This window comes from Mustela putorius, unplaced genomic scaffold (genome assembly GCF_011764305.1).
Source record: "Mustela putorius furo isolate JIRA1106 unplaced genomic scaffold, ASM1176430v1.1 tig00000695_pilon_pilon_pilon, whole genome shotgun sequence".
NCBI lineage: Eukaryota > Metazoa > Chordata > Mammalia > Carnivora > Mustelidae > Mustela > Mustela putorius.
Window position 1 is genome coordinate 1,172,269 of NW_025421447.1, and position 72,089 is coordinate 1,244,357.

Here is a 72,089-nt window from a genome sequence, read left to right on the forward strand (position 1 = left end):
CCCTCACCTTGCTGAAGACAACACCAAAATTAATAAAGCATTAGAAGAAATTACTCATGAAGGGTGAAGCAGGTACTTTCTCATACCAGACTGGGTGATAAAGCTGAAGAGGAACATACAGTGCTGAAAATCTCACAGCTATTTCTCCCAGCTTTGGTGGTGATGGAGACTACAAGAATGCCATATGGGAAGGGGACCATTCTAACAAAGGAATGCTACCAGGGAACACTGGACCTTTGAAAGAGTCCATCCTGGTCCCTAGTCTGTGGCCCTGGATGAAGACACTCCTGCCTTTCATGGGTCTCACCTTTGCTTTAAGCACCTCACCTTCCTGACTGCCACATTAACTCTGCTTCTTTCTTCTTTATCATTCATTCCTTTAATCCTTTACTTAGTGAACTTCTGTTGAACATCATTAATATTCCCCATCCGAAGACCACCAGGAACACTCCTACAGTAGAACAAAGTTGTGTTGGTTGGGTTGTTGCAAGGAGGGAGATAATGTGCCATGGGGAGACCTTAAGAGGTGATTGTTATAGGATTTGAGATTGTGTTAGGTAAATTTGGGGAGGGCTCATGGAAGTGAATTTTGCTATGAATTGGGTAGTTTCAGAAAGCAGAAGCACTTCTTTGATAGGGTATTTTAATAATTTTTTACTAGAACCAGGAGCAATGGGGCAAGGCCAAAGATGTAATTGGTAAAGAAGTAGCAATTCCTGGGGTGCCTGGGTAGCTCAATTGGTTAAGCACCTACCTTAGGCTCAGGTCATGATCCCAGAGTCCTGGAATAGAGCCACTGCATCCGCATCCTGCTCAGCAGAGAGTCTACTTCTCCCTTTCCCTCTGCTGCTCCCCCTGCTTGAGCTCTCTCTGTCTCCCTTTCTGTCAAATAAATGAGGTCTTAAAAAAAAAAAAAAGAAAGAAGAAGAAGAAGAAGAAGCAATTCCTTATGTTGGCTTAGCAATGGGGATGTTGGTCATTTTTGTGGTTTGGACAATGATCTTATTTGTTAGTGCTCAGGGTCTTGTTTTTGCCTTGTTCCCTCATGGTCACAGACTTAACTTGCCTGATGTTGGATCTCCATGAACTTGTCTGTATTTGACTGGTAAGCACATATCCTTGCTATTATTTCTAAGCCATCTTTTTGCCAGCAATTTAGTACTGCTCTTTTTTCATCTATAGTTACGGGCCCAGTGTCATGGTCAGTGTCAGGGGAATAGAGCAGTAAAAAGGAGGGGTATGGCATCTTTTTTCAGGCAACATTCAGGATAGCAGACTGAACAAACAGGACAATTCTTTTTTTTTTTTTTTTAAGATTTTATTTATTTATTTGAGAGAGACCGAAAACAAGAGAGATCATGAAGGGAGAGGGGAGAAGCAGACTTGCCACTGAGCAGAGAGCCTCATGCAGGGCTCAATCCTAGGACCCTGAGATCATGACCTGAGCCAAAGGCAGACACTTAAACCACTGAGCTACCCAGGACCCCCAACAGGAGAATTCTTTACACCAGTGTTAAATGGTCCCCATACAGAGTATAAATGCCATAGGGAATGTAAAAAATAAGAATTTAGCATTTAGACTTTGCTACAAAAATAAACATTGATTTCTCCATATCCTGTGGTTATCAAAAGCAAACCTTGTCCTTAACATGGCAGCAACCTGAACACCATCCTGTCCCCACACTGTGGGTTGCAACCCTGAGTCACTGGTAGGGGCAGTGAAGGTAGAAGGTAGGTGGCAGTAGGCAGCAGTCCAGGGACTCTGGGTGTGGCCACAGATCCAGAGGCTGCTATTGACCTGGGATCCCCATGTTTTAGACAAGCGATCTTAGAGGACACAAGATTTCAAGGATCGTATCAGACTGCTGCATTCCTCCAGATACCCCAAACTCCATGTGCTTAGCCAGCTGATATGTTCAGGGAACAGCAGAGCTTCTCTGAGTGGCTCCTCCTATCCATTCTCCAAGAGACCACCGAAGACCCACCTCCTATCTGCCAAAACTTGCAGTTACTTTTTTTTTAATTGAGATATAATTGACATATAACATTGTATTAGTTTAAGGAGTGCAACACAATGATTTGATACATGTATGTATTATGAAATGATCAGCACAATAAGTTTAGGTAGCATCCATAACCACACATAGTCGTATTTTTTCCTTGCGATGTGAACTTCTTAAATTTAGTCTCTCAGCAACTTTCGAAAATGCAATGCAGTATTGTCAACTACAGTCACCACGCCGTATCATCCCCATGACTTGTTTATTTTATAACTGGAAGTATGTACCTTTTGACTCTTTTTACCCCGTCTCTCCCACATCTAGCAATCACTGATCTGTTTTCTGTATCTATAAATTTGTTTGGCTTTTATATTCCACATATAAGTGAGATCACACAGTATTTGTCTTTTTTTGTCTGATTCATTTCACTCAGTATAATGCCTTCAAGCTCCTTCAATGTTTTAGCAAATGGTAAGATTTCGTTCTTGGTTATAGCTGTATATATATATATATATATATATATATATACACATACACACACACACATACATACACACACGCATACACACACATTATGTATATATCCATATATAATATATACATTATAATATATTATTTTATATAATTGTATTATAATATAATACATTATACATTACATATATGTCCTGTATTTTCTTTACCCATTCATCCATCGAAGAACACTTACATGATTTCCCCATTAGACTCTTTTACTTCACTCCACCCCATGCTGCTCTATGGGCCTCTCTCCCTACTGTCCTTCCATCACTACCTTGTATAAGGAACACATCCTGAATCTAGACCAGAAAAGTAGCAGTTCCAATTCCTCCAAAGGGGCTTGTAGGAAAACTTACTATTGGGACAAGAAGAGGAGGGGTACTGGTTTGGACTCAACATCAATGAAAGACCTTATCTTCCCCATAACACAGTGTGGGAAATGGTCTGACTCATGCCCAGACTCTGTGGGGACGTGACTACCACTATCAGATATGAAAGTGTATTCCAGGTTCCCCAGCTGTGAGACAGGGATCAGGCAGACAAAGATGCCAAAAAGTAGCAGAAAAGTAGTTGAGTGAACAGGGGAAGAAAGGAAAGCCTCAGGGATGAATATTAACTCAATTTCTTCAATAAAGACCTGGAGACACAATGATGAGAGTTATATCTGAAGGGACTGTAGATGCAGGGGAAAATGGGGTTCAGGTTTTATAAATAAGTGTCTGATATGAGAAAACTGGAAGAAGGGAAAAGTGAAAGTGAGAGATGTTGCTGGTTTTTCAAGGAAGATAATCATAAGATCAAATATTAACTTCACACTTACTATGAGCCAGGCATGGTTCTGTTTGGCACACAGCTTCTCAATTAATCTTCTCAACCACCCTGGATGTAGGTGCTCTTATTATCTCTTGTCAATGATATGGAAACATAATCACCAAATGTTTTCCTAACTTGCAAAGGTCACCTAGCAGTCTGGCTGCAGGGCCATTAATGCAATCAGCAAACCATCTTGATTCACTTCAAAGCAACAAATTGAATTCTTTATTTTTATTCTTATTTATTTTCATTTTTTTTCAGCATAACAGCATTTATTGTTTTTGCACCACACCCATGCAATCCGTACCCTCTCCAATACCCACCACCTGGTTCCCCCAACCTCCCACCCCCCCGCCCCTTCAAAATTCTCAGATTGTTTTTAGAGTCCATAGTCTCCCATGGTACACCTGCCCTTCCAATTTCCCCCAACTCCCTTCTCCTCTCTAACTCCCCATGTCAACCACGCTATTTATTATGCTCCACAAATAAGTGAAACATGAAAATTAACTCTCTCTGCTTGACTTATTTCATTCAGCATAATCTCTTCCAGTCCCGTCCATGTTGCTACAAAAGTTGGGTATTCATCCTTTCTGATGGAGGCATAATACTCCATAGTGTATATGGACCACAATTCCTTATCCATTTGTCCGCTGAAGGGCATCTTGGATCTTCCAGAATTTGGTGACCGTGGCCATTGCTGCTATAAACATTGGAGTACAGATGGCCCTTCTTTTCACTACATCTGTATCTTTGGAGTAAATACCCAGGAGTGCAATGTCAGGGTCATAGGGAAGCTTATTTTTAATTTCTTGAGGAATCTTCACACTGTTCTCCAAAGTGGCTGCATCAACTTGCATTCCCACCAACAGTGTAAGAGGGTTCCCCTTTCTCCACATCCTCTCCAACACATGTTGTTTCCTATCTTACTAATTTTGGCCATTCTAACTGGTGTAAGGTGGTATCTCAATGTGGTTTTAATTTGATCTCCCTGATGGCTAGTGATGATTAACATTTTTTCATGTGTCTGATAGCCATTTGTATGTCTTCACTGGAGAAGTATCTGTTCATACCTTCTTCCCATTTTTTAAATGATTGTCTGTGTGTGTGTGTTGAGTTTGAGGAGTTCTCTATAGATCCTGGATATCAACCTTTTGTCTGTACTGTCATTTGCAAATATCTTCACCCATTCTGTGGGTTGCCTCTTTGTTTTCTTGACTGTTTCCTATGCTGTGCAGAAGCTTTTGATTTTGATGAAGTACCAAGGTTATCTTTGCTTTTGTTTCCTTTGCCTCTAGAGACATATCTTGAAAGAAGTTGCTGTGGCTGATATCGAAGAGATTACTGCCTATGTTTTCCTCTAGGATTCTGATGGGTTCCTGTCTCACGTTGAGGTCTTTTATCCATTTTGAGTTTATCTTTGTGTACGGTGTAAGAGAATGGTTGAGTTTCATTCTCCTACATATAGCTTTCCAGTTTCCCCAGCCCCATTTATTGAAGACTGTCCTTTTTCCACTGTGTATTTTTTCCTGTTTTTCGAAGATTATTTGCCCATAGAGTTGAGGGTCCATATCTGGGCTCTCTACTCTGTTCCACTGGTCTATGTGTCTGTCTTTATGCCAGTACCATGCTGTTTTGGTGATCAGAACTTTGTAGTAAAGCTTGAAATCAGGTAACGTGATGCTCCCAGTTTTACTTTTGTTCTTCAACATTTCCTTAGCGATTCAGGGTCTCATCTGATTCCATACAAATTTTTGGATTATTTGCTTCAGCTCCTTGAAGAATACCAGTGGAATTTTGATTGGAATGGCATTAAAAGTATAGATTGCTCTAGGCAGTATAGACATTTTAACAATGTTTATTATTCCAATCCAAGAGCATGGAATGGTCTTCCATCTTTTTGTGTCTTCTTCAATTTCTTTCATGAGTGTTCTGTAGTTCCTCGAGTACAGTTCCTTTACCTCTTTGGTTAGGTTTATTCCCAGGTATCTTATGGTTCTTGGTGCTATCGTAAATGGAATCAATTCTCTAATTTTCCTTTCTGTATTTCCATTGTTAGTGTATAAGAAAGGCACTGATTTCTGTACATTGACTTTGTATCCTGCCACGTTGCTGAATTGCTGTATGAGTTCTCATAGTTTGGGGGTGGAGTCTTTTGGGTTTTCCATATAAGGAATCATGTCATCTGCGAAGAGAGTTTGACTTCTTCATTGCCAATTTGGATACCTTTTATTTCTCTTTGTTGTCTGATAGCTGTTGCTAGGACTTCTAATACTATGTTGAACAAGAGTAATGAGAGTAGTCATCCTTGTTGTGTTCCTGATCTCAATGGGAAGGCTGCAAGATTTTCCCATTGAAGAGGATATTTGCTGTGGGTCTTCCAGAGATAAGATTTTATGACTTTCAACAATGTTCCTTCTATTCCTATACTTTGAAGCATTTTAATCGGGAATGGATGCTGGATTTTGTCAAATTCTTTTTCTGCATCAATTGAGAGGACCATGTGGTTCTTTTCTCTTCTCTTATTGATTTGTTCTATCACATTAATTGATTTGTGAATGTTGAACCATCCTTGTAACCCAGGGATGAATCCTACCCGGTCATGTTGGATAATCTTTTTAACATGCTGTTGGAACCTGTATGCTAGGATCTTGTTGAGAATCTTAGCATCCATATTCATCAGTGACATTATTCTGAAATTCTCCATTTTGGTAGGGTCTTTGCCTGGTTTGGGGATCAGGGTAATGCTGGCTTCATAGAAAGAGTCTGGAAGTTTTACTTCTGCTTCGATTTTCTGAAAGAGCTTCAGAGAATAGGTGTTACTTCCTCTTTGAGTGTTTGGTCGAATTCCCCAGGGAATCCATCAGGTCCTGGGCTCTTGTTTTTTGGTTTTTGTTTGTTTGTTTGTTTTTAAGATTTTATTTATTTATTTGAGAGAGAGACAGTGAGAGAGAACATGAGTGAGGAGAAGGTCAGAGGGAGAAGCAGACTCCCCATGGAGCTGGGAGCCCGATGCGGGACTCGATCCTGGGACTCCAGGATCATGACCTGAGCCTAAGGCAGTCCTCCAACCAACTGAGCCACCCAGGCGCCATTTTGGGAGGTTTTTGATCACTGCTTCAATCTAGTTACTAGATATCGGTGTATTCAGGTTGTCAATTTCTTCCTGGTTCAATTTTGGGAGTTTATAGTTTTCCAGGAATGCATCCATTTCATCTAGGTTGCTTAGCTTATTGGCATATAACTGTTGATAATAACTTCTGATGATTGTTTCTACTTCCTTGGTGTTAGTTGTGATCTCTCCCTTTTCATTCATAATTTTATTAGTTTGGGCTTTCTCTCTTTTCTTTTGGATTAGTGTGGCCAATGGTTTATCGATCTATTGATTCTTTCAAAAAACCAGCTTCTAGTTTCATTGATACGTTCTACTGTATCTCTGCTTTCTACTTCATTGATCTATGCTCCAATATTGATGATTTCCCTTCTTATGTGTGAAGTTGGTTTGATTTGTTATAGATTCTCCAGTTCTTTAAGGTGTAGAGACAGCTGGTGTGTTCTGGATTTTTCAATTTTTTTGAGGGAGGCTTGGATGGTTATGTATTCCCCCCTTACATCTGCCTTTGCTGTATCCCATAGGTTTTGGACCAAAATGTCTTCATTCTCATTGGTTTCCATGAATTGTTTCAGTTCCTCCTTGATCTCCTGGTTGATCCAAGCATTCTTAAGCAAGGTGGACTTTAGCTTCCAGGTGTTTGAGATCCTTCTGAACTTTTCCTTGTGATTAAGCTCCAGTTTCAAAGCATTGTGATCTGAGAATATGCAGGGAATAATCTCAGTCTTCTGGTATCAGTTGAGTCCTGATTTGTGACCTAGTATGTGGTCTATTCTTGAGAAGGTTCCATGTGCACTTGAAAAGAATGAGTACTCTATTGTTTTAGGGTGGAATGTTCTATATATATCTATAAGAACCATCTGGTCCAATGTGTCATTCAATGCTCTTGTTTCTTTATTGATTTTCTGCTTCAATAATCTGTCTATTTCTGAGAGAGGCGTGTTAAGATCTCCTACTATTAATGTTTTCATATCAATATGACTCTTTATCTTGATTAACAGTTTTCTTATGTAATTGGCTGCTCCCATATTGGGAGCATAGATATTTACGATTGTTAGATCATCTTGGTGGATAGTCCCTTTAAGAATGATGTAGTGTCCTTCTGTATCTCTGACTACAGTCTTTAGTTTAAAATCTAATTTATCTGATATGAGAATCGCTACCTTGGCGGTCTTTTGAGGCCCATTGGCATGAAAGATCCTTCTCCATCCCTTCACTTTCAGTCTGGATGTATCTTTAGTTTCAAAATGGGTCTCTTGTAGGCAACATATGGATGTGTCCTGTCATTTTATCCAATATGCAACCCTGTGCCATTTTATGAGTGCATTTAGGCCATTCACATTGAGAGTGATTATTGATAGATACGTTTTTATTGACATCGTGTTACCTTTGAAGTCTTTCTTTCTGTAGATTGTCTCTATATTTCTGTTCAATGCTATTCTTAGGATTTTTCCTCTTTTAGAGAACCCCCCTTCATTTCCTGCAGTGTCGGCTTGGTGGTTGCAGTCTTTTAAGCCTTGCCGGTCTTGGAAACTCTTTATCTCTCCAGCCATTTTTGAATGTCAGTCTTGCTGGATAAAGTATTCTTGGCTGCATGTTCTTCTCATTTAGTGCCCTGAATATATCTTGCGAGCCCTTTCTGGCTTTCCAGGTCTCTGTGGACAAGTCTGACGTTATTCTGATGGCCTTTCCTCTGTAAGTAAGGAGCCTCTTTGTCCTAGCGGCTTTCAAGAGATTATATCTACAATTATGATTCCTCAATTTGACTATCAGGTGCCTTGATGTTTTTCTGGAATCTATAATATTGGGTGGAGACCGTTCGGCCTCTAGTACATGAACAGTGGTTCCATTCACGAGATTCAGAAAATTTTCATGAAGACCTTGTTCCACTCTATCTTCTAGACTTCTTTCTTTCTCCTCCTCTTTAGGGATTTCAATAATTCTGACGTTGGAACGTTTCATGGCATCATTTATTTCCCTGATTCTGTTTTTGTGGCTTCTGAGCTGTTTGTTCCAGGTTTCCTCCTGATCCTTTCTCTCTGTTTGTCCTCCAGATCACTAATTCTATCTTCTGTCTCAGTTACCCTAGCTTTGAGAGAATTTAGATTAGATTGGAATTCATTGAGAGCATTGTAAACCTCATCCCTAGTAGCTTTCAGCTCTGCCCTACCATTATGAACATCAACTCTGGTCACTTTCAGTTCAGCCCTAGTCAATTCCATTTGGTCATCCATGGCTTTCCCCAACCTAGTTATTGCCTGGGTAATTGTGAGACTGAATTATCTTTCTGACATATTGTCTATGTTGATAGCCATTAGCTCTGTTGCAGAAGGTCCATCCTCTGTATTTTTCTTCTGTTGGGCATTCCTCCTACTAGTCATTTTGGTGAGAGATGACTGAACAGATGTAGCTGGGTGTATTTACTCTTGTGCAGTCAAGGTGCACCCTGGAATGCTTCTGAGAAATCAGGGTACCCTGCCCAAACGAGAAAAAAAGAAAGAAAAGAAAAAAAAAGAGAGAGAGAGAGAGAGAGAGGAAAAAAAGGGAAGATAAAAGAGAAGGTTCTGCCCAAATGGGCCCCAAGGTAAGATTCATAAAGTAGACAAACAAAAACAGACAAAAAAAAAAAAAAACTGATGAAAGTATATGACAGAGAAAAAAAAAGCAAAAAAAAAAAAAAATATATATATATATATAAGCAATAAAGGAAGAAGCTTGCCAAAAAGAACCCCAAGTGTAAGTTTTATATGCTATCAGGACAAACACAAAAATACAGAGACACTGGCCAAAGAAAAAGATGGGAGAGTGGTTATAAATTCTCAGTGTGGGCAAGGAAGTTTGTTTTTTTCTTCCTGGATGTATCTTGATATCTTTGTTAAAGGACTCAACTTTCCTAAGATAAATGGGGATTAAAAATTGGTTTACCTATAGGAGTAGCATTGATTGGGGAAACGGGATTACCTTGAAGTTTAACTCTATATGAATATTAGAAAATAAAAATAAAAAAGAAATAAACTACACTAAACTAAACTAAAATTTATAAAAATTAAAAAAAATAGAAATGCAAAAGTAAAACATAGGTGTATGTATCAAAAAGTTCAGGTTAGAAGGTTATTATAGAATTTGATGTAGTGGACATCTCAGTGTTATGGTAAATAGGTTAAAAAATTATCTATATATAAAAAAAAATGAACCAAAATAGTGGGAACGAGTTAAAAATAAAAGTTGTCCTATGAAGTAGTGGTGGTTGTCCTCTTGTAGTCTTTTTTTTTTTTTTTTCTCTTTTTCTTTTTCTTTCTGGTTGGTTTTCTGGGAGAGAGGCCTGCCACGTGGGTTTTCAGTCAATGATGTTCCCTGAGTTAAGTCCTCCCACACCCCTCAAGGGGGTGGGCTCTGAGGAAACCAGTTTTTTTCAGGCTTTTGTTCTCTGGAGGTTTTTATGTTTGTTCACTTTTGGTTTTTTTCCTCTTGCCTTGACGGCTTTTGATGGTTTTTGTAGGTTTAGATGAAAGCAAACTGCACCCTGACATCCCTCTCAGAGAGAAGTCTCAGCCTGGCCCCCTGTGGGTGTTGCAGATTCCATATAAATTCCCCCTTAGCTGCTGGCAGAGCAGGTTCCATGGTCACTGGGGGTGCAGGATCTTCTGCTTGTACTCAAAACCATGGCAGTGGTGGTCTGGGAAGCTCCAGACCACCAGAGAGGTTCCAAGCAGTGATTACACACTGAGATTTTTTTGCTGGCCCAGGCTGGGAGTGCCTGGTCTTTCTGGGTCTAAGAGTGCTGGGCTTGGGTGCACCTCTCTCAGGGGAGGCTGTGGGTCCCGCACATGTCTCAAGCTCTGGTGGAATGATGCGGGTCCAAGAACACCAGGCTGGGCCTTCGCACACCTCTCTCAGGGGAGAGTTTGGGGTGTGCGCATGTCTCAGGCTCTGAAACAATGACATGGGTCTAAAAGCACCAGGCTGGGGGTTCACGCACCTCTCTCAGGGGAGGGTTAGGGGCGCGTGCATCTCAGGCTCTGTAGCACAGCTTGGTGTTCTGCCATCTGGCAAGGCTCCCAGCCCCTCACAGGAGCCAGACTCCACGTGTTCTTGGGTGCGCTGGCGGCTCAGGGACCAAGACCTGGTTTCTCTGCCGCAATTTCTCTGGCTCAGCACCAGGGGAGGCTGTCCTGGGCCCGGGGACTTAAGCCCCTGTCCCTAGCCATCCCAATTCCCACAACCCCCCCCCGCCCCCACCCTGCAATCCTTTGCTCTTTCTGAGTGTTTTCAACCAGTCTCCAAGATAATGCTGGTCCCCAGATGCAGGGCACTCTCATATTAGGGGTATTACTTTCCAATCGGTCACCTCTGCTGGCTCCCTCCCCCTTTTGTGTATCTTCCGATATCAGTCCAATGTTCCCACTCCACTTTACCTGCCCACTGGTGTCTTCTGCCCCTGTAGTGATCCAGAAGTGTGAAATTCTGATCTCAGGATGATTTCATGGGTGATTGAATTTCTTTGGTAGGTAATCAGCTCACTTTAGGGTACAGGTTGAAAAGGCGCCTCCTCCTACTTCCCCGCCATCTTGTGTCCTAGAATTCTTTCTAAATTACTTGTTATGGACCCAACTCAGTGTTTTAAATATTGCTTTTTTTTAAACTCTATACCACTAAGCTTCCAAACCCTGTAAGTCATAGCTGCTACTGAAAGACCCCCCACCCTGTCGTAAACTAATTAACTGCTCTTTTGTTGTGTAAGAGTACCCCTCCTCCCCTTGCAATGTAAAGACCCTTCCCCCAGGGTTGAATTCAATGTAACTGCTCTTTTGCCTTTCTGTAACCACTTGGCTTTTAGGGCATGACACTTGTCTCCTGTTTGAACAAGATGAATCCTATCTGGGCAAGGAAGATGTCATCTCTGATGTTAGTAAAATATACAACTATCTACTGACCCACACTCAGCCCTATAGAAACCATCACTTCAAATGTGAACCCAATGACATTTTCCATTGACTACAAATTGTTGAAATAATAGAAAACCAGAAATGATCAGCCATATCTAAGCCAAAATATTCCCTAAAATGAAACTTAGAACAAACAAAAAAACAGTAAGACATCATAGAATTCCACTAAGTATGCACTTTGAAGAACAGAAAGCAGAGACTCAGATACTTGTATACCCTTGCTCATAACAGCTCTATTCACACTAGCCAAAAGATAAAATCAATCCAAATGTCCCTCAACAATAAATAGATAACAGATAGATAATAATAGATAAACAATAGATGATAGTAGATAACAATAGATAAACAAAATGTAGTAGCACATATAATGGAATATTATTTAATCTTAAAAAGTAATGAAATTTTCATACATGTTTCAACATGGATGAAGCTTAAAAACAATTATGTTAAGTTAAATAAAACAAATACAAAAGGACAAATATAGTATAATCCCACTCACATGAAGCACCTGAAAGAGTCCAATCCAGAGACGGAAAGTAGAGGTAACTGGGGCTTCAGGGAGAGGGGAAGGGGATTTGTCTAATGGAGATGGAGTTTTTGTTTGATGAAAAATTTCTGGAAATGAATAGTGTAGATGGTTGCACAACACTGTGAATGTACTTAATACCACTGAATTATAGGGGTGCCTGGGTGGCTCAGTGGATTAAGCTGCTGCCTTCAGCTCAGGCCATGATCTCGGTTTCCTGGGATCGAGCCCCACATCGGGCCCTCTGCTCAGCAGGGAGCCTGCTTCCCCCTCTGTCTCTGCCTGCCTCTCTGCCTACTTGTGATCTCTCTCTCTGTCAAATAAAATAAATAAAATCTTTAAAAAAAAATACCACTGAATTATACACTTAAAAATGGTTGAAGTGGGACATTTTATGTTAATATATATTTTATCACAATAAAAGAAGAAATAAAAGACATAATAGAGCCTGGGCTAAAGCCGAATCGGCACAGTGCCATGTGCTTTCACAAAATTAAGCTTGAGGTGGGAAATGCCTTTGGGAAATGAAGGAGTAAAAATCAATTTCTTCTCAACATTTATGGAAAACCAGCTCCTTAGATTTTAGGTATAAAAAGGTACCAAGGAGGGGTGACTGGCTGGCTCAGTCAGTTAAGGGTCTGCCTTGGGTCCAGGTCATGATCCCCATATCAGGCTCCCTGCTCAATGGGTAGTCTGCTTCTCCTTCTCCTTCTGCCCCTCCCCCAGCTCATGCTCACTCTCTCTCTCTCAAATATATAAATAATATCTCTTAAATGTACCAAAGATGGTCCATAAATAGAGTTGATGTAAGATCTTCTCTGAAACATACAGCCCAGCTCCTTTGGCTGAGCTAGGATTTTTTTTTGGTCAGTAAATATAATTCAATTTTCATCTTCTCACCACCAGCTCTTCTTCCTGACTTCCCAATTCCTCCACATCTCAGTTACAGATCTTGAAATCCTGCATCCATTTTGGAGTTCCCCATGCCTCACATCCAGGCAAACCCAGGCCTTGGAGAGTCAACAGGTCAACCTCCAGGAGGACTCCCACACCTACCCCCTCCTCTTCACCTCCAGAGTGAGTAGCCTTGCTAGGTCCTTCTCAGGTCTTGCCAGATAATCCCAGAGTCTGTCTCTCTCCCTCCTCTTTGTACATTCCTGTTGACCTAATGGCAGAAAATACTTCTAGCAACTCAAGTCAAACCTCTCCTCAAAAACTAATGAAATGCCACAAAGTGAAAACAGGTTTGGCATATTCCAGGAGCAGAAAGGGGGCCTGTATCAAGAACATGGTGAGGGCAAGACAGGAAAAGAAGGCAGACAAGGCACCAATCACATTGGACCTTGAGGCCAAGGCCAAGAATTTGGATTTCATTCCAAATGCCATGGAGTATTTTAAAGCAGAGGAACAGTCTAATGTAATCTATGCTTTTCTTTATTTTTTAATAAGCAGCTTCCATGGGTAATGGTTGGCAACAGGATGACAGCAGGAGGGCACCAAAAAGGCCACCACAGTACTGCATAAAGAAAATGATTGAGACCTAAGGGAGCCAGTGGGGAGGGACTAGAGAAGGAGGGATGTAAGTGAACTCAGGAAGCATTTAGACAGTGGAATGGACAAGACTTGATGATTGGACTTGAAGTGGGGCAGTGTCTCAGTGAGAATAATGAAGGCTGAATTCTTTTCCTTCTCTGAGTTCTAAACGACAATTGTTCTGGGCTGTTGGCCCTCTTTCCCATTGGAGGTCCTGACTTTTTTTATTTTTATTTTTTATTTTTTATTTTCAGCATAACAGTATTCATTATTTTTGCACCACACCCAGTGCTCCATGCAATCTGTACCCTCTATAATACCCACCACCTGGTACCCCTACCTCCCACCCCCCGCCCCTTCAAAACCCTCAGATTGTTTTTCAGAGTCTATAGTCTCTCATGGTTCACCTCCCCTTCCAATTTCCCCCAACTCCCTTCTCCTCTCTTAACTCCCCATGTCCTCCATGCTATTTGTTATGCTCCACAAATAAGTGAAACCATATGATAATTGACTCTCTCTGCTTGATTTATTTCACTCAGCATAATCTCTTCCAGTCTTGTCTATGTTGCTACAAAAGTTGGGTATTCGTCCTTCCTGATGGAGGCATAATACTCCATAGTGTATATGGATGAGGTCCTGACTTTTGTAACCACCCTAGTGGTGAGTCAAAGCCAAGTTTTGTTTTGGGTGATGAGAGCCACCTACTGGGCATCTTTGCTGAGTGTTCTTCATCTCTCCTGAGACAGTTCCCCCATCAGTGTGGAGCTACTCCACCTGACCACACAATTTGCAGCTCCAAGGGGCAAAAATTACCTTAACAAAATTTTAAAAAGGAAATGACAGAGTAAAAATGTTTATGGTATTTATTCAACAACATTAATATTTTTATATATCATTAGTACTACATAACTCATATATAGCACAAATGCAAAAAAATCCTAACATTTTAATAAGGAATAAAAAATTATATCACAATTTTGAAAAATGGAGAAAAACAAATACAATAACAAAAGAACTGTAAATGAACAATAAGTGTGAAAATGTGTTCTACCTTAATAAATAACAAAAATATTTTCCACCATCTTTTTGTAATTACTAGATTCTGGGCACTCAAGGTTGTGAATGATGGACATATTCATGGCAGTGTATTCCAAAAAGCTTAAAAAGTCATTGGATTTCACAGAATAATAACTATTTCTAGGAAAATGATCCCAGTTAAATCAACTGAAAAAATTTTAAACATGTGTGTCATTCTTTAGGGAAGCAGTAAAGTAAAACTTGCTTTGGTGTCCAAAAAAAAAAAGGAATAGTTAACCAAAATATTGTACATAAAATGGATGGCATCTTGTTCATTGAAACCACTTGTAAAGAACAAATTCTCATGGTGCAATGTGAAAAAGTGGCATATATTGTATGTGGGTGGTGTCCATTTTGTATTCACAAAACATTACTTTTCATGTTTCCATAGTTTTCAAAATTTAGTGGGAATATGCACTAATTAATAAAAAAATGAAATTTATTTTTAAAAGAATATTAAGTAGGCAGGAGAGAGTCCTAGGATTTGGGGTGAGAGGGTTCTTCGTGTAGCCTGGCCCAGAAGAAGTAGGGATAAAGGGCCACCATCCTCCTTTCATCAATGAAGAAATAGACGTCTCTGCTCTTCCCTGGTCACTTGAGGCAGTGACTGCCTCTCCTGACCACTGCAAGGGAAAAGACGGTCCCTTAAACAGAAGTAAAGAGAGGGGGCACTGTCACCTACATGCAGTATCCCCTTGGTCCTTCTGTGACCCTGAGAGAAGGACTGTCCCAGCAGCTCCCAGAAAGCCAACAGCACCTCCTGAATTAACCTACACTGCCCAGAACAAATGAGGGCTGTCTCAAGCCCTAATCTCAAGAGTTACCTTTCTGGTCCAGCTCATAAGTCCAGCTGCTCACCTCTCTACTCACATGGTATCAGTTTTGTTGTTGTTTAAAAAGCAGAACTCTTAATTCTATTGTATACATGTGAACTACCTATGAAGCTAAAGTGCTTCACTCTTGAAACCTTCTTTCAAACCAACCAACTAACTCAAACTTTATGGGTATGCTTCCTTGGATTTTTCTGAGCAGAGAAAGGATGATGGGAAAGCCACCTCATTTGTGGGCTCTATACTGAGCCTGTGTCAGCCCCTTTCTACAAAAGCCTTCTGCCTCTTGATGTCTTAGTAGCAGAAAAGCAGGGGAGAGGCTTCCTTGGGTTTTGAGCATTTACCTTGGAGGAAGGTGGCATGCATCTCCTGCTCAGCCTGGGCTACCTCTGCCCCTCCACTTCGCCAAGTCTTTTGTGAGTGAAGGGGCAGAGGGAGGGCAGGAGAAACACTTTGGTGATAAATAACATAGTAGGATTGTCACTCTGTCGTATTTGTGCACTCACCCAGTAAGGAAATTATTGTTCCTCTTTTCTTCCTACTTGTCAGTAGAATTTAAAATTAAATTGAATTAGAAAGAAAAAAATAATAAACATACATTTATTTTAAACTCAGGGAACATTTGGGGAGTTTTACTGTTAAATGTACCCAAACTTAAACTGGGACTTCACTAGCTCTGCTGTGTTTTCTTCTGAACTGTCATATTCATTAATTTTAAATCTACTTTCCTTTCCTAAAATGGTCCCCACATTTGCCCAAAGGGCGATTCCAGGGATAATGCCTTTGCATACCTATATTCCACATCACCATAGTAGGTATTAGTAGAAAATGACAGGTTTGGGGGATAATTTGTTTCCCTAACACACACATACAAATATACAGACACTTATTCACACATAATACTCATGTATTTTTCTAACTCTAGACACCAAGTACCACCTGGAGTTTAAAAATAAATGGCATATTTATTTTACATAAATCTAGAGTAGGCGGGGTAATCCCTGAGGCAAGAAGCTTGTTTAATTTGGATGTCTACCCTAAGGGTAACCAGATGGCTGCATCTTCTTGATGAAACCCTTTAGGGTGCCTGCAGAAGGGGGTATGGGGCCAGGGAAGGATTCCATTCTAGGGCAAGGACACTTCCTCTATAATGGAGACGATGATGATAATAATCAATTTCCTGCTTACATAAAAGTGTAAAAAAAAAGAGTTAAAGAAACTGTGGGCTGAACCTAAAACTAATAAAAATGATTGTATGTGGAAGAGAAAGATGGAACAAGGAAGGAAACTGGACTTTGCCGAATGCACCTTGCTTTGTAGTTTTGGCTTCAGAATAATACAAATACTTAATACTTGATTAAAAACAGAAGTATTACATTTAAAAATCTGTAAACAATGAAAACAAATGACAATAAACATGTTTTGGGGCCCAGGCCAGGCTGTACCACATCAACATGCTGATTATTTTGAACTGGGAACAGCCAATGCAGGGACACTCAGACCCTTCTCTGATTGCCTGAAAGCAGGAAACTCATCCCTCACATGAAACATACCCTCCCTGTACTGACAAGTAAAAACACATCCTTCTCAAAAGAGATGGAACTTTAAAGCCAAAAAAGCTGTAGAAATAAACTTTTTTATTTTTTTCTCATCTACTACTTCAGCCTAGATTCCACTTAGAATTCCTTACAAATTAAAGTTCCCAGGTATCTGTTTTCTTTATCTTGTTAATTCCTCACAGATTTATTGTCTCTTTGTACAAAATGTATAAAAATTGTCCACTTTGGTCATGTCTTTGGGCCTCAATTGCATTATTGGGCCTCCATGTCCATATAATAAAACCTTTTTCTTGGTTTTATTTTTCTCCTGTTAGTCTGTCTCATATCAGTTTTTATTTCTAAACTACCTAAGAGAAACTTGGGTGATTAAAAATGCACCTATCATGATGAGCACTGAGTAACATATGGAATTGTTGAATTCCTCTATTGTACACCTGACACTAATAAAACACTGTATGTTAATTATACTTCAATTAAAAAAGAAATTATTTTTATTTTTACTTTTTTAAAAGATCTTATTTTTTTTATTTGACAGACAGAGAGATCACGAGTAGGCAGAGAGGCAGGCAGAGAGAGTGGGGGGTGGGGGTGGGGGTGAAGGGAAGCAGGCTCCCTGCTGAGCAGAGAGCCTGATGTGGGGCTCAATCCCAGGACCTTGAGATCATGACCTGAGCTGAAGGCAGAGGCTTAACCCACTGAGCCACTCAGGGCCCCCAAGAAATAATTTTTAAAAAGAACCCTGGGGGAAAAAGGAAGTTTCTCCCTCCCCAAAACTGTCTAACTGTACATGAGGTTGATGATATAACTATGCTAAGAATTAGTTCAACTGAGGGTTGCTGGTAGGAGGGGAGTTGAGAGAGGGGGGGTGGGGTTATGGACATTGGGGAGGGTATGTGCTATGGTGAGTGCTGTGAAGTGTGTAAACCTGGTGATTCACAGACCTGTACCCCTGGGGATAAAAATATATATTTATAAAAAATAAAAAAATTAAAAAAAAAAAAGAATTAGTTCAACTAACTTTGAAACATATTATTTTGACAATGTATCCATATCCCAAGCTCAAAGAAACCTCGCATAGCACTGAATGATTTTATCATTGGTAATAATACTGGCATCATCACTTGGAGAATATTATAGGATATTCTATAGGATATATAGTAGGATAAAACAAAAAAGAACCAAACTTTCAGCACTAGAGGTAAAAGATACAAGAATAATAAGAACAGGCATATATCCTAAAATGTTAATTTAGACTGAAATATTATTCATTCATGTTTTTTTTCCTTGAAAAAATGTATTTCCTAGTATTGTCCACTAAAAAGACCTAGCAGCAATAAAAGCATAGCAGTATTTTCATCCACAGTGTCCATATTAGAGTCTCTAAATACCATTTCCACTAAAAGAATGTGAACTTCTTAGAGAAATACCCAAGACTCTTCTGAGACACATGATGCACAAGATGACCCCTGGATATCTTATTACATCAGAAACCAAGGAAGTTACTGGATTGTATCAAAAAGACACAGGATGCTTTCAAAATGGGAAAATTGGAGAGTCAATTTTTCTTCTTGTAATTGATTAATTGCAACTGAGTCATATCTAAAAATAGAGAAATCCATATGTCTATCATGAGACTCTCTCTCTCTTTTTTTTTTAATGGTTTTCTTTGGAAATGGCCTGGCCACCAACTCATTATTCTGGTAACTGGAAAGAGAAAGAATTTAGCATTTGCTCAATCTTTCATATCTAAACTGTATTTTAGGTTACTCTGCATTTGATGAAGAAAGTTTTTTTGATAAAAGCAATATTACTTAATAAGTGGAGAATGAATGATAGAAAAATCACCATGTATTAACTCCTAAAGAAAGAATGGTTCCAGCAGCAATCACCAATATGTACTCGTAGCATGAGGAGAAATGTTTATCGGGAACTTTAAAATGAAAGGATGAGTGGTACCACTACAATCCACTCCCCCAGATCAATCTTAACATCACTAAAGTAGAACATTTGGATAGCGTGTGTCTCATGTATGGTGCAGTAAGAAACACATAACATCACACCAGAATATGTTTGACACACACACACACAAAGAACATGAATTCAAGCTTCTGAATCTAATCACCAGTTGAGAAGAAATCCTAGTGAACATAAAGATGTTATAAGAAAGTTAAATGGCACCAAAAAGAAGCAATCAGCTGAAATCAAAATATGAGAAATTCTTCAAGATGAATAATCTATTTCTCAAAAATTAAATGATGTGAAAGAATCTGTAGATTAGAGGAAATCTAAGAGACATAATGTAACAGCACTCCAGTTGGTCTTAGAGGTTAACTTGCTCCCAGATAATATACTCCTTCACTTGCTTGCTTATGGCCTTTGGTCTGTAACAAGAACTAATTTACTTTCTTTGAGATATGTAGGCCACTGGCCCTAAGGAGTGAAAGACTAGGAACTTTCCAGGCTGCAGAGGCCAGCAAGTCTGTCTGATGCCTCCTCAACTTTCTGAGTGGCCCAGCAATTTTTTTTTAGCCAAAAAAAATTAAAAATTAAATTTCTTAGGTCACACAAATGATTTTATTGACTTCCCTTTGCATATCTGTAGACCTTGCCCTCCTTTGCAGAAAGAACAGAGTCCTCCTGCACATCAAAAAACAGAAACCATTACAATGAAATTTGGTACACTGAAAAGAAATTTAAAAAATTAAAAATTAAAAAAAAAGAAAGAAAAGAAAATGAAAACCAGACCCTCCCGTACTTTAGATAACATCAAGTACCCATAAAATCTAGAACTGTTGCAGGCCACTACAATCCCTTTGTTAATTAACTTCCTTAAACCCCTTTTAAAAAGCCCCTGGGCCAGGAAAAAACCTCAGAGTTGGCCTTTGGACAAGAGTCTGCCTTTCCTTCCATGTGGCCAGCCTTCTGAGTAAAGCCCATATTCCTTTTCAATCAAAACTATTCTCTTCAGTCCTTAAGTGTCTGTGTTCAGCTCGGGTCATGATCCCAGGATCCTGAGATAAGAGTCCAGCATCAGGCTCCTTGCTTAGCAAGGAGCCTGCTTCTCCCTCTCCCATTCCCCCTGCTTGTGTTCCCTCTCTCGCTGTGTCTCTCTTTGTCAAATAAATAAATAAAATCTTTAAAAAGAAAACTGTTCTCTTCTGTAATGGCCTTCCAAGGGATAGGCAGCTGCACTTGGGCTTGGCAACAATATCAACCAAATGCGTGGACATTTTTTACATCCTGATTCAAAAACCCAACTTCAAAGTCATATTTGGAAAAATAATTGTGGAAAAATGAATATGAACTAGGTGTTGTGTGATAGTAAAGAAATAATGTTAATTCTGTTAAGAATAGTAATGGCACTGAAGTTATGTAAGAAAGAGAAATGTCCCCATGTGTTCAAGAGACATGCTTCAGTATTTATGGGTGGGAAAAAAATATGATGTCTCTATTTTGCTTTAAGATAGTCCAAGAAATGAGCTCCTGGGTGGCTCAGTTGGTTGGGTGGTGACTCTTGATTTCAACTGAGGTCTGGGTCTTGGGATTGAGCCCCACATGAGGCTCATTGCTCAGCAGAGTCTGCTTCAGGATTCTCTGTCTCCCTCTCCCCGCCCCCTTTCTCTTAAAAATAAATCTTTAAAAATAGTAATAATAAGCAATAAAATAGAACAGTCCAGAAAAAAGTTTGTGCAAGGGAGAAGGTAAGGCAGTAGATGAAACATTAGCAAAATGTTGATTGGGTAATTAGGGGATCATTATCCTGTTCTATCTCTTTTTGTGCAGATTTGAAAATTTCCATAAATAAACACCATAAAAGTAAAACATAATCAATAATCTTAAGTGTTAATATGTGAATGTTCTTTGTAAAAGGTCATGTTCTATGCACATGAGGGGCAATATTGCTAAGATGCAAATAAAGAGGCGATAGCTGGTCTGAGCTGATTCAGAGGGCAGCATAGGGCCAGAGAAGAGGAGTAAGGCTCAGATCACAGAGCCTGCATTAGTAAGGGTACCAAGAAGCAGGGCCTCTACACCTTGGTGGGAAGATAGATTGGTACAAAATGCAATTCTACACTTTCATCTAAGGTTTATCCCATGGCCACATGACACAATGTATCCTCCCTGCCTAAAGTACAGATTCAACCCTGCCATTCTCATCACCTTGTTTTATGGTCTTCATAACGATTATCACTTCATGTGATTATCTTATTTGTGTTCTGTTTATTTATTTCCGATATTCCTCTTTCCCTTCAGAGGTAAACATATAAGGTTAAAAACTTTATCCCTCATTCTGCATCTTCAGCACCTAGTATAGTGCTAGGCAAAGGTAAGATGTCTAATAAATATTTGCTGAATGAATAAATGATATGTATCCAGCATTTCTAATTATAGTAACAAATCAAAGGCAAGATAATGTTCAACAATGAATTGATTAAATAACTGGTGTACTATCCATACAATGGAAACTGTTCTGGCATGAAAAGCATACCTTGGATGAATGTATACTGTCATGAAAAGATGCTATATTATTAGGTGAAAAGTTCCAATGAAAAAAATAGCATTCACAGCCTGAATACAATTTTGCTAAAAGAAAAAAAAAATGCTTGTATAGAGAAAGTTCTGAAGAAATATACCATCATGTATAAAAATGATTATCTGTGGATAATGGGTTATGAGATTTTTTATAACTTATAATTGCATTTTTCTACAGTGAATAGACTATTACATATTAAAAAAATTAAATTAATAAAAAATTTTAATACAAGGGGTGGCTGGGTGGTTCAGTCAGTTAAGTATCTGCCTTTGACTCAGATCATGGTTCCAGAGTTCTGGGATCAAGCTCTGGTTCAGGTTCCCTGCTCAGCGGGGAGTCTACTTCTCCTTCTCTGCTTATATTCTTTCACTCTTTCTCTCTGTCAAATAAGTAAATAAAATCTTTAGAAAGAATGAATGAAACTAATTTATGAGGCCAGGAGCTCACATCTTGTCTCTAGATGTGTTTAGGCATCAGCCAGATTATTGTACAGGGGACTTTTTCTACAAGAATGAGTGATCCTACTGCATGATTTCTAATAATCCCTTCAAATGCTAAAATATTGTGAATTTTGTACTGTTTATGCCTGAAAGTTTTTTAAAACATAATTTTAACTAAATATATAATACATTCATCAGTTCTCCTTTATTATTGATTGTGAATTAGTTACAGAATGGATATGATGTCAAAAATGAGCCCAGGCATCTTCCCTGTGTTTCTGGATTGGGTGGAGTACCAGGTTAATGTGCTGCTTTGTATGAGAATGCACCACACCTTGATGTAATTTTCTGATGAGTACAAACTACAAAGCAGGGATTAAATTATAGAGTTTATGCTGTCAACAATCAATCAGCAGTTTCTTTTAAGCAACTTCTATATACAAATCATAGTGCTGAGTAGAAAAGGAAACACAAAGATGTATAGGTACAGCCACTGTCCTCAAGAAGCTTTGAATCTAAGAGTATATGAAATTGGCCTTCCTTAGCAATGGAACGAGTATCAAAAATCCTTCACTGGGTTTTAGCTTCCCTTTGAGATTCTATTGCATCAAGTACCACTGATCCCTCCCCAGCACATACTTGACCCTAAGAGAGAAGAAGTTCTTTCCCTTGATTTCCCACAGCACAGGTGAGACAAACCTGGAAATTTCAAACAACCAACTACTGGTTCTGGCAATATTGATTATTAGAAAACTTTAAAACCTTTATTCTATAACTATTCTGAATGTTATATTATAAAATTGAATGAATATCCTTTTGATGTATATCTATGCTTGCAGAAAGTTTAAAAAAAAAAAACCTGAAATTCCATAATTCAAAGAATTGAAAGTGAAAACCAGAATAGGAAGTCTTTAAGTGGATATGGCAGCTACCTGAGGGCAAGTAGAATCATTTTCTTGAGGTTTGAGATCTAAGGTCATGAAGAAAAAGACACAATAATGGGTGAATTAAAATGACATCCTCTGTTGAAAAAGCAGAGTAAGAAAAGGGTACCACAAGACACAAGGAAGTTTGTTTGCCTTCCTATGGGCTTATGGAGGGAAAGGGGAGAGAATCAAACTTTAAAATTTATACCCATGGGCCTGTGCTTCATATTAGTTTTCCATTCATTTAAAGTCCCTATGCTACATAATTAAAATTAAATTAAATTAAATTAAATTAATATAGAAATTGGTCCCAGTCAGGTGACCTGAAGTACCTGACAGTAATAAACCCAAAATTAATCTAGAAGAACATAAGATATCCACAAATAAAGTCCCACTGAAGATGAGAAATTATGACCGATATGCAGATTGTTTTCTTGGGTGTTTATAATTTTGAATTATGAATTTATCTTCAGTGAGAGTCAATATATTCTATAAACAGTAGGATTAGACTACCAAGGAATTTCAGATTAACAAGAAATCTGATAAATATTATAAAAATAAGAATATTTCAAATGACTAGAGATACATTTAAATCATTAAAAAGCATGTAGACAATGTTTAAAAATAACCAAAAGAAAAAATAAGAAATTAAAATATAATCATTGACATTTGAACATCAATGAATGGCATAGGTTAAAATTAGATTTGGCTAAAAATAAAAGACAAAACAGATGGTGGCTTAGTAAGTTATGTTTCTCACCTAAAATTAGGTTTTTTTTATGACATAAATTCCAATGTGTGGCCACCTAGCACAGGCATTACAACTCCACAGCCATCTGGGACTGATTTATCTTCTACCTTTCTGCAGCTTCTAGGGGATGACACTTACTCTTAGTTCAACACACAGTTCTAGCCACAAATATGCATTCAAGGCAGAGAGACAAAAGAAGGATGATGAACAAAAAGGGCAAAGATTATGGGTCTATCCTTTAAAAAACATCCCAAAGATATTTACACTGGCATCACATTGCCCAGAACTGCATTATATTGCCACACTTAGCTGCAAGAGAGCCTACAATATTAATTCTGGACAGCTATGGCCATATTAGGAGTTTTATTAATGTGAAAAGAAGAAGTAATAAATATTGGGGTAAACAGGTGGCAAACAATATATTTTAAAAAGAGCTAAAAAGAGGAATCATGAACTAGAAGATAGATATGTTGAAACAATTTAGGAGGCCATGGTTTCTGAAATATAGAATGTAAAAGTTCTACATTCATTCAATAAGACTTTGAGACAGAGACAGGAAAAAAAGACTGAGTGAGAAAAATATTGGAAGAGAAACTGGCTCTAAATATTCAAGAATTAATGATAGTCATGAATCCTCAGAAACAAATCTCAAGAGAAAATTCTAAAAATACACCGAAAAATTAAACCATTACCTCCAAAAAAAATGAAAATGAGACTGACAGAACCCAAGACAAAAACAGAGAGGTAGGCAAACCATAAGACACTCTTAACTATAGAGAACAAACTGAGTGGTGCTGGAGGGGAGGTTGGTGGGGAGATAGAGTAACTGGGTGATGGGCATTAAGGAAGGCACTCGAAATAATGAGGATTAGGTATTGTATGCAACTGATGAATCACTGAATTCTATCTCTGAAACTAATAATACAGTGTATGTTAATTAAATTTAAATTTAAAAAAAAATTAAAGAAAATAGTAAAAAAATGATCTTCAAAGTAATTGAAAACAATATTGGTCAACCTGGAATTTTTTTTTTTAAAGATTTTATTTATTTATTTGACAGAGAGAAATTACAAGTACACTGAGAGGCAGGCAGAGAGAGAGAGAGAGAAGGAAGCAGGCTCCCTGCTGAGCAGAGAGCCCGATGTGGGACTCAATCCCAGGACCCTGAGATCATGACCTGAGCCGAAGGCAGCGGCTTAACCCACTGAGCCACCCAGGCGCCCAACCTGGAATTTTTTTTATAGATTTACTTATTTATTTGGCAGAGGGAGAGAGAGCACAAATGCATGTGTGAGGGGGGAGGGACAAAGGAAGAAGGAGAGAGAGACTCTAAGGCAGAGAATCTCAAGCAGACTCCCTGCTGAGCATAAAGCCAGACAAGGGGCTCAGTTCCACGACCCTGAGATTATGACCCGAGCTGCAATCAAGAGTCGGACACTTAACCAACTGAGCAACCCAGGCACCCCGGTCAACCTGGAATTTTATATCTAACTAAAATAGCTCTGTGTGAGGACCAAATTAAGATATTTTCAAATGAAGAGAGATTTTACTGATAATAGATAGTAGTTAAAAGAACTATCAAAGTATTTACTTCAGGAAGAAAGAAATTGAATCCAGAAAGAAAGAATGTCCTGAGGTGGGCAATGGTGAGGGGAAGATGGGGAGGTAAAATGTGGAGAGAAAGAAATAAGCATTGACAGTATAAAATAGAAGAAGTAGAGATGGAAATGAAATGTAAGGCAAAAAGAGGACAATTAGAGTGTTAGACTTAGGGTCTAAGGTGTTAGGCTTCTCCAGAGCATGTAACTGTAAAGAACTGTCTAGCAGATGTGGAATTGAGCTCTGATCCCAGAGTAGATGGCTTGTTCCCACCATATGTAGGAATAGATTAAGATTTCCAACTCCATCTCTCTCTAGGACTGCAGGATAGATGTTTATCTGGATCCCTTACTTCTAAAATTCCTGCCCATCTTCTTGTGTTGAGGATTAAAAGATGACAGTGGCAGAGATAAAAAATAAAATGGCAAAAGGAAGAACCAGTGGGAAGGAAAAAGTAACACATCTTGGTGGTGGTTAGATACAAAATCAAGGGAAAGGAAGAAATCAAAGATTTCACTGCTGTTTGGAATGTGATGGTGACAGTGGCCCTACCATCTGCAGTTAAAAAAAAAATCTGAAGGGAAAAAATCAGTTTGTAAGGTATTTATGCTTAGTATGGGTATGTCTGGGATATCCAAATGAGACCATTTTGGTGAGAATTTGACACTTTTTTATTTGTAATTTACAAGATATGTCATGACTAGAGATAAAGATTTTGGAGACAACCATGTAAAGAATCATCCAGACTCCATCTTTCTGCCTAAATCCTAACCAAGAGCCTTTTACAGATTAGGCCCTCAATATAAGTATGAGGAATGAGTGAATGAATGAGGTTTCTCTGTAGAAAGAGAAAGTCAGACAGCTATGGGATGAACTGAAGTTGTTATGGACAAATGTAAAGTAGAGCGAGGGGAAAGAAGAGAAAAGAAACTATAAAGGTCCAAAGGATCAGAAAGCCTTAAGGGAAGTGCAGCATCATGAAGGGAAGGGTGGAAGCTAATCAATAGCTGGCAATGCTACACAGAGGGCTGGGTCCTGGGCACTGGAGAGGAACCACCTGGTGACTCTGGAGTGAGACCATCTAGCATAATGGTTGATGGAACAGGGTTATTTTATAGAATTAAGGAAAACATATAAATACAAGACAGAGGAATGAATGACACTCTGAAATTAGGGAAGACAGTAGGAGGAGATAGGTGAGCCTGGTAGCTATAGATGAAGGTAAAACTAAGATAACTTTAGTATGTTTGCAAAGAGGAGAAAGACCTAATGATTCCCAAATGTCATGGTTTGTCATGGCTCCAGGATAAAGGTCCAGGAGCTGTAGGTAGTTGTACAAGGCCCTGCCTTATCTATTCCATGACCACCTGTACAGTCTCACCTGCCCCGTCTTCCTTGAGCGCAAAACACACAAAATTGTTTACTACAAAACACATGTTCACCCCTCCTGCCTTTGCACTTAAGGCTGTTTACTGTAACTTAAATATTTTTTCTTATCCTCTCATCCTGGAAAACTCAAGAAATACCTTTTGCCAGCTCCCTGGTGGGATAAGCAGTACCTCCTCTGTGGAGCAAACTTCATGTGCTGACTTGAAGCATTTATCATATTACACTGTGTTGTGATTTTTTACTCTCTCTCCCACTAAACTACTGGAGAAGAGTTACTTGCTCATATTATATAGTACTTAGCATATAGTAAGTGATCAATGATTTTTTTGATCAATAGATCTTTAAGTAATGAAAAATTGCAGTTATAAATGAACAAAATTACTGTGAGGAAGGCAATAGAGGAAGGAGGTTAATTTCTGACTTTTGAGTGCAAATAATCACATTTCATACACATAAAAATGGTCTTTGAGGCAGCAAATTAAGTATTCAAACATGCAGAGCTGATACACTGGCAATAGAACTGATATATCCTTTTTTGAAGATTTGTATTTATTTATTTGAGAGAAAAAGCAAGCACGAGCAGGCGGAGGGGCAAAAAGACAAACAGACTCCCCATTGAGCATGGAGTCCAAGATGGGGCTCAACCCCAGGACCCTGAGATGAGGACCTGAGCTGAAGTCACTGCTTAACTGACTGAGCCACCCAGGTGCTCGAGAACGAATATATTTTTTTTTTTTTTTTTTTATAATTTTTTATTTTTTATAAACATATATTTTTATCCCCTGGGGTACAGGTCTGTGAATCACCAGGCTTACACACTTCACAGCACTCACAAAAGCACATACCCTCCCCAATGTCCATAATCCCACCCCCTTCTCCCAAACCCCCTCCCCCCGGCGACCTCAGTTTGTTTTGTGAGATCAAGAGTCACTTATGGTTTGTCTCCCTCCCAATCCCATCTTGTTTCATTTATTCTTCTTCTACCCACTTAAGCCTCCATGTTGCATCACCACTTCCTCATATCAGGGAGATCATATGATAGTTGTCTTTCTCTGCTTGACTTATTTCGCTAAGCATGATATATTTTTAAGAATGACAGACATTATTAAGTGAGATACGTTAGAAGCCATAGCTCTTGCCCTGATGCAGTCTCTGCAAGAGAAGAGATACTTGCTTTTCCAGAATGAACACATTCTAGAGCAAGCTGACATATTTCAGATTTATCAGAGCCAAATCATTCTGGTCTACTGCAGTGTTATTCACAGAAGAGGGGATGTTGTGCTTGCTCACTATGAATACCAGTTTTCCTGCTCAACCTGTTCCACCTGATCAAGATGAAACTGCTATCCCGGCAGATGGAATCTTACTATAACTGTTCAGTCCCTTAAAGATACCAAGATGAATCATGCAATGGGATGGAAGTCCTGTGTGACTAACCTGGTTTATATGACATCCTTTAGCTTCTGCAACTCTGCCCTGTCTTGGTTCTCCTCCACCTGGATTACTAGAATTTGAGAACTTAAAATAGCCTTATCAATTATCTAGTCCAAATTTTGGAGTAGTTTATCTGACTTTTCCCTTTTCACATGGAACTCAATCTCTTCTGAACTGCTCAATTCCCCCCTCGGCTCAACTCTTGACTTTCTGTATTGCCCATTCATTCACCGATTCATTCAGCTCACTCACTTAACACATATTCATTGAGTGTCTTCAATGTTCCAGTCCATGTTCTTTACACTGAGTTTACTGCGATGAACATGACAGAAGAGGTCTGTTCTCGCAATAATTTCCCTGCTTAGGTGGGACTACATCTGTTCTCAAGGATTTGACTCCTCTCTTTGACTTATTACTATGTGTTTATTTCAGTTTTCAAGGATTCTATGCCTGGAGCTCCAGGTTCATTTCCTGTCTCATGGTCATGTCTTGCCAGCACCTCAAACTCAACATGTCCTGGACTAAACTCATCCTCTTCCTCCCACACTGCTCCTGTCTCCAGACTTTCTGTTTTGTTAATGGTATCATCCTTTCCTTGTCACCAGGCACAAAGCCTCAGGGACATTCTAATTATTTCCTCTTCTTGGTCCTAATACATCACCTGATTTTATCTATTCTTCTTCCATCTGGACAGATGAGTTTTACATCTGTTACTTCCTTTTCTTACCCCCTGCCATGTATTGAATTTGGATCCTCCTTTCAAGCCAAATCTATTGCACCTTCACACAATGATGTGTTATATGCTCTCTATATACTTATTCCTCTAGAGCATGCTAGTCATGGTTGCCTAATTAATTTCAGGGCCATGTTAGAAAATATTATAGGTATAGACCAGCTGCTATCTTTCAAAGTACTTCTTTTAAAACAATTTTTCTACCATCACACTCTACAATATACACAGTCTCAGCTCCTTGGACACTCAAAACCACCCATGTTCTGGCCTCATCACGCCCTCTCCAAGGATATGTCCTCATAGTCTTCGTATATCACCACCTCTCCCTTGGATTTCCTTTCTCCTCCTTCTGCTCAATCTTGAAATTACTCCCCTCTTTCCCAGAAATTCATACCATAGCTCAGTGTTCAGAACATTGGTTGTAGAGTCAGACATCCCATTCAAAACCCTGTCCTGCCAATTACAAGCTGTTTCAACCTTAGAACCCTGTGTCTCAATTTTTCTATTAACAAAATGTAAGGAGAAACCTAGTTATGGAAGAACTGTGAGGATTAAGTGGAATAATACCTAGCTCACAGTATATGATCCATCTCACTACCAAATCTGTGTGCTCACCACCTGGAATTCTGAGTGACTTCCTTAGTAGTAAAAGTCTCTAATGGGGCCAATGTAACTGAGCACCCCTTGAACACTGTAGCCTCAGGCTGCCAAAAGGCAGGAAGCTCATAAGCATGTGCTTTCTTGATCTGTGAAATGGCTCCCACATTTTCTACCCAGAGAGTGTTTCCTCAGAGAGGCCTTCTTCTGGTCTTATCTCAAATCCCCATGCACTTCCACTTAATGTCTATACCTCATCTTCTTTATTTTCACCACAGCACTTTTCACCATGTGAAATAATGTCTTTCTTCTCTCTTTCTTATCTGTCTTCACACTAGAAAGTGAAGTTCCCATGGCAGGTCTGAACATGCAGGATCCACATGGACAATTACACATCAGCCAGTTTACACAGGTGGATCTACGCAAATAGGGTCCCTATGGTAGGTCCACATAGGCAAGTGCACAGAGGTAAGTCCATATAGGTGGGCCAACATAGGCAGAGTCCACATATATATGAGGTCCCCATGGCAGGTTCTTATAGTCAGGGTCCACACAGGCAGGATCCACAGAGGTAGAGTCCCAGTCACAAGGTATTGTGAATAACCCAGTCCACAGTAATTTGTCCTCTTTTGAAGTCCTGTAACAAATTCCTTCTATATTAGGTTGAATGGATGGCCATAAGGATGGTCATTGTCTATGCCATATTCAGCTTGTGACATTTCTTTTGTTGTTAAGTATTACCAATATTTGATTATGAAGTTATTTCTTATATGTGAAGTTATCACTCATACCTTGTGTGATTATTTATCATATTTCCCAAATCAAACTATAAACTACTGAGGTCAAGACATACTTTTGCATATCTCCTAGAATGATTCAGCACAGCACTCTCTGTGTGATGCACTAACAAACATTCATTTATTTATTGACCTCTTATAGATACCTGCAACAGTTTTCAATGCCAAGCATGTACTATCCATAAATAATTAATTGAGTGACATTATTCAATTGTTCAGTTTGCAGGTTCAGAAGATATGGCTCTTGGCTCTCCTGGAAGTCATTAGAAGGCTGGTCCAACCAGAGACTGTCAACTTGTTTGCTGAGTAACCTCAGACGGGTCACAAATCCCCAGAGACTTTCCAGTCTGTTAAACAGAAATAATAACACTTTTGTTACAGAATCATGAAAAAGATATTTAATAATACCTTATAAACTGCTAAGTTCCATATAAATATCAGTTGTTACTATTACTGCTAGAATAACATAATGTAAGCTGAAACTTGAGCTATTGTGAATAAAATGTATTCAATAATACTGCTCATTATCCAAAGATCTTATTATCCAAAGATATGATTCAGACTGTTACAGTGTTCTGAGTAACAACCTTCAGGTAGGACCTCACATTGCCAAATACCAGCATTTCCAGGGGGTACTGCTGCTACTTCAGAGGGAATGCCTATACCACCATCTTTAACTGATGCTGGACATCAGAAAAGGCTAGGGGACATGAACACAGAGCCATCCAGAGCAGCAACCCAAGTTTTGGTAATGAAACTATTCTTTGAATGCCCAAATCCCTGTCATCAAACCACCCCTGCTTGGGTCAGGGATACATGAGCTTGGTGGTACTGCCATCCACAGCCAGGCATTTGATACAAATATGCCTCACATACAAAGGTGTGTACTCCCATTAGGATTCACATGTCTCTCAATAAGTCACTGCCTTTCCTCCCCAAAACTCAGACATCAGCTTCCCGTGTGAGGGTCACCTCCTGCCTTCCGGCTAGCTTCACTCTGTCTGTTCTGAGTGGAGCAGAGCTCCCTTCCCACCTCACCCCTCCACTGGAGCCTAAGGCTTGTTGCTCCAACACACATCACTGTGTGGGAGGGGCAGGTTCATGGGTGATATCATCTGTTTGTAAACAGTTTCCACAAGTCACCTCCTACTAGGAATCGCAGAATCTCAGAGATGGAAGTAGGGCCCCCTCCCACGCAGAGCAGGGCTGCCCTTCAGAGGCTCCCCAATAGGGGTCATTTGGCCTCTGCTGGATGAATCAATGGACCATCTCCTACCTCGCCTCTGAGCAAATACTTTTGCAGGGTGGATGCCATGACAGAGCTTGCTAGTCATTGGGTTACTGATGGAACAGTACCAAGGAGCCAAGCTTCAATTTTCTATGAGCCTGGGTGTGTCCAAAGGCCCCAGTGTCCCCTCCCCTGAATGTCACACTCAGGGGATTTCTAAGGCAGTAGAATATGATGCCAATTCTGAAAACAAGGACTTTGGAGTCACACAGATCCTGGTTCAGATCTTATCTCCCTCACTCACTATCCTTGGACATTCACTAGGCAAATGACTTTAGGCAAATCACTAAAACTATCTGAACCTCAGTTTTCTCAGATTTAAAAAAAAAAAAAATCTGAGTAAAGTCTAGATTTTGAGATTACCCTGGAGATTAGCTGAGAGATATATGTAAAGTGCCTAGCCCTGTTCCTGGAACAAAGGAAGTGCCCAATAAGTAGCAGCAATTGTTCCTATTATCACCACCAGTATTACCATCTCCTGCATTCTGAACCAGCCAAGACCACAGGGATGTCATTCTCCCTATTTCCTCTTTCCTCAAGTGAGTAGGTAAGATCAAGGCCCACAGGCCTAGGCTTCAGACCTCAGGATGATCCTGCCACCACCATCACAGCCACCTCAAGAAAATGACATTGCCATGCTCTGAGCATGGCCCATCTCATCCTACAGAGTCCCAGAAGTCCATGACTCCTGGTCGGGCCCCAGATATGTGGATGAGGCCTAAAGAGGGAGTTTCCCAGGCTCCTGGCACGTTCCTCACCCAGCAATCAAAGCAGTGGACTGATGATCCTCTGTAGCAAAAGAAAGTCTCAGACTGCTTGATTCCAAAGCCTTGGATCTTTGGGTCCAAGAACTACAGATCCAGATATTTCCCACACAGCAGCTTGTGCAGAGCCTGATGGGCCAGAGGGTGAGCACATCAGCCAGAAGGCTCTGGAAAGTTTCAGGGAATACAGCAGAGCAGTTAGGAGTATAAGCCTGGAGTAGGACATCCAGTCTTCATCATTCACTGGCTGAGTGACTCTGAGCAAGTCACTTATCCTTGGTTTCTCTTCTGTAAAATGGGTTAAAAGCACAAACCCCCACTGAGTCATTGCAAGAATGCTGTGAGGTAGTGCATGTCACGTCAAGTCCTTAGAACACTGTCAGGCTCCATTTGTGATTTCTGCTATCATAATTAACTACAGGAAGCCACTCTTGTTCAGACATGAATTTGATTTTTCTCCCTTTCAGGTATGCCAAGCCATGGCTAAGTGAGAGGTAGTGGACAGGGTAACAGAACATGATAATAAGCACATGAATGGAAGAACAATAGGAAACAAAGAGTTCTTGAGAGGTAGAAGTTTTATTATGACATGAACATTTATTAAGCACCAACTGTGTGCAAAGCCCTGCCAACGGTAGGGTCCAATATTCCACACATGGTGCTCAGATTCCGGGGGAAAAAATTAAACGGGGGTCAAAGTGTTTGGTGGGCCTGAGGACAGGGTGGGTTTTGGAACATCCAGTGCAGATAGGTTGTGGGGGGCGGGGAAGGGAGGCACACCCCAACCTAGCCCCGAGCAGGAGCATGGTGACATGCAGCAGGGACTTGGGTTGGGAAACAGGGCTCAGCGGCAGCCTCAAGCAGCTCACAGGGTGGCGGGGGCCTCAGCAGCCACCACAGCAGCCTTGGCTCTGGACGTTGCTGGAGCTCTGGCTGCCACCCCCGCAGCAGCTGCAGCACCCACTTCGACGCTGTCGGCGGCGCCTCCTGGGGAAGCAGCCACAGCCGCTGGAGCCACAGCAGCCTCCAGAGCCACAGCAGCCACCGCCGCTGGAACCACAGCAGCCACAGCAGGAAGACGAGGCTGTGGGTGCAGGAGCGGGACACGGCGCAGGGCCCTGGGAAGATCCCTTGGAAAAGCCTTTGGCGGAAGCCGCGCTCTGCTGGGAGGACATGGTGGAGCTCAGCTTGTCACAGTGAACCTGGAAGACAAGAAGCCTTTTACACGCTAGCAGGCCTTTCCACCCTAACAACTGAACTCAGGGATTTAGAGGTGTGGTTGGCTTTGTGAGAAAGCTAGCCTGGCCTGGTGCAGGCGAGAAAGGAGGGGAAGCAAAGAAACACACCCCAACCAGGTGCTTCCATTGAGTTAAAGAGGCATAAATCAGAGAACAGTCTGGTAGAATCAATGGGTTTCCATTTTCTTGGAGGAAAATAAGGACCACCCAAGTTCTCCACCGTGGAAGCTAGAGAGGATATGATGGAAATTTATCTGCATGATCTAGTCCAAACTCTTCCTTTGGCTCTCTTCTCTTCTTCCATTTTCCTGTGGCCACAGACTTTCAAGTGCTATGTTCACATAGCTATTAGCATTGTATAAACACTCCATAAATTAGAAAATACCCAAATCACACATAAGGACCAGCTACCTGGGTCTAAAGAACCCACAAATACAAGAATCATGTCCTGGTTGTCATTCCTGCCTATGGCCCATTCCCAAGTACAGGGAAAAGAGTGTAACAGTCTACATAGTGGTGTAGAAGATGGAAATACATCCTAGTCCAGGGAGCCAAAGACTAGGGTTCTAGCCACATTCTGCTAACCTTGCAGAAGTCACCATCCCCAGTTGGGCCTCCATGTCCTCATTGGTACCATGAGGGGTTGGCTCACTTGAAGTCTATGGCATGGCTCTGTCTCCTCCTACCCTCTACCGTCAAATCTAGAACTACCCCCGAGGTCCTGCTTGGACACTTACCAGACCCTGGCTCCACTGGAAGACTCAATTAGTTCTCCAACTGGAATGCGGCACTTGCTAGGCAGTGGACTGAGCAGTGTCCAGCCAGAGAACCTTTTATAAGATTGCAGCCAGGCACTGCCTCTTGGGAGGGACCCATTTCCCAATAGACATGGTCAGCTGATGCTCACATCCCAGAGACATTCATCACTCAGGTAGCACTGTAGGTGGTGCACATGGGTATTCAAGTCACTTCACAGAGGTGCCAGGATTGCTGTGGCATGTTTACTTTCCAAATAAGTCACTGTCCATAGCTGGGAGGGCTGTGTGTGTGCTAGAAGTTATGGGGGCTCAAGTGGGATCTGGGACCTCTCTTTAGGACCTGTTCTCTTTGGCTTCTTCTACAATACACACACACATACACACACACACACACACACACACACACAGTTCTCCCATTCTCACATCCATCCCTGTGTAGTCATTTACTTGGTAGTGGTAGTTTACCTAATTTATTATCTTGCTTTGCATCTCTCTGACCCTTGGTCCTTGGCTCTTCAATTCAGGCCACAGGCTATATGAAAAGCCTGCTGGGCTTCATCTAGAAGCTTCCAGATAACACTGAGTTAAGATGATGGTCGGGGATATGCTTATGGGAATCCCAGTGGTGATTTCTCTCTGTCACTGGAAACAGGAAGAAAAACCCAGACAAAGTTATGGAAACTTTAAGACCAGAAAGGCCGTGAATGTAGTCAGGTTGCCATCCCCATACAGCCCTGGAGGCCTAAGAGAAAAATGTGCACAGGATGCCTGGCCCAATTGCAAAATGCTAAGCCAGCTTGTGGGAATCTTTGCTCCTTACTCCCCGCCCCCACCCAAATCCTTTTGAAGATAGGCCCTCCTTGGAACCACTGTCCAGAGGAAAGAGAAAGGAAGGGAGGGAGGAAGGAAGGGAGGAAGGAAGGAAAAGGAAAAGAAAGGAAGAAGGGAGAGAAGGATGTCAAGCCAGGTCTTTCCTAAGGTCCAAAATGTCCATGAGAAATGGTGCTTTTAGAAACTGATTTTAAGAACTGGGGCAGTTTGGAGGTCAACTGGCTTCAGAACTTCTTACTGAATGAAAGCACCCACAATCATAAGATAAAAGAGAAACCCAAGACTAAGAATTCAAGAGTTGATGATTAAGTGACAGGTTGGAGGTAAGGGGCTGGGCATGGAATAATGGAACAAAGAATGGTCAATCATGAAAGATACCAGTTTCATCTAACATACTTTAAGAGCCTGATTAACAGATTGTTTATACCTGGGGGCACCTGTTGGTGAGTACAGGTGAGACATTCTAAGAGGTAAGGTCTTATTAGAATAGAGAAGGAAGTGATGAAGTAACAAGGCATCTTGGAGAAGGGACCTCTACTGGGAGAAGTGCAGGAATGGTCTATGAACTTGCTAAAGTCTCATATACTAACTTACTTCACCTAGCACTGTTAACTCATATCAAAGGAAAAGCTAATTGTTCTTCTGGTCTATAAAAGGCTGATTTGGAATTATCATTCCTACATAAACTTTCTAAGTATCTCCTGAAGAAATCAGCATATTCCTAAAGAAAATGGAAAACTCACCACTGTTACTAAAGCCCTCCTGTTTCCCCTTACACACGCGTACACGCATGCACGCGCACACACACACACACACAGACACACACACTAACCACACGGAGACAGTGTTTGGCAGAGGAGGATGCCCTTTTGATTCTGTACAGAACCCTTACTCAGCCTTTCAGGATCCAGGGAAAATGGACTCAGGCATTTCATACCTGCCTCCTAAACTCACTCCCCCAAATCCAACCCTACTCTCTAGTAACTGATGGAAGCACCTGGGATTATAACCATCAGAAAAGTAAAGTATGTTTATTTATTGGAGCCCAGAATGAGCACTTGAGGAGACTTATCCCCATAACTAGGAGATAAAGTCTTTAAACTATCACCCATGTTTGAAGGAAACCTCCTTTTCAGAGTATCTCACATCACTGTGACCTTTTCTGTGTATCACCATCCTCCCCTCTGAAAACCCATTCCTGACTCCCCTCATGCAAAGTTTGAGTCAGGCCAATAGTCTCAGACATGACTCTTTCCTTCGAGGCTAAAGTTTCCAAAGCAGAGCATAAAAGTGAATATTGTTTCCCAGAAGTCTAAGAAGCTTCAGTGCCAAAATCTTCTCAAACTGAATTGTAAAGTAATCACTTGCACTTTAGAAAATGGAAGGGCAGAGGGATTGATGGAGGGGTGTGAATGGGAGAGGAGAACAAACATAATCAGGAGACTGTGACATCATGAATAAGAGCTTTATTGTTACAGAGAAAGCAGCTTCATAACTGAACTCCAACAAAGAGTCCTTCAAAGATCTATGTCTGAGAGGGAATCAGGCTAGTGACAGGTTAAACCTCTAGACCTCACAATGGAATGGACATGGGTGGGAGGAAGAGGGAAACTCCAAGCATTTCAGAGACTCTTGCATCCTCTTCTGTTCTTCCAAATGGAGAAAAGAGAATTCTCGGGCTGGGCGGGTCTTTGGCACATTGGCTCCTCTAGTGCTGTTTGTCAGTGCTCCTCATGGCCCAGATCAGCAGCAGCCCCCAGAGCAGCAGCCAGAGCCCCCAGAGCTGCTGCAGCATCCAGAACCCCCAGAAGAGCAGCTGGAGCCCCCAGAGCTGCTGCAACATCCAGAGGCCCCAGAAGAGCAGCCAGAGCTCCCAGAGCTACTGCAGCAGCTGGAGCCTCCAGAATGGCCACCACCACTGCCACAGCAGCCAGAGCTCTGGTGTCGGCGTCGAAGAGATCGGCGAGGCCTGTGGTGGCTCAGGCAGCAGCCACCACCCCCAGAGCTGCAACAGCTCCCTCCCCCAGAGCTGGAGCCACAGCAGGAGACTGGAGGTGGGCAGGGGGCTGGGCACTTAGGGGGGCATTTTGGGGGACACTTGGGAGGACACTTAGGAGTACCCTTGGAGGGGCACTTGGAAGGGGGCTGGCACTGTTGCTGGCTTTGCTGGCAGGACATCTCAGCAGAAACTGAATGAAGCTGAAAAATGAAACAGTATTTAAGTTCAGCCAGCCCAAGATAACTTCTCTACATTTAAAATTGAACTATGAATTCATGAGATTCCATACTTATGATGATCAGATTTTTAAACCCAATCTCCCAAAATCAGTTACAAGAAATATACAAAAGGTTTCAACCGAGGAACTCCATAATTTCAAATGAATTCCTTTTGGTTTTAAAAAGACACTCACCCTTCTTTCCCTTCTCCTACCTCACAGGCTCACCCTCCAGCAGAACTCTCCCATTCAAATCGTTTTTTTTTTTTTCTGTCTCTTTCTTAGGATTTCCCTCAGCCTGGGGTGTCTCACTGGCTCGGTTAAGTGTCCAAATGTCTGACTCTTGATTTCAGCTGAGGTTGATTTCAGATCAGGTCATGATCTCAGGGTTGTGAGATCGAGACCCCGTCAGACTCTGCACTGGGTGTGGAGCCTGCTTAAGATTCTTCTCTCCCAGAGCACCCAGGTGGCTCAGTCAGTTAAGTGTCTGCCTTTAGCTCAGGTCATGATCCCAGGGTTCTGAGATGGAGTCCCATGTCCAGCTCCCAGTTCAGTGGGGAGCTTGCCCTTCCCCCCACTTCCTCTCTCTCTCTTTCATAAATAAATAAAATGTTTTTTAAAAGATTCCCTCTTCCTAAGATTCTCCCTCTGCCCCTTCCTACCTCTGTCCCTTAAAAAAATAAAATCTTCTCAACCCCTGTAGTGTTAATCTCTGCTTAAAACACCAACATCAAGAGTCCCTCCTGGTCCTCAAGATGCACTTTACCTGGTTCAGGCACCAGAGCAGATCACCCAGGATGTAGGTGGACTGAGGTGCTCCTAGGAGCTTCTGACTTTTATACAGGTTCAGCTCTGACCTGGTATCAGGAGGTGTGGGCCATGTGTGGAATACAAACAGCATCTTTCACAAGGGACACCTGTGACTACCCTTTCCTCACATCCTAGGGACCCAAGTCCTCCCTCCATAAGCATGCCAAGTATTAGCCTGTCAGGGAAGTCCCCAGAGAATTTCAGGCCACCAGGATAGTGATGGTGCTTTGTGGATTGCACACATTGCCTGTTAGCACCACAGACAGCTTTGCTATGCTTCCTGTTTCCTCAGCCAGGTCACTGGTGTTCTAGACCTCAGGGATGAAGAGAAGATCTTTCCTCTTTTTGGTTTGGAAATCCAAAGAAAAATACTCAAGATGGAAATCAAATGGCTCCTTTTAGAATGAGATTAGAGATCCAAAATAAAATGCCAGGCCCAAGCCAATGATCTAATGTGGTTTTTCATTCTTAGATGATGCCATAACCAAGACTAAGAATGCTTGATATCTCAATGATGTTATTTTAGTAGATCTAATACAGACAGTGTGGGTGGTTTGGCTTTTCTCCTTGCCCGAACTTGACATACCAAGAGAACTCACAAATAACACTGATTCAGCACTAATGAGCCCCTTGAAAGGACAGAGGAATTCTAGCAATGTCTTCTCCTTACACATATGGTTCTAAAGAAGGCATTCTTGGTCAGTCCAAGGTGAGGTAGAAAGGACCAGGCATATGCTGAGGGTGGAGTAGAGGAACTAGAATCAAGGAAGTTGCCAAAAGCAAGGCATCAGTTCTGGTCATCCCTTAGAAAATATTAGAGTTAAGCCCTAATGTTTTCTTTAAGAGCTTCCCTATGACCCTGCAATTGCACTACTGGATATTTACCCCAAAGATACAGATATAGTGAAAAGAAGGGCCATCTGTACCCCAATGTTTATAGCAGCAATGGCCACGGTCACCAAACTGTGGAAAGAACCAGGATGCCCTTCAACGAATGAATGGATAAGGAAGATGTGGTCCATATACACTATGGAGTATTATGCTTCCATCAGAAAGGACGAATACCCAACTTTTGTATCAACATGGACAAGACTGGAAGAGATTATGCTGAATGAAATAAGTCAAGCAGAGAGAGTCAAGTATCATATGGTTTCACTTATTTGTGGAGCATAACAAATAGCATGGAGGACAAGGGGAGTTAGAGAGGAGAAGGGAGTTGGGGGAAATTGGAAGGGGAGGTGAACCATGAGAGACTATGGACTCTGAAAAACAGTCTGAGGGGTTTGAAGGGGCAGGGGGTGGGAGGCTGGGGGAACCAGGTGGTGGGTATTATAGAGGGTACAGATTGCATGGAGCACTGGGTGTGGTGCGAAAACAAGAAATACTGTTATGCTGAAAAAAAAAATGTTTATGGTACTTACTTGTCACTGTGGGATGAGATTTTAAGAAAGCCTGATCATTATTTTGTTGTTTTCCATACAGCCTCCATTTTATTTTTTCTAGTCTTTTTTTCTTTACTGCATATAGCTTTTTAGTGATTTGTGTATTGTTTTGACTTTACACAAACTTTATCATAGTATTGTCTGTAAGAGTTTACCTTACTAACTTTGCACTTAAGATTTAAACAAAAACATTTCCCCTGTTGCTCTTCATTCTTTGTAAGCATTATTTTTAGTAGCTATAGAACACTTTCTGGAAGGCATTGAACTTATTTGTAAGTGATTAAGAGCATGAGAACCAGTCTGTGGTTTGAATCTCATCTCCCCACTTACAAGCTGTATTATGTTTGACAAGTAACATTAGTTCTTTCATTGTCTTCATCTGTGATATGGGAAAAGTAATAGTGTTTATCTCATAGAATCTTTTGCATATTAAATGAGTTAACATCCATAAAACTCTTGGAATAGTGTCTGGTACATAGTAATCACTCAATGAATATTAAAAGTGAAATGTGATGCTGTCTGACCCAAATGGCAGCAAAAAGTGGGCAGGTGGGTTTAGATAAAGCCTACCAAGTGGGGAGCCAGGAAGCTTGCTTTGGCTGCTAGAGCTCTGTGCATGAGAGGATCCAAATCTTGCCCTCTCACTGAGAAATACAGGAAAGGAGGCATAACACAGGCTCTGAATTTCTGGAAAAAGAAGCCCAATAAAAGTTAAAGAAATTATCCATTTAATACATGGGTATGATAAATTTTGAAGGGAACAATGTACGCACCTTCTTACTCATAAGTATTTGGTCATCTAACTGGCACACAGTAAGGTCTTTGATTGCAGAAACCCCTAAGGGATCTAGGTTAATGCTCAATTTTCAACTTCCAATTCCTTGTTCAGTTGAATTCAGTTCAGTTCATTCCAGTGGACACTCAATTTTCATTTCCTTGTTCAGTTGAATTTGCTATTCAATGAGAAGGATGGGTGTCTTCAAAAAATTCAAATCCAGATTTTCATTGACAAATCCCAGAAATTTCATGGAATGATAGAACAGATGTGTAAAGGACCTTGGTCATCATTCAGACACAATGGTTCTCAATTCCAGTGAGGGATGGGCATTGACAGTCTCCAAAATTTCACTGGGTGGTTTTAATATGCAATAAGATGAGAATCATTGATTTTGACCACACTCCTTATTTTACAAATAAGGAAACTGAGGCTCAGAGATGAGAAGAATCTTGTCCCAAATCATACAAAGACTTAGAGGCAGATCTGGAATTCAGATCCTATTATCAGCCCTCTATCACAGCACCCTGTCTCTTATATATTTTATCTCTTCTTGTGATTTTTTTTCTAGCAAGATTTACATAATTTACATTTTACATAATTTGCTTGTTAAACATGGTTATTGAATTTGTGGTAAAAATCAGAATAAACATGGTGAATCTTTGTCTGAATCTCATGTTTAGTAAATTTCGAAGTAATTTTTACTGCTACTGCCCTCAGTAACCAAGAATTGAGTACCTACATCCAAAAGGCAGTGTCCAGCATTATGAAGGTTCAGCCTGCTATGGGGACTCAAGAGCCCTCCCTAGGGCAGTACTACCTTTATGGCCTTTCCTTGGGCCAGAAATCCAACTTCATTCCTCTCAGTTTACCAATCCTGGTGATTCTGAGTCACTGCAACTCCCAAAAGACTGATGACATCAATTTACCAAAAAAAAAAAAAAAAAATTGAGTGTTAAATATTGGCCTGTTGGGTATATTCTCTTCCTGTAGGAAAACTCCTCAGAGAAATTGAGTCATAATCTGGAGGTGCCTGGTGAGGTAGGATTGCATAATGCTCTCAGGTTTTGATGGTGAACAAAACTAGATGTGCCCATCAGGTCATCTGAATATCTCCAGCCTAGACAGACCTGAATGGCCCTAAAATTATCTGCTGTCTGCCTTTCTCTGTGGTTCTTTGTAGATCAACCCTTTCACTGCCAGACCCTGGCCTTGGAACCACGTCTGTAGGGAGCTTCTACTGAGTGGTGCTCCCATTTATTCCATGTGATTTTGGAATATTTGATTGGGACAGTAATTTCATTATTTGTCTTCTTTTCATTACTCACTATTACTCAGATACACACTGTAATAAACAGAATAATGCGTCTCCCCTCAAAGGTGGCCATGTCCAAATCACCAGAGCCCATGAATAGGTTACTTTACACACAAAAAAAGACTGCAGATGTGATTAGGTTAAGGATATTGAGACAGGGACATTATCTTAGATTATCCAGGTGGGCCCAGTGTAATCCTAGGGTACTTTTAAGAGGGAGGCAAGAGGATCAGTGTGAGAGAAAGGAGAGAAAGCAGAGGTTGGAGTGATGTACTTTGAAAATGCCCATGGGCTAATGAATTCTAGACACTGGAAACAGTGATGAAATATGTTCTCCCCTAGAGCTTCTAGAAGGAACATAGCTCTGCCAACACCTTAATGTTAGGCTGGTAAAGACCCATATTGGGTTTTTGAATTACAGAAGAGAATACATTTGAGTTGTTTTAAGCCACTAAGTTTATGGTAATTCATTATAGCAGCAACAAGAATCAAATACACATCTAGATTTAAAAATAGATTCAAGTTTCAGACCATGATTTACTTAAAATGAAATTACATTTATTAAAATTATTTCCACTGATATTTGGAACACATCTCTGAGTTTGAAAAAATGTCTTTGGCCAAGAGGAAAACTCAGTAAAGACACAACAAAGAAAATTCTCAAAGATAAACAAAGATGTTGCCTGGGCTTACACCTCTGTTACTTACTACCTGTGTGAACCTCTGTGAACCTATATACTCATCCATAAAATGAGGATAATAACAATGTCCATCTCATAGGGTTATATGAAGAGTCCATGAGATAATGTTTATAAAGTTCCTAGCCCTGCACCTGGCATATAGGAAGTGTCCAGTAACTGTTAGTCCTTCTATTCTTATCATTATTGCTATTATCCCCATCAACAGGAATCAGTGATAAGTGGAAATCAGAGATGTCAGGATTATTGGCATTCCTAGGCCCTTTGTTCAGCCTGTCATCTCCCAGCTACCTATTTCCTAGATTGGGGCTTGATAAATTCCATAGAGTAGGATGGAAAGATTGTTACCATTTGGGGCATATGTGAATTGTCACGATAGTTTTTGTACCTTTTTTTCAGAAAAGAAGTGGGGCTTCTTATACTTTCACTATGGAGAGCATTTTCCTGTTTATAAGGTGTTTTGGCATTCATATTTTTATTTGAATTTCACCGACAACCCTATTGGGTAGAACATAGGGTTATCACCCCTGTTACTCATTAGTTTAAAAAAATGAAGCTATACTTGTCTATTTATATAACTCCTGGTTTATTTATAAAATTCATATGAATAAAGTGGATTTATCAATCTAAGAATATAGGTAAATAATTTTAGGTAGTTATTTACATGAGAATTAAACCAACTCTCACATGAATAATATTACTCTAACAGAAAAGCATAGATCCAACTTACAGTATCAATCACATTTTTCTTTTGTTTTCTTTATTTAAAAATGTATTTAATGTTACAAATATGCTTCTGATTACATCAATTTCATACGTCAGATTGTAAAATATGATATTCTCATTATTACTATTTTCTAAGTATTATTTTTTTATTAATTTTTTATTTTTTATAAACATATATTTTTATCCCCAGGGGTACAGGTCTGTGAATCACCAGGTTTACACACTTCACAGCACTCACCAAAGCACATACCCTCCCCAATGTCCATAATCCAACCCCCTTCTCCCAAACCCCCTCCCCCCAGCAACCCTCAGTTTGTTTTGTGAGATTAAGAGTCACTTATGGTTTGTCTCCCTCCCAATCCCATCTTGTTTCATTTATTCTTCTCCTACCCACTTAAGCCCCCATGTTGCATCACCACTTCCTCATATCAGGGAGATCATATGATAGTTGTCTTTCTCTGCTTGACTTATTTCGCTAAGCATGATACGCTCTAGTTCAATCCATGTTGTCGCAAATGGCAAGATTTCATTTCTTTTGATGGCTGCATAGTATTCCATTGTGTATATATACCACATCTTCTTGATCCATTCATCTGTTGATGGACATCTAGGTTCTTTCCATAGTTTGGCTATTGTGGCCATATCACTCGGCATCAGGGAAATACAAATCAAAACCACAATGAGATATCACCTCACACCAGTCAGAATGGCTAAAATCAACAAGTCAGGAAATGACTGATGCTGGCGAGGATGCGGAGAAAGGGGAACCCTCCTACACTGTTGGTGGGAATGCAAGCTGGTGCAGCCACTCTGGAAAACAGCATGGAGGTTCCTCAAAATGTTGAAAATAGAACTGCCCTATGACCCAGCAATTGCACTATTGGGTATTTACCCTAAAGATACAAATGTAGTGATCCAAAGGGGCACGTGCACCCGAATGTTTATAGCAGCAATGTCCACAATAGCCAATCTAAGTATTATTTTTTTTTAAAGACTTTATGTATTTATTTGACAGAGATCACAAGTAGACAGAGAGAAGGAAGCAGGCTCCCCGCTGAGCAGAGAGCCCAGTGGGGGGCTCGATCCCAGAACTCTGAGATCATGACCTGAGCCAAAAGCAGAGGCTTAACCCAACTGAGCTACCTAGGTGCCCCTCTAAGTATTTTTTAATCATAGTTTTGATTTTTCTCTGTTCCAAGAATAATTTGTCTGCACTTATAAATACATTTTATTTTATTTTTTAAATTTTATTTAATTTTTTTCAATGTTCCAAGATTCATTGTTGATGCACCACATCCAGTGCTCCACGTAATACATGCCCTCTTTAATATCCACCACCAGACTCATCCATCCCCCCACCTCCCCTCCCCTCCCAAATCCTCAGTTTGTTTCTCAGAGTCCACAGTCTCTCACGCTTTTTCTCCCCCCACAATTTCCCCCAATTCACTTTTCTTTTCCTTCTCCTGATGCCCTCCATGTTACTCTTTATGCTCCACATGTAAGTGAAACCATATGATAATTGACTCTCTCGGCTTGACTTATTTCACTCAGCATAATCTCTTCCAGTCCAGTCCATGTTGATACAAAAGTTGGGTACTCATCCTTTCTGATGGTTGTGAAATATTCCATTGTATATATGGACCACATCTTCTTTATCCATTCATCTGTTGAAGGGCATCTTGGCTCTTTCCACAGTTTGGCAATTGTGGACATTGCTGCTATGAACATTTGGGGTACAGATGGCCCTTCTTTTTACTACATCACCCCTGTTACTCAAAAAGAAAATTGATTCTCAGAGAGGACAAGCAATTTGTCTAAGGTCACAGGTGAGAGAAGATGCCAGGCTTCAACCTCTTTGGGCTCTAGATTTCATGCTTATTCCTCAAATCAGAGTGGCCTTTAACCCAGTTTCTGCATGTTCTGTCAGAGAAGTGGTGGAAAGGTCTAGAGTCCTCAGGGGACTGGAATTTTAAAATGATGTTGGTTAAACTTTTTAAAAAGATTTTATTTTTTTATTTGACACAGAGAGAGAGAGAGAGAGAGAGATATCACAAGTAGACAGAGAGGCAAGCAGAGAGAGAAGGGGGAAGCAGACTCCCGGCTGAGTAGAGAGCCTGATTCAGGGCTCAATCCCAGGACCCTGAGACCATGACCCTAGCTGAAGGCTGAGGCTTAACCCTCTGAGCCACTCAGGCACCCCGGTGTTGGATAAACTTGATAACCACAAACAGAAAAGTTTGTGGTCCCTCTCTTACTCCACTCACAAAAAATCATCTCAAGATGAATTAAAGACTTAACGATAAGGCCTGATACCATAAACTCCTAGAGTATAATATATGGAAGAAACCCTCCTTGACATTCGTCTTGGCAAGAATTTTTTTTTTTTTTTTTTTGATCCGACACCAAAAGCACAAGCAACAAAAGCAAAAATCAACAACTGGGAATACACCAAACTAAAAAGTTTCTGCACAGCAAAAGAAACAATAAAATGGAAATTCAACCTATGAAATAAAAGAAAATGCTTACAAACCATATATTGGATAAGGGGTTAATATCCAAAATACATTTTAAAAATTCATAAAACTCAATAACAAAAAATCCCAATTTTAAAAATGGTCAGAGGAACTGAATAGACACTTTTTCCAAAGAAAACATCCAAATAGCCAATAAGTACACGAAAAGATGCTCAACATCAGAGAAATGCAAATCAAAACCACAATGAAATATCATCTCACACCTATTAGAATGGCTGTCATCTCGAAGACAAGATGGAACAAGTGTTGGTGAGGATGTGGAGAAAAGGGAACCTTTGTGCACTTTTAAATTGGTTATGCCACTTTTGAAAACAATACAGACGTTCTTCAAAAAATTGAAAATAAAATTGCTATATGATCCAGCAATCCCAAATCTAGGTATATAGCTGTAGGAAATGAAAACAAGATATCAGAAAACTATCTGCACCCCCATGTTTACTGCAACATTATCCACAATAGCCAAGATAAGGAAGCAATCTATTTGTCCACCAAGAGACGAATGAATGAAGAGAATGTGATACACACACAGAGAATATTATTCAGCCATAACAAAGAAAGAAGTCCTGCCATTGTGACAACATGTATGAACCTTGAGGGCATTATGCTAAATGAGATGTCAGACAAAGAAAGATAAATATTGTATGAGGTCACTTACGCATGGAATCTAAAAAAGCCCAACACATAGCAACAGAGAGTAGAATGGTAGTTATCAGAGGCTGGAGGTGGGGGAATTGAGATGTTGTTAAAGGGTCCAAACTTGAACTGGAAGGTGAATAATCCTGGAGATCTAATGCACAGCATAGTGACATAATCAATAATACTGTATTATATACTTCAAAGTTGCTAAGAGGCTAGATCTTAAATTATTTCACCACAAGAAGAACTGATAATTATTCAAGGTGATAAAGTTGTTAGCTAACACTACAGCGATATATAGCAATACATGTATATATCACATCAACACATTGTACACCTTAAACATACACAGTGTTTTATGTCAATTATATCTCAATTAAAACATGCACATAAACAGACCATAAATACTCCTCTTCTGAAAAGATAGTGTTATATGGCCTTAAAATGAGGTTTGAGATTTTCTTTTTGCCTCAAGTGATTGGAGTGCTGGCTGGAAGAGCCCTGCAGCAGTTCTGGTCTCAAGTCATGAAGCAATATTCTTGCCTGCCTGGGCACCACCACCTTCAAGAAGTGAATACCAGAGATATGGGAGAAGGCAGGGATACCAGGACTGACTCACAGAACTGCAGCTGCATGGTGCCCCCAGGTGCCAGTAGCATTTCCTGGAAAAGCTTCACCCCACAGCCCTGTGCCAGCCCCATTCTGCCTGCCCTTGAATCTCTAATGGGTGGGATGTCACAGCTGCTGGAGCTCTGGGCCAGCTGCAGTGTTATCTCAACTGGGAACATTTCCATAGCTGGAGCTGGGGGCGGGAATGCTATAGAAGCCCCAGAAGTGAATAGCCAGAGAAAGGAGGACTCCTACCCTTTGGAAGTAAGTAACTATCCAGGGTGGGGACTCAAAAGAGTAAAAATAGTCATGGAGGCTCCTGGAAGTGCAAGCACTGAGGCACCTTGTTTTCCTATGGAGAGGCTGGAAGCTGAGAACTCAGGTGAGTTGAGCAGACAGCAGGGAGGAGTTGGCTGCCAAACACACACACTTGTCACACTGAGGCAGAGGTGCTTCCATATGCTGGGGGACTGGACTCTCCCTCTGCAATCACCCATGTTGGCTGTCATTAATGGATGTCTTCAGCAGGACATTTTTTTAACCCCCAGCTTACACTGAGGACCTATAGAGAGATGGCCCTGTGCTAAACAGTAGAAAAACACAGAAGACAAGCCATTATCACTACCCACCCAGAGTTGTCAGTCCTGTGGGAGAGAGAGATATCCAAATCTGCTAGAATAGGAGCATGAGCAAAGATGATTAGATAAGAAAAAGTTACAACAGCATAAGCAATACATTGATTCCATTTATCTAAGTCTCCCTGAATATAACTCTATATTTATATATAATACATGTAAATAAACAGGAAAAAAAAGTCTGGATGGATCTGTATTAAAATGTTAATGTATTTACTCCTAGGTGGGGAGTCATGAGCATTTCCTTTTTCCTTTTGCTTACCTACATTTTCTAATTTTCCTGCAATGAATGCACATGACTTGGATGATAAAATTTTTAACTTAGCACAGAAATACTAAATTCACAGAAAAGATCAGAGAAGGCCTTACAAAAGTGGTATTTGATGCATTTATTCAACTTTGCAGATATTTTGAATTTCTAGTAAGTGCTAGGCCCCATGCTTGGTACTGAAGACACACAGAGAGAGCTACACACAGCCCCATTATTCCTGGGGCTTGAATACTGCCCTCACTTCTCCATCTGCAGTTCAGATGCCACCTCTTTACCTATCTTAGACTAGCAGCCCTCTCTGTCATAATCACTGTCTTGGATACTTAATCATCCTGCTCAACATTGCTCTGATCCATATGTTCATGTCATGAACTCATTGGAAGCCAGAACTATCAGCTATCCTTCTGTTGAATGCCCAAATCTTGAAAAACATGAGTACTGTAAGTGGTATACTGGATGGAGCTAACTGGAAAGAAGGGGACATCATAGCCCAGACAAGAGTCTCAGTGCCAGAAGACAAAGGAGCTCCTGGAGTCTAGCACTTGACCGCAACTGGGCATGGAGGATGTGGGTCCTGCTTCTTTTTGTGCCCACTCAAAACCCATGAGTCCCTTGCCCCATTATATTCACACAGTAGGCACCTAATGTTTATTGAATTACAAAGACTGCCGAAGGCAAGCTTTGTACCTACATTGAGAAAAAAAGATTCTTTCCACCCAAAGATACCATCTTCCCTCTTGAGATCTCAAAACTCAATTATGTTCATGCCCACAGCCTAAAACATTTTAATTTAACTTTGTAAACCTGGATTGACAAATATAGTTTTCTCTCCCCCATCACATGTCATTCTACTTTAAATAGCGGTGATTTTGTTTATAATAATTAATAATAATAATAGTAATAATAATAAATGTAGAAAGTGAATCTCATAGTGATAAGGAGGAAAGATGCCCATATATCCTTGGAAACCAGATCTGAGATTATAGTTTGGATCTGGCCTTCTCCCCTGTCCCCCTCCAATATGTTCTCCACCACCTATGCTAAGCACAACCCTGGACTCTCCAGGCCTTAAGTGCCAAGCTTTCCCAGTCATGTTCCTGTCTCTGGCAGACAGGTGGATCATGACTATGTCACATTATAGGAGTCTGAACAAGTTACCAGAAGCCTGAGTCTCTAGCTTAGTGACCAAATGACCAAGAATTCCTTGTCTCTTTTGTGCCAGACTCTTCCACCAAAATCCAAAGAGCAATCTGGAAATATGACTGTCTCATCCTAGGACTACAGTTTGCTCCATCCAGGAAGTTCAGTCTCCAAAACCCTTTCCTACTCATCCCCCCTGCTCAGCCTCTGCTCCCACGACATCTGCCTCAGTACCCAAGGGCCCTCTCATTCTGTTAAATGTCCTCCATTATGAGGACCTCTTTGCTGCAAGATGAAGGCTTCTCCCTCCTCTCAACCCCTGTCCTCTATCCCCACCTCCCCGTCACCCCTCCCCACTTCCAATGACAAAAACTGTGGCCCACAGTGACGGCTGTTGACGCACACAAAACCCACCATCACCATCTCCCCCACAGTCCCCTTCCATTCTCTGAGGAAATACTTGAAGACCCAAGGCTGAGGGTTATCCTGTTTTCTCTCTCTTTCTCCCCCACATCCAATAATGCCCCATGTTTCCTTCTCTCAGCTCTACTGCCTCCTTTCCTCAGACCCTCCCCATCATTTTAAAAAATGTAAATTTGAGCTTATTTAAAACTTGCAGTGACTCCCTATTATGCCCAAGGGGAAAATATCCAAGTACCTCCAAATGCTAAGTTCTTCATATTTTAACAGCTTCTACCTCCACAGACTTGTTTCCCCTGTACCACGTTAACATTACAGCCAAACCAAATTATCACCATTCTTGAATGCACCTGGATGCACCCTCAGCTTAGAACGCCCTTCCTCTCCAACTCTTACATGCTACCAAGGGCTGTCCTCTGAGAAGCCTGTCCCATCACTGACAGGACCTCATCACTGCCTTTCTGAACTGGAGCACCTCTTTGACAGGACACATGTCATGTACCATGCTCATGATTGGGCTCCCCTCTTGGATTGTGAGCACCTCCACTTCAGGGTCTGGGTGCTCTCTCTATGACCCTGGAGAGTATCACAGAGGCTGGAACATAATAAATACTCAGACTTCCTGAAACTCTTATCCCGGCTTCTATACTGAAAGCTCCTTAGTGGCAGGTACTTCACACTACCCATCACTGTGTGGCCTCCAAGGCCAAGCAAAGAGCTCATAGCATTCTGCAAATACTTGTTGGGTGAAGAATAAAGGAATGGAATAATAATATCTTGTTGTCATTGTCAGGGAGGGAGGAGACCCACAGGGCCAGTGTAGCCACTATAGGACACCTTCTGACTTTGACTCAGCCTGATTCAGTTGGAAACTGTGCCTGAAGTTACTTCTGTTCAGCATGTTGCTATGGTCTCCCTGACTGAGGCCAGGCAAAGGAAGACTCTAAATACTGAAGCAACTGACAAACTGAGGGATATCATTCATTCTTGAGTTATTCTTTATTCTTTATTCATTATTCTTGGACACTAGGGGTCACTAAAGTCTGTCAGAGTTCTGGCCCATCTCTCTCTGTCCAGAAGTCAGAGCCAGAGCTCCAACCTCAGAGCTGCATGCCCTTTCCAGCTCAACTCACCAAACAGCCCAGTGAGGGCATGCCTCAATCAAGGTAGGACCTGGGGAAGTGTAACATGTTAACAGAGTCATGCAGTACCTAACAGAGTGTCCCCTCCACTGCCAGTTGCTGGTTGAGTGACAGGAGCCCCAACAGATTTTGGGGAAATCATGAGGAAAAATGACACCTTTTTTCCACTGTTCATCCTTCACATAATGCTGTCTGAGAGGAGCAGAAATGGGCCTCTGATATGATGGGTTTAGTTACTACCTTCCCAAGGAGGCTACTCTGTGTAATCTCTTTGAGTGAGGCCAGCTTTCTGAACTCCTGCCAGTGTCTGGCAGATATCACAATATTCTTAGTGCTCAGGAGCTCTCCGATTCTGAGAGGGCTGAGGCCCTGGACCAAACTTTTCATGGGCTAGATAGTTGATCTCTTTAGGTTTCCAAGTCATTGCTAAATCTCCAGGACCCACAAGGTGTTTGGAACATAGTAGATGCTCATTAAATATTTGTAGGAGGGAGGGAGGGTAAAGGGTGAGCCATATGCCACTATTTGTACCAGTTGCCACCAACTAGCTGGGAGAGTAGTGCAGACCTCTATGAGCATCTGGGTACCCCACATGAGATGCTAAAATCAAATTCCCAGAACAGAGGCTACCTCCCACCAATCCCAAGACTCTTGGACATGAATGCTCACTTGCCAGAGCAGAAAGCCTCTTGGGTCAAAAGACTTGATAATCAATAAAGCATCCTTTGTGGCATGCAGCAGGTGCCCTAAAACTTTTTGTTCCTATGTCATTTCAGCTCTGTCCTTTCCTGGGGCTTTCGGTGACTCTCTCCCACAAGCCACCCACAGCACTGCGAAAGGACACTGTTTTAGAGCACTAGGCTCAGAAGCACTGTAGGCCTCCATTACTGAGGTACCATGTTTCTCACTGGAATCCAAGACACAGGAGTAACTGGAGCAAATTCTATTAGGAGTACAAGACTTGAGGACCTGTAGGAAGCCACTGATAACTTTAAAGTGGAAGAAGAATCAGTTCAGCAGTAATAAGAGAATTCAGCCTTATTAACTCTGTAACCTTGAACATATCAGTTGCTTCTCTGAATCTCAATTTTCTCATCTCTACAATGGAGGCTACTAATATGCTACCCAATCCAATGAGATCACATATAGCAAAGTACTTGGTGAGCCATAAAATGCTATAAAAATAAAAGTTAGTAATAATAACAGAAACATAATTAAATAATTATGATGATAATAGTTAAGGCTGGCCTAAAAGCAGCTTTGTCCCTCACATAACTCTGCAGCATTACATGATGTCAGCAAGCCTGGGTGGAGGAAGGCAGGATATACAACAGGAAATACCCCAGATGATAGCTGACAGGCAACATTTCCAGGACATTGTTGGTGTCTGTCTGGGTAACAGTCCTAAGAACAAACATTGTCCTGACAAAAGAGCATGAGAAAGCCAGAATGAACTGAAGGCTAATGTTTGTGACCAGCCTTGTTCCTGTGGGACTCCTCTGATGGTTGTGGAATAAGTCTTCTAATCTCCCCAGTTGGTTCAGGCAGCCACTCTTCTTCTGGAGCAGTGCATCCTGGAGTAGGTTAGGGAAAGGCTGAATGAGACAACCTCTGTAAGCTTACCCTTCCAACAGTGGATCCCATGTAACTTTCCTGCAGGTCTCCCACAAGCTCTGTCTTAAGAGGCTCACAGTCCTTGGAACTGCAGCCTATACACAGCACTATCATCACCATCTCAATAATGGCTCCCCTCAGGCACATCTGGCTCAGAGGAGAATCATTCCAACTTTGCACCAAGAGTGTCAAATGCAGAAGAGGTTTGGAGCTGCTATGGGAAGTTCATCCACCTGTCAATCATTCAGTCCTTGAAAACATCTTGAGTACTCATAAGGTGCCAGGCAGTATGCCAGACCCTCAAGATAGAGATGAGAGAAGGGCCAGACATGTGCTTAAGTAGTCTCCATTCTGGGTAAGTGTAGGATGACAGTGTCCAGCCACATAAAGGTATAAATAAATATAGGACAGTATGATATGTGCTGATTGACCCTGCCAGTACACCTCAGGACTGGAGAATGAGTGGGGAGTGATGGGAGAGGTAACACTCAGTGTTCACTCTTTGGACTTATGGGTGTTATTCTGCCATGCCTGATTGGAGGTGTTTGATCTCCCACCAATACCTTTGTCTACTCCTTCAGTCTAGGATCTGGAAAGAATGCCTGTTCTACCATCAGTTAGCTAGGTAAACTTGAGAAAATCACTTGGCTTCCTGAAGCCTCAGTCTCCTCATCTGTAAAATGGGAATGATGATGGCCCATTATCTGTTCACTCAATCAAATATTTTTTTGAACAACAACCACATGCTAGACTTTGGGGACAAAATAGTGAGCAGACATGTGGCTCCTGATCTCATGAAGTTGACGGTTCACTGGAGAAGACAGACATCAAACCAGGATATCACATTAGTGCTGAGAGTCTCACACACACACACACACACAAAAAAAACAAAAAACAAAAAAACATGGGATTCTATGGAGTTGCAGAAAGAGAATACAGCCATGATAATTCTGACAGGGATATTAAGGATACTCCATTAAACAGTCTATATGAAAATTCTCTTTAAATTTTAAAGTTGTTGTGTAAATATATACTATCCTCTCCTGTGTGTTTTGTCTCCCCCCACCCTCTTTAGGAAATCAGAATATGAAAACAGAGATAGTGCAGACCTCAATGCAGCCATGGGGGACCCTTCCCCAGCTGGAGAGATTCCTCTAGGGACAGTAATCCTGCCCCCACAGACTAAGTGAAAAACTATAGATGAAGATTGGAAACCTGCTTTCCTGGGACCCAGGGGGTTGGAGGAACTTTGGTTTCCATCCAAGGCTCTCCAGTTTTTCACCCCAGGCCATTCCCTTGCCTGAGAGCCTGAGGACAAACATATCCCAGAGGCCCTCCTGGGGTTCTCTGAACAGGTCATTCTGCTCTTGAAATGCCCCCTAGTGGTTGATGGGAAAATCCAACCTTTAAAGTCAGACTCCTGTTTGACTGTCAGTTCTGTGGTCTTGGGGAAGTTATTTAACTTCTCTGAGTCAAGTCTATCATTATGGAAGAAATATTGCTTATCTTTTGGGTATTGGTCTGAGATCAATAAGATAATAAATCTGAACTCATTCCACGATTCCTGAAGATGCTCAGTCAGTGTTGGCTTCCTTTCCCCTCCTTAACCCTTTTCATACTATAGTAACCAGAGTATTTCATGGAGTGAGTTTGAAGGAAGTCAGCAATGGGGTACAGACAAGACATATTGAAGATGGAATCTTAAGAGAAACCCTTCGACATCTCTGTTAATACATATTCCCCCTTCTTTAGAACTGAGATACCTCAGAATTGACCCAGCCAGTGCTGAGGAGTCAGGATGCTTGGGTTCTGGCCTTGCATTTGAGGGCCTTGCTCCTGCTCTTAGATTCCTTGTATGTGATATGAAGAAAGGTCAATAATTAAGCACGTTGGAGTTAAGATGGTGGAGTAATAGGAGGACCTTGAACCTGTCTCAACCCTCAAACACAACTAGGTAGTTATCAAATAATGCTGAACATTCAAGAAATCAATCAGAGGTCTGAGAGAACGACACTGCAAGTCCACAAGTAGAAAAGTGACTATCTTTTGGAAGGTTGGAGGTGTGAAAGTTCCTTTGGGAAAGACATAGCTGTCGATGCAGTGGTAGGAGGAAGCCTGTTTACAGAGGCTACCACAAAGTATTAGAAGCATGACAGAACACAAAATTTTAACTTTTGTGTTCACTACCATGGGGAACATGCCTGCATTAAAGATGCTCAGGTTGCAAAGAGGGGCAGAATCCCAAGAGTGACAGAGTGATCTGAAGATCTGATAGATTACAGGAAGAATGGGTGGCACCAAGATGCTGTGCTAGTCCCAGGCATAGAAGCTGGGAAGCCAGCAGAGAGCAACAGGTCTGAGGGCTGGCATTCTGCTTTAAACTGCAAATCACCATGCAGTTATGGGACCACTTTCCAGGGACAAGCCGGCAAGCATGGAAAGACTTTAAGACTCTCCCTTGGAGGAAGAGTGTGGGCTGGGGCCATGAGCATCCCTGAAATTTGGAGTTTTTTGAAACTTGGTCACACACCTGAGATAAAAAGGCTGGGACATGGGCAGGGTGAACACAGGGTTCAGAGGAAACTGGGGGGGGGGGATAGGGTGAATGATTGCTTTTCTGTGAGAGCTTACTGAAGAATAGGGGATGCAAACTTTCAGCTCCCAGAGGGCACCTGTGTGGCTCAGTTACTTCAGCTCAGGTGATAATCCTGGAGTCCCAGATTGAGTCCTGCATCAGGCTCCCTGCTCAGCAGGGACTCTCCTTCTCACCCTCACCCTTACCCTCTCATTATCTCTCTCTCTCTCTCTCCCATTCTCTCTCTCTCTCTCTCAAATAAATAAAATCTTTAAAACAACCACAACAAAAACTTTCAGCACCCAGTCTAGAGACCAAGGCTCAGACATTTTCATCTCACCCATCCGTGCTGAAACCCTTCAGGGAGTAAAACAGTGCCACCTAGTGGAGGCCAGAGCCTCCTACACCAAGCACCACCCCGCCTTGGGCCCTGGTGGCATTTCCACTGAAAGTCAGCCAGGCAATAAGTGTAGCAGGTCTCTCCCCAAGAAGACAAACAACTTGCTCTCACCAAGTTTATAGATCATGCATTATTGCAAAACATCAGCTCTAAGGAAATAGGATCGAGCTTCCTTTTTACTTTTATTCTTCATTTTTTTTAATTTTTATTATTCTTTCAATTATTTTCTAATATTTCCACATTCCTTTTTATTTATTATTAATTTTTAAAGTTTATATATGTATTTTTCATGTATGCTTTTTGCCTTTTTGTCTAATTTCATTGTCTTTTATTTTCTTTTAATATGTATATATTTTTATTTTGAGATCCAGATTCTTCAGACAAGCAGACAAAAACTCGCCGAGCCCCTAATTGGTTTTTTTTGTTTGTTTGTTTGTTTTTTCCTATTTTGTGTTTTTTGTTTTTTTTTCCTTTTTCTTTGTTTTTTTGTTTTGTTTTGTTTTTATTTGTTTTCTTGCTTTTCGTTTTGTTTTGTTTTCATTGTTCTCCTTTCCCTTTCTTCTTTTCTTTCCTGGCCAGAATGATGAGACAGAGGAATTCAATCCAAAAGGAAGAACACTGGGCAGAACTCATGTCTGGGGATTTAATCAACACAGATAGAAGTAAATGTCTGAACTAGAATTTAAAATAACAATTATAAGGATACTAGCTGAAATTGAAAAAGCACAGAAGGCACTAAAGAATCCCATACTGTAGAGATAAAGAACTAAAATCTAGTCAGGCTGAAATTAAAAATGCTATAACTGAGATGCAAACACAAATGGGGACCATACAAATGAGAATAGACAAAGCAGAGGAGAGAATCAGTGACGTGGAAGAAAGAATTACAGAAAATAATGTAGCTGAAAAGAAGAGGGAAAGGAAGATAATGGAGCTAGAAGGTAGACTTAGAGACTTTAGCAATTTAGTAAAACATAAGATTTTTATCATAGGAGTTTCAGAAGATGAAGAGATAAAGAGATAGAAGGTTTATTTGAACAAATTATGGCTGAAAACTTCCCAGGTCTGGAGAAGGACACAGACAACAAAATCCAAGAGCACAGAGAACTCCCATTAAATTCAACAAAAACCCACCCATCACCAAGGAATATCATAAACAAATTCATCAAATACACACACAAGGAAAGAATCCTTAAAGCAAGTGAAAAAAGAAGACACTTAACATACAAGGGAAGACAAATCAAATATACAGCAGATCTGTCCATAGAAACTTGGTAGGCCAGAAAGAAGGAAATAATCAATGTGCAGACAGCCAATAATTCTTTATTCATCAAGGCTGTCATTCAAAATAGAAGGAGAGAGAAAGAGTTTTTGGGACAAACAAAAACTAAAAAAATTCGTGACCACTAAACTGCTCTGCAAGAAAATTTAAGGGGAAATCTTTGAGTGGAGAAAGAAAGACCAAAAGCAGCAAAGACTAGAAAGGACCACAGAACATCACCAGAAACACCAACTCTACAGGTAACAGAGGTAAATTCCTATCTCTCAATAATGTGAATGGACTAAGTGGGCAAATCAAAAGACATATTACATCAAATGGATTTTTAAAAAATATCCATCTAGATCTTGCTTAAAAGAGACTCATTTAGACCTAAAGAAAACTACAGATTAAACATGAGGGGATGGAGGACAATATATCATGCTAATGGACATCAAAAGAAAGCCAAAGGAGCTATACTTACATCAGACAAATTAAGATTTCCTATTTTTTAAGATTTTTACTTAGATTCAATTCAGTTAACATGTAGTATATTATTAGTTTCAGGGGTATTTAGTGATTCATCAGTTGCATATAATATTCAGGGGATTATCACTGGAAGTGCCCTCCTTACTGCCCATGACCCATTTACCACCATCCAACCACTCACCTCCCATTCAGCAACTCTGTTTGTTTCCTATACTTAAGAGTTGGTTATGGTTTGTCTCCTCTGCTTTTATCTTATTTTATTTTTTTCTTCCCTTACCCTGCTCATCTGCTTTGTTTCCTAAATTCTACATATGAGTGAAATCAAATGGTATGTGTCTTTCTCCAACTGACTTATTTAGTTTATCATAATACCCTCTAATTCCATCCATGTTGGTGCAAATGACAAGATTTCATTCTTTTTGATGGCTGAGTACTATTCCATTGTATATATAAACCAACTCTTCTTTATCCATTCACTTGTTGATGGACATCTGGGCTCTGTACATATTTTGGTTATTGTAGTCATTAGTCCTATAAACATTAGGGTGCACGGGCACCTTCAAATCACTATTTTTGAATCATTTAGATAAATACCTAGAAGAGTAATTGCTGAATCATAGGGTATTTCTGTTTTTAACTTTTTGAGGAACCTTCATAATGTTTTCCAGAGTGCCTGGAACTCACATCAAAAGTGAAAGAGGATTCCCCTTTCTCCACATCCTCACCAATATCTTATATCCTGAGTTGTTCAGTTTAGCCATTCTGACATGTATGAGATGATATTTCATTGTGATCTTGATTTGTATTTCCCTGATGCCCAGAGATGTTGAGCATTTTTTCATTTGCCTCTTAGGGATTTGTATATCCTCTTTGGGAAATTGTCTGTTCATGTCTTCTGCTCATTTCTTGACTGGATTTTTTGGTTTTGGGATTTCCATTTTGATAAACTCTCTCTAAGTTTTGGATACTAGTACTTTATCTAATACGTCATTTGCAAATATATTCTCACATTTCATAGGTTGTCTTGTAGTTTTATTAGTTCTTTCCATTGCTAGCAAAAGCTTATTATCCTGATGGACTCCCAATATTTCATTTGTTCTTTAGTTTTCCTTACCTTTGGAGACGTGTCTATCAAGAAGTTACTGTGGCTGAGGTCAAAGATGTTGCTGTCTATGTCCTCCTCTAAGATTTTGATGGATTCCTGGCTCACAGTTTGGTCTTTCATCCATTTTGAGGTGTGTGATTTTTGTTTTTTGTTTTTCATATATGGCTTAAGAAAGTAGTCCAGTTTCATTCTTCTGCAGTGGCTATCCAGTTCTCCCAACATCATTTGTTGAAGAGACTGTCTCTTTTCCATTGGATATACTTTACTGCTTTGCCAAAGATTCATTGACCATTTGAGGGTCCATTTCTAGTAATTAATCTATGAGTCGTTTTTTATGCCAGTACCATACTGTCTTGATAATTACAGTTTGGTAATACAGCTTGAAGTCCTGAACTGTGATGCTTTCAGCTTTGTGTTTTTGTCTTTTTTGAGTTTTTTTTTTCAACATTTCTTTGGCCATTTGGGGGTTTTTTTGGTTCCATACAAATGGTAAAACTTTTTGTTCCAGCTCTGTGAAAAATGTTGATGTTAATTTGATTAGGATTATATTGAATGTGTAGATGCTTTGGGTAGCATAGGCATTTTAACAATATTCATTCTTCCAATCCATGAGCATGGAATGTTCTTACACATCTTTGTGTCTTTCTCAATTTCTTTCATAAGTGTTCTATAATTTTCAGAGTACAGATCATTTACCTCTTTGGTTGGATTTATTCCTAGGTATCTTATGGTTTCTGGTGCCATTAGAAATGGGATCAATTCCTTAATTTCTCTTTCTTCTGCTTCATTCTTAGCGTATAGAAATTTGACTGGCTTTTGTGCATTTGTTTTTATATGCTGCAACTTTCCTGAATTTTTGTATCAGTTCCAGCAAGTTTTGGTTGGAGTCTTTTGGGTTTTCTACATAGAGTATCAAGTCATCTGCAAAGAGTGAGAGTTTGACTTCTTCTTTCCTAATTTATATACCTTTTATTTCTTTGTTTTGTGTGATTGCTGAAGCTAAGACTTCCAGTACTATGTTGAACATCAGTGGTGAGAGTGGACATCCCTGTTGTGTTCCTTACTGTAGAGGAAAAGCTCTCAGTTTTCCCCTGTTGAGGATATGATGTTACCTGTGGGTCTTTTGTAGATTGTCTTTCTGATGTTGAAATATGTTCCATCTATCCCTACTCTTTGTGGAGGGTTTTTATCAAGAATGGATGCTGCACTTTGTCAAATGCTTTTTCTGCAGCTATTTAAAGAATCATATGGCTCTTATTCTTTATTTTACTAATGTGATATGTCACATTGGTTAATTTGCAGATGTTGAACCACCTTTGTAGCCCAGGAATAAATCTCACTTGGTCATGATTAACAATCATTTTAATGTACTGTTAGATCTTATTATCTAGTATCCTGGCCATAATTTTTGCATCCATGTTCCTCAGAGATATTGGTCTGCAATTCTTCTGTTTAGTAGGGTTTGTCTGGTTTGAGGATCAGGGTAATGCTGGCTTCATAGAGTGAGTCTGGAAATTTTCCTTGCATTTCTATTTCTTGGAAGAGTTTCATAAGAATAGGTATTAATTCTGACACTCTCTGTCTTTTGATTGGAGCAATTAGTCCATTTACATTCAGAGTAACTATTGAAAGATATGAAGTTGGTGCCATTGTATAATCTGTAAAGTTGCTATTCTTTTAGATTCTCTGTTCCATTCTTGTCTTTGTTATTTTGGGGCTTTTTCTCTGCTTAAAAGATCCCTCTTGTGTTTCTTGCAGGGCTCATTTAGTGTTCAAAACTTCCTTTAGTTTTTCTTTGTCCGGAAAACTCTTTATCTCTCCTTCTATTCTGAATGATGGCTTTGCTTGATAAAGTATCCTTGGCTGCATATTTTTCCCCACTTAATACATTGAATATATCATGCCAATACTTTCTGGTATGCAGATTTCTGTGGACAGGTCTTGTTTTTCTACCCTTGTATGTCAAAGACCTCTTTTCCCCAGCTCCTTTTAGTATTTTCTCTTTATCTTTGTAGTTTGAAAGTTTCACTATAATATGTCGAGTTGTTGACCTACTTCTGTTGATTTTGGGAGGGGTTCTCTCTGCCTATTGGACTTTAATGGCTGTTTCCTTCCCCAGATTAGGGAAGTTATCAACTATAATTTGTTCAAAAAATCTTCTGCCCCTTTTTCCTGCTCCTCATTTTCTGGGACTCTTTAATATGGATATTATTTCTCTTTATAGAATTGCTGGGCTCCCTCAGTCTACATTTTTGACCTAATACTTTTTTCCCTCTTCATTTCAGCTTCCATATTTTCCATCATTTTATCTTCTATGTCACCAATTTGTGCTTCTGCTTCATTCCTATTCATTTTATTGGCTGCCACTTAGCATTTTAAATTTTAGTCTGACAGTCCTTTTTTTTTTTAATTTTTTATTTTTTATAAACATATATTTTTATCCCCAGGGGTACAGGTCTGTGAATCACCAGGTTTACACACTTCACAGCACTCACCAAATCACATACCCTCCCCAATGTCCATAATCCCACCCCCTTCTCCCAAACCCCCTCCCCCCGGCAACCCTCAGTTTGTTTTCTGAAATTAAGAGTCACTTATGGGACAATCGAAGATGGCGGAGAAGTAGCAAGCTGAGACTGCTTCAGCTAGCCGGAGATCAGCTAGATAGCTTATCTAAAGATTGCAAACACCTGAAAATCCATCGGCAGATCGAAGAGAAGAAGAACAGCAATTCTGGAAACAGAAAAACAACCACTTTCTGAAAGGTAGGACCGGCAGAGAAGTGAATCCAAAGCGACGGGAAGATAGACCCCGGGGGGAGGGGCCGGCTCCCGGCAAGCGGCGGAGCAACCGCGCACAAAATCAGGACTTTTAAAAGTCTGTTCCGCTGAGGGACATCGCTCCAGAGGCTAAACCGGGGCGAAGCCCACGCGGGGTCAGCGTGGCCTCAGGTCCCGCAGGGTCACAGAAGGATCGGGGGTGTCTGAGTGTCGCAGAGCTTGCGGGTATTGGAACGGGAAAGCCGGCTACAGAGACAGAGCTGACAGTAAGCTCGCAGCTCCGTGTTACCTTGAACCGGTCGCAGGCTCGGTGAGCTCAGAGCGCGGCCGGAGGTCAGGCAGATGGGAGTAACTGGGCGCTGTTCTCTGAGGGCGCACTGAGGAGTGGGGCCCTGGGCTCTCGGCTCCTCCAGGCCAGAGACCAGGAGGCCGCCATTTGTATTCCCGTCCTCTGGAACTCTACGGAAAGCGCTCAGGAAACATAAGCTCCTGAAAGCAAACCCGAGCAGATTACTCACCCCGGCCCCGGGGAAGGGCGGTGTAATTCCGCCTGGGGCAAAGACACTTGAGAATCACTACAACAGGCCCCTCCCCCAGAAGATCAACAAGAAATCCAGCCGAGACCAAGTTCACCAACCAAGGAGTGCGGTTTCAATACCAAGGAGAGCAGCAGAATTCCAGAGGAGGAGAAAGCCAAGCACGGAACTCATGGCTTTTTTCCTGTGATTTTTTTTTAGTGTTGCAGTTAATTTAATTTTTTCTTTTTCATTTTTTTTTTTTCTCGCCTTCGGGTAAAATTTTTTTTTTTAACTGTTACCTTTTTCTTTTTTAACGATTTTTTACTAGTTTATCTAATATAAATATATATTTTTTTTACATTTTTCTTAGGTATTTTCTTTTTTTAAAAATTCTTTTCTTTTCTTTTCTTTTTTTTTCTTTTTCTTTTCTTTTTTTTTTTTCTTTCTTTCTTCCTTATTGAACCTCTTTTTATCCCCTTTCTCCCCACTCACGATTTTGGATCTCTTCTAATTTGGTTAAAGCATATTTTCCTGGGGTTGTTGCCACCCTTTTAGTATTTTACTTGCCCCTTCATTTACTCTTATCTGGACAAAATGACAAGACGTAAAAATTCAACACAAAAAAAAGAACAAGAGGCAGTACCGAAGGCTAGGGACCTAATCAATACAGACATCGGTAATATGTCAGATCTAGAGTTCAGAATGACAATTCTCAAGGTTCTAGCCGGGCTCGAAAAAGGCATGGAAGATATTAGAGAAACCCTCTCGAGAGATATAAAAGCCCTTTCTGGAGAAATAAAAGAACTAAAATCTAACCAAGGTGAAATCAAAAAAGCTATTAATGAGGTGCAATCAAAAATGGAGGCTCTCACTGCTAGGATAAATGAGGCAGAAGAAAGAATTAGTGATATAGAAGACCAAATGACAGAGAATAAAGAAGCTGAGCAAAAGAGGGACAAACAGCTACTGGACCACAAGGGGAGAATTCGAGAGATAAGTGACACCATAAGACGAAACAACATTAGAATAATTGGGATTCCAGAAGAAGAAGAAAGTGAGAGGGGAGCAGAAGGTATACTGGAGAGAATTATTGGGGAGAATTTCCCCAATATGGCAAAGGGAACGAGCATCAAAATTCAGGAGGTTCAGAGAATGCCCCTCAAAATCAATAAGAATAGGCCCACACCCCGTCACCTAATAGTAAAATTTACAAGTCTCAATAACAAAGAGAAAATCCTGAAAGCAGCCCGGGAAAAGAAGTCTGTAACATACAATGGTAAAAATATTAGATTGGCAGCTGACTTATCCACAGAGACCTGGCAGGCCAGAAAGAGCTGGCATGATATTTTCAGAGCACTAAACGAGAAAAAACATGCAGCCAAGAATACTATATCCAGCTAGGCTATCATTGAAAATAGAAGGAGAGATTAAAAGCTTCCAGGACAAACAAGAACTGAAAGAATTTGCAAATACCAAACCAGCTCTACAGGAAATATTGAAAGGGGTCCTCTAAGCAAAGAGAGAGCCTACAAGTGGTAGATCAGAAAGGAACAGAGACCATATACAGTAACAGTCACCTTACAGGCAATACAATGGCACTAAATTCATATCTCTCAATAGTTACCCTGAATGTGAATGGGCTAAATGCCCCTGTCAAAAGACACAGGGTATCAGAATGGATAAAAAAACAAAAAACCCATCTATATGTTGCCTCCAAGAGAAACACATTTTAAGCCCGAAGACACCTCCAGATTTAAAGTGAGGGGGTGGAAAAGAATTTACCATGCTAATGGACATCAGAAGAAAGCAGGAGTGGCAATCCTTATATCAGATCAATTAGATTTTAAGCCAAAGACTATAATAAGAGATGAGGAAGGACACTATATCATACTCAAAGGGTCTGTCCAACAAGAAGATTTAACAATTTTAAATATCTATGCCCCCAATGTGGGAGCAGCCAACTATATAAACCAATTAATAACAAAATCAAAGAAAACACATCAACAATAATACAATGATAGTAGGGGACTTTAACACTCCCCTCACTGAAATGGACAGGTCATCCAAGCAAAAGATCAGCAAGGAAATAAAGGCCTTAAATGACACACTGGACCAGATGGACATCACAGATATATTCAGAATATTTCATCCCAAAGCAACAGAATACACATTCTTCTCTAGTGCACATGGAACATTCTCCAGAATAGATCACATCCTCGGTCCTAAATCAGGACTCAACCGGTATCAAAAGATTGGCATCATTCCCTGCATATTTTCAGACCACAATGCTCTAAAGCTAGAACTCAACCACAAAAGGAAGTTTGGAAAGAACCCAAATACATGGAGACTAAACAGTATCCTTCTAAAGAATGAATGGGTCAACCGGGAAATTAAAGAAGAATTGAAAAAAATCATGGAAACAAATGATAATGAAAATACAACGGTTCAAAATCTGTGGGACACAACAAAGGCAGTCCTGAGAGGAAAATATATAGCGGTACAAGCCTTTCTCAAGAAACAAGAAAGGTCTCAGGTACACAACCTAACCCCCTACACCTAAAGGAGCTGGAGAAAGAACAAGAAAGAAACCCTAAGCCCAGCAGGAGAAGAGAAATCATAAAGATCAGAGCAGAAATCAATGAAATAGAAACCAAAAAAACAATAGAACAAATCAACGAAACTAGGAGCTGGTTCTTTGAAAGAATTAATAAAATTGATAAACCCCTGGCCCGACTTATCAAAAAGAAAAGAGAAAGGACCCAAATAAATAAAATCATGAATGAAAGAGGAGAGATCACAACTAACACCAAAGAAATACAAACTATTATAAGAACATACTATGAGCAACTCTACGGCAATAAATTTGACAATCTGGAAGAAATGGATGCATTCCTAGAAACATATAAACTACCACAACTGAACCAGGAAGAAATAGAAAGCCTGAACAGACCCATAACCAGTAAGGAGATTGAAACAGTCATTAAAAATCTCCAAACAAACAAAAGCCCAGGGCCAGACGGCTTCCCGGGGGAATTCTACCAAACATTTAAAGAAGAACTAATTCCTATTCTCCTGAAACTGTTCCAAAAAATAGAAATGGAAGGAAAACTTCCAAACTCATTTTATGAGGCCAGCATCACCTTGATCCCAAAACCAGACAAGGATCCCACCAAAAAAGAGAGCTATAGACCGATATCCTTGATGAACACAGATGCGAAAATACTCAACAAAATACTAGCCAATAGGATTCAACAGTACATTAAAAAGATTATTCACCACGACCAAGTGGGATTTATTCCAGGGCTGCAAGGTTGGTTCAACATCCGCAAATCAGTCAATGTGATACAACACATCAATAAAAGAAAGAACAAGAACCATATGATCCTCTCAATAGATGCTGAAAAAGCATTTGACAAAGTACAACATCCCTTCCTGATCAAAAACTCTTCAAAGTGTAGGGATAGAGGGCACATACCTCAATATCATCAAAGCCATCTATGAAAAAAACCCACCGCAAATATCATTCTCAATGGAGAAAAACTGAAAGCTTTTCCGCTAAGGTCAGGAACACGGCAGGGATGTCCATTATCACCACTGCTATTCAACATCGTACTAGAGGTCCTAGCCTCAGCAATCAGACAACAAAAGGAAATTAAAGGCATCCAAATCGGCAAAGAAGAAGTCAAATTATCACTCTTCGCAGATGATATGATACTATATGTGGAAAACCCAAAAGACTCCACTCCAAAACTGCTAGAACTTATACAGGAATTCAGTAAAGTGTCAGGATATAAAATCAATGCACAGAAATCAGTTGCATTTCTCTACACCAACAGCAAGACAGAAGAAAGAGATATTAAGGAGTCAATCCCATTTACAATTGCATCCAAAACCATAAGATACCTAGGAATAAACCTAACCAAAGAGACACAGAATCTATACTCAGAAAACTATAAAGTACTCATGAAAGAAATTGAGGAAGACACAAAGAAATGGAAAAATATTCCATGCTCCTGGATTGGAAGAATAAATATTGTGAAAATGTCTATGCTACCTAAAGCAATCTACACATTTAATGCAATTCCTATCAAAGTACCATCCATCTTTTTCAAAGAAATGGAACAAATAATCTAAAATTTATATGGAACCAGAAAAGACCTCGAATAGCCAAAGGGATATTGAAAAAGAAATCCAACGTTGGTGGCATCACAATCCCGGACTTCAAGCTCTATTACAAAGCTGTCATCATCAAGACAGCATGGTACTGGCACAAAAACAGACACATAGATCAATGGAACAGAATAGAGAGCCCAGAAATAGACCCTCAAATCTATGGTCAACTAATCTTCGACAAAGCAGGAAAGAATGTCCAATGGAAAAAAGACAGCCTTTTCAATAAATGGTGCTGGGAAAATTGGACAGCCACATGCAGAAAAATGAAATTGGACCATTTCCTTACACCACACACAAAAATAGACTCAAAATGGATGAAAGACCTCAATGTACGAAAGGAATCCATCAAAATCCTTGAGGAGAACACGGGCAGCAACCTCTTCGACCTCTGCCGCAGCAACATCTTCCTAGGAACAACACAAAAGGCAAGGGAAGCAAGGGAAAAAATGAACTACTGGGATTTCATCAAGATCAAAAGCTTTTGCACAGCAAAGGAAACAGTTAACAAAATCAAAAGACAACTGACAGAATGGGAGAAGATATTTGCAAACGACATATCAGATAAAGGACTAGTGTCCAGAATCTATAAAGAACTTAGCAAACTCAACACCCAAAGAACAAATAATCCAATCAAGAAATGGGCAGAAGACATGAACAGACATTTCTGCAAAGAAGACATCCAGATGGCCAACAGACACATGAAAAAGTGCTCCATATCACTCGGCATCAGGGAAATACAAATCAAAACCACAATGAGATATCACCTCACACCAGTCAGAATGGCTAAAATCAAGAAGTCAGGAAATGACAGATGCTGGCGAGGATGCGGAGAAAGGGGAACCCTCCTACACTGTTGGTGGGAATGCAAGCTGGTGCAGCCACTCTGGAAAACAGCATGGAGGTTCCTCAAAATGTTGAAAATAGAACTGCCCTATGACCCAGCAATTGCACTATTGGGTATTTACCCTAAAGATACAAATGTAGTGATCCAAAGGGACACATGCACCCGAATGTTTATAGCAGCAATGTCCACAATAGCCAAACTATGGAAAGAACCTAGATGTCCATCAACAGATGAATGGATCAAGAAGATGTGGTATATATACACAATGGAATACTATGCAGCCATCAAAAGAAATGAAATCTTGCCATTTGCAACAACATGGATGGAACTAGAGCGTATCATGCTTAGCGAAATAAGTCAAGCAGAGAAAGACAACTATCATATGATCTCCCTGATATGAGGAAGTGGTGATGCAACATGGAGGCTTAAGTGGGTAGAAGAATAAATGAAACAAGATGGGATTGGGAGGGAGACAAACCATAAGTGACTCTTAATCTCACAAAACAAACTGAGGGTTGCCGGGGGGAGGGGGTTTGGGAGAAGGGGGTGGGATTATGGACATTGGGGAGGGTATGTGCTTTGGTGAGTGCTGTGAAGTGTGTAAACCTGGTGATTCACAGACCTGTACCCCTGGGGATAAAAATATATGTTTATAAAAAATAAAAATTTAAAAAAAAAAAAAGTTAAATGAATCCAACAATAAAAAAAAAAAAGTCTATCCTTCCCAGAGAAATTTAAAGTTTCAATGCCATACTTATTAAAATACCATTGGCATTTTTCACAGAGCTGGAGAACAATCCTATAATTTGGATGGAACTGGAAAAACCCCTGAATTGCCAAGGGAATAATGTAAAAGAAAAATAAAGCAGGGGGCATCACATTGCCTGACTTGAAGCTATATACAATGTTGTGATAATCAAGACAGCATGGTATTGACACAAAAACAGACACGTTGGCCAAAGAAACAGAATATAGAACCCAGAATTGGACCCTGTGGCCCTGTGGCCAACTAATCTTTGACAGATAAAAAAGACTACCCAATGGAGAGAAGACAGTCTCTTCAATAAGTAGTGCTGGGAAAATGGGCAGCTACAAAAAGAAGAATGAAAATGGACCATTCCCTTATACCATACACAAAGATAAACTCTAAATGGATGAATGACCTCAATGTGAGACAGGAATCCATCAAAATCCTAGAGGAGAACACAGGCAAAATCTCTCTGACACCAGCCACAGTAACTTCTTTCAAGACAGAGCTCTAAAGGAAAGGGTAACAAAAGGAAAAACGAATTTCTGGTACTTCATCAAGATAAAAATTTTCTGCACAGCAAAGAAAACAGTCAATAAACTAGGAGGCAACCCATGAAATGGGAGGAGATGTTTGCAAATGACATTACAAATAAATCGCTAATATCCAAAAATCTATAAAGAACTTCTCAAACTCAATAACCAGAAGACAAATAACCCAGTAAAAAATGAGCAGAAGAGATGAACAGACAGAGTATATAGTATATTGCTATATATGCAATAGCCAAACTGTGGAAGGAGCCAAGATCTCTTTCAACAGATGAATGGATAAAGAAGATGCAGTCCATATATACAATGGAATGTTATTCAGCCATCAGAAAGAATGAGTACCCACCATTTGCATCAACATGGATGGAACTGGATTATGCTAAGTGAGGTAAGTCAAGCAGAGAAAGACAATTAAATGGTTTCACTCAAATGTGGAACATAAGAAATAGCACAGAGGACCATAGGGGAAGGGAGGAAAACCTGAAGGGGAGAAATTAGAGAGGGAGATGAAACATGGGAGACTCTGGATCCTGGGAAATGAACTGAGGGTCTTAGAAGGAAGGGGGTGGGAAGAGAGGATAACAGGGTGGTGTGCACTAAGGAGAGCACATTTTGTGATTTGCACTGGGTGTTATACATAATGAAACATTGAACATTACATCAAAAATAATGATGTACATAGAATGGCTAACTGTACACAATGAAAAAATAAAAGTAAAAGAAATTAGATCCCAAAATGGAAAGAAAGAAAGAGAAAGAAAGAAAATATAAGATAAACATATATATCCAATATATATGTATATATAACAATTAAAGGATAAAAATAATATATATGAAAATAAAAATTTAAGAAGTATAAAAAAGTTGAAAAATAAGAAAATAACTGAAAAAAACACTAAAAGTCTAAAATATAAAAATACGAAGAATGCTGTATATAGCTTTCCTCCAGAACTGAAGATTTACAGCCTTATATAATCAGTAAACTTGGTGAGACAGAGTTGTTTGTGCTGGTCTTCTGGGGGAGGGGCCTGTTGCACTGATTCTCAAGTGAACTTGTCCTAGTGGAAAAGTGCCTCCAGTGCACAGAGGCAGGGCTTGGTGTAAGTGCCTACAGATTCTACTTAGAAGGGCATTGTTTTGCTCCCTGAAGGATTTTAGTACTGATGGGCAAAATGAATATGGTCAGCCTCCCTCTCTAGCCATGGAGCTTAATAGTTCCAACCCCCACTCTTCTGTAAGCCCTCACAGAAAAGCAATCAATCACTATTGTATTCCTGGTTTCTTTTTTTCTTTTCTTTCTCTTTTTAATTATTTTATGCTAGTCACCATAAAATATTAGTGTTTGATGCAGTGTTCCAAGATTCATTGTTTATGTACTATGCCAAGTGCTCCATGCAATATATACCCTTCTTAAAACTCACCAGGCTCACCCATCCCCCCATTCCCTCACCTCTAAAACACTCAGTTTCTCAAAGTCCACAGTCCCTCATGGTTGGTCCATATATACAATCGAATATTATTCTTCCCAGTTTCTGTCAGAATTCTGTGTTCACCCAGCCTGTGACTGACTGTTCATATCTCAGGCACATGACTGAGTTTCAAAAGTCCAAATTTTAGAGACTACAGCAGTGTAGACCACAGTGATCCTACCGAGGAGGGGGGGTCTTACCACTCTTCTATTTTCCTAAACCCCCTCCCTGAAAAGCAGTCACATGATTGGACAACAGTTCAAAGTTCATAACAACACAGAGCAACAGCTGGCACCTAGACTCACTGTTCTCAGCCAGCTTCCCTGCTCCTATGCCTGGAAGCTCTGCCATACTCAGGAAATATCTGTTCTTCTTACAACACTGAGGATTCTCCTACAGTGCTGTCAGACCTGGGGTTCCACCCTGTTTCACTACCTGAGCACCTTTAAGCCAGATATATCACCCACTGTGGCAGACTTATAAAATTTCTAATTTTGTGTTTAAAATTTGTTGTGTTACCTCTTTAAGCAGGCTCCTTTCCCTCTGCAGGATCCTCAGCTATGAAACATCAGATTCAAGTCTTTGCATCTCCCACCTTCCAAAAGGTGATTGCCTTTCTACTGGCAGACTCACAGCATTTGTTTTCTCACATCTCTTATTGATTTCTCAGGTGTTCAGAATGATTTGGTAATTACATAGTTGTATTCAGGGACCAGACAAACTTAGGGCTCCCCTACTCCTCTGCCATCCTAACTCCTCCCGGACAAACTAGATTGTAAAACAAAGACTGGAACAAGAGATGAAGAAGGCGGCAATTATATGATAATTGAGGACTCTATCCATCAAAAAGATCTAACAATTGTAAACATGTATGCCCTTAAATTGGGAGCACACAAACATATAAATCAATTAATAGGAAACATGAAGAAACCCATTGATGATAATACAATAATAGTAGGGACCCATAACAGCCCACTTACAGCAAGGAACAGATCAAATAAGTAGAAGATCAACAAAGAAACAATGGCTGGACCAGATAAACTTAACAGATATATTCAGAGCATTTCATCCTAAAACAGCAAAGTATACATTCTTCTAGAATGCACATAGAACATTCTCCAGAATAGATCACATACAAATCAGCCCTCAGCAAATACAAAAAGATCAAGATCATACCATGCTTATTTTCAGGCCATAACACTATTAAACTTGACATCAATCACAAGAAGAAATTTGAAAGAACTGCAAATATGTAGAACTTAAGGGGGAAAAAAAAGATGAAAATATGGGAAAGGAGAAAAAGGGAGAGAGGGAAACAAGCCATAAGAGACTCCTAAGGATAGGGAACAAACTGAGGGTTGATGGACGGAGGTGGTTGAGGGATGGGCTAAATGGCTGATGGGTATTAAAGATGGGTATTAAAAAGTTATTTCAATGAGCACCAGGTGTTGTATTTAAGTGATGAATTACTGAATTCTACTCCTGAAGCCAATATTACACTATATGTTAATTAACTGAAATTTAAATAAAATTAAAATTAAAAAAATCCAAAGAAAACAAAATGAAACAAAGTACAATCTGAAGGAATTTTTAAAATGGACATAAATAGTTCCAAAAAAAGGACAGGAAAAGATAAATCAAGCAAGCCATAAAGAAGAGAGATGAAGGGGCTATCTAATACCAGACAAAATAGACATTAAGACAAGAATTATTATTGGACATAAAGAATATTTTATTTGGGGGCACCTGCATGGCTGTCTGTTAAGTGTCTGACTCTTGATTTTTGGCTCAGGTCATGATTTCAGGATTGTGAGATGAAGCCCTGTATTAGGCTCCTCTCTCAGCAAGGATTCTGCTTGAAAGTCTCTCTTCTCCCTCTCCCTCTTATTCTCCCACTTGCCTCTCTCTCTCTCTCTTTTAAATAAATAAATAAATATTTTTTATAAAAGAACATTTTATTTTAATAAAAGGATAAATAATATCAAGAAGATGTAATAATTATACTCATATATGCACTTAACAACAGAAACCAAAATACACAAAGGAAAAACTGATAGAACTATGGGAAATTCACAGCTCAACAATATCTCACTTTCAATAATGGATAGAACATCCAAATAAAACATCGATAAAGAAATAGAATGCTTGACAACCATGAATATTAGACATCTATACAACACTTCATCCAACTATAGAAGAATATGCATTCTTCTCAAGTGTACAAGGAATATTCTCCAGGATACACTGCATTAGGCAATAAAACAGTTTAAAATTAATTTAAAGAAATTGAAATAATTCAAATTTTTTCTCCAATCATAATGGAATGAAATTACAAATCAAGAATAAAAGATTTGGAAAATTTTCTGAATATATGGAAATTAAATATCACACTCCTAAAATTCCAGTGCATCAAAGAAGAAATCACAAAGGAAATTGTTACTGTCTGAATGTTTGTATCCTCTGAAAATTTATATGTTGAACTCTTAATTCCCAAGGCAAATTAGAAAGGGCCCTCACAAATGAGATTAGTACCTTTATCTTCAGAGAGATCCGTCATTGCCTTCCACCATGGGAGAGTGAAAAGACAATCTTCTAGGAACCAAGAAGCCCTCACTTAATGTGTCTTCACTATGATCTTGGACTGCCCAGCCTCCAGTTCTTTTAGAAATAAATGTTTGTTGTTTATATACCACCCCATTGTGTGTATATACCACCCCTTGGAGTGGCTTATATACCAACCCATGGTATTTTTGTTACAGCAGCCTAAAAGGACTAATACAGAAGCTGCAAAATATTTAGAGATTAATGAAAACAAACACAATGTACCAAACTGCAATGCAGGTAAAACAGTATCTAGAGGAAAATTTATAATTGTAAATACCTATATTAAAAAATGAAAAAGAACCTCAAATCAATAACTAAATTTCTACCTTCATAAGCCAGGAAGATAAGAGCAAACTAAATTCAAAGTAAATATTAATTTAAATAATAAAGATTATATCAGAAATTAATAAAATAGAGAATAGAAAAACAAGAAAAAAAGTTGACTCTGAAAAAATAAACAAAATTGACAAACCATTAACTAGATTGATCAAGAGAAAAAGAGGGAAGGAGTCAAATGACTAAAATTAGAAATGGAAAAGGAGACATTACTACCAATCTCATAGATTTAAAGAGGATTATAAGAGAATACTTTTAATAATTGCATGAC

General features: G+C 40.2%; 1 protein-coding gene and 1 long non-coding RNA gene across 2 annotated transcripts; both read right to left on the reverse strand.

Moving 5' to 3' along the window:
* Positions 1–32,721: 32,721 nt before the first annotated feature.
* Positions 32,722–34,221, reverse strand: LOC101685222 (cysteine-rich C-terminal protein 1). The gene is made up of 2 exons (XM_004782120.2): positions 34,137–34,221; positions 32,722–33,363 (listed from the first exon to the last, which is right to left on the reverse strand). The coding sequence occupies exon 2, from the start codon at positions 33,334–33,336 to the stop codon at positions 33,046–33,048; it is 291 nt and encodes a 96-aa protein (XP_004782177.1). The 5' UTR covers positions 33,337–33,363; positions 34,137–34,221; the 3' UTR covers positions 32,722–33,045.
* Positions 34,222–36,439: 2,218 nt separating this feature from the next.
* On the reverse strand, positions 36,440–38,027 carry LOC123392949. The gene is made up of 2 exons (XR_006607674.1): positions 37,971–38,027; positions 36,440–37,187 (listed from the first exon to the last, which is right to left on the reverse strand). It is a non-coding gene; the product is annotated as an uncharacterized LOC123392949 (long non-coding RNA).
* Positions 38,028–72,089: the final 34,062 nt, after the last annotated feature.

What these genes read in the sequence shown, in the direction of transcription:
- LOC101685222 (XM_004782120.2), bottom strand. Translation starts at nt 33,336, where the DNA reads ATGTCCTCCCAGCAGAGCGCGGCTTCCGCCAAAGGCTTTTCCAAGGGA.